The 51,763-nt window shown below is 31.3% G+C and overlaps 3 protein-coding genes and 1 pseudogene across 3 annotated transcripts; all 4 read right to left on the reverse strand.

Moving 5' to 3' along the window:
- Positions 1-3,742: 3,742 nt before the first annotated feature.
- LOC105109123 (peroxisomal acyl-coenzyme A oxidase 1-like) lies at positions 3,743-10,897 on the reverse strand. Its single transcript, XM_011003723.1, has 14 exons — positions 10,632-10,897; positions 10,314-10,422; positions 10,127-10,188; positions 9,725-9,934; positions 9,389-9,476; positions 9,141-9,303; positions 8,680-8,878; positions 7,629-7,826; positions 6,824-6,955; positions 5,899-6,019; positions 5,497-5,607; positions 5,047-5,116; positions 4,270-4,453; positions 3,743-4,196 (listed from the first exon to the last, which is right to left on the reverse strand). Exons 1-14 carry the CDS (start codon positions 10,767-10,769, stop codon positions 3,987-3,989), a joined length of 1,995 nt encoding a protein of 664 aa, XP_011002025.1. The 5' UTR covers positions 10,770-10,897; the 3' UTR covers positions 3,743-3,986.
- A 9,832-nt stretch (positions 10,898-20,729) lies between these two features.
- LOC105109124 (uncharacterized) lies at positions 20,730-22,327 on the reverse strand (annotated as a pseudogene).
- Positions 22,328-23,325: 998 nt separating this feature from the next.
- Positions 23,326-26,206, reverse strand: LOC105109125 (myb-like protein G). The gene is made up of 3 exons (XM_011003724.1): positions 25,748-26,206; positions 24,330-24,538; positions 23,326-24,114 (listed from the first exon to the last, which is right to left on the reverse strand). The coding sequence occupies exons 1-3, from the start codon at positions 26,043-26,045 to the stop codon at positions 23,608-23,610; spliced, it is 1,014 nt and encodes a 337-aa protein (XP_011002026.1). The 5' UTR covers positions 26,046-26,206; the 3' UTR covers positions 23,326-23,607.
- Positions 26,207-33,483: 7,277 nt separating this feature from the next.
- On the reverse strand, positions 33,484-41,354 carry LOC105109126 (E3 ubiquitin-protein ligase HOS1-like). Its single transcript, XM_011003725.1, has 10 exons — positions 41,046-41,354; positions 39,462-39,852; positions 38,991-39,125; positions 38,702-38,877; positions 37,782-38,183; positions 37,518-37,676; positions 36,382-36,876; positions 35,348-35,485; positions 34,069-34,757; positions 33,484-33,902 (listed from the first exon to the last, which is right to left on the reverse strand). Exons 1-10 carry the CDS (start codon positions 41,163-41,165, stop codon positions 33,731-33,733), a joined length of 2,877 nt encoding a protein of 958 aa, XP_011002027.1. The 5' UTR covers positions 41,166-41,354; the 3' UTR covers positions 33,484-33,730.
- Positions 41,355-51,763: the final 10,409 nt, after the last annotated feature.

Raw genomic sequence — 51,763 nt, forward strand, 5'->3', positions numbered from 1 at the left:
AAAAAAAAGATCCAAAACAAAACAAGTAGTAATAAAAAGAAAGATGATAAAATTTGATATAAAAATAAATTAAAATCAAATGTCAAGCGATGAAATTGAAAAAAAAAATCAATATTAAAGGGATAAAAAATAACAATTAAAAAAATAAAGATCAAATTTGATATAAAAACTAATGAAATCAAATGGCGAGGACCAAAATTAAAGGGAAAAAAAATGAAAAGAGACAACATTTGACATAAAAATAAATTAAAATTAAATGTTGAGAAGTGAGATTGAAAATAAAGTTAAATTAAAAAAATAAAGATCAAATTTGAGAAAAAAATAAATGAAATCAAATGATAAAAGGCTAAATTAAAGAGAAAATTAATTTGTAAAAGATAAAAGAAAAATAATAATAACAATAAGTAGCAATTAAAAAATAAAGATTAATAAAATGAAACCGTTGTATTTTACCAATAAGAAAAGAGAGCAAAGAGGGATGAGGAAAAAAAAAGTTCATTAAAGTCACACCACTGATTGGATGCCAACATACACTCCATTACCGGTAAGCACTTGATGTGTTACTCCTAACACTATTATAAAAGGAGATGTTTATATAATGAAATAGCTTGCATGCATCATCTAAAAGATATAGGCTCCTCTAACACAACATTACACGTAACACCTATTTGTTTTTTAAATATATTTTATATGTATGTTAAAAGATTGAATTGCCCCAACTCTATTTGATAATTATACAAAATCTATAATAAATTGATAAAAACTCCTCGGAAGAAGGTTGAAAATTAAATAAAATACCAAGGATGGTTAAGTAATTACATGCTGCAAAAGAAGACAAAAGGCAAAAACATTCATTTTACCAAGGCCCGTTAGTTTTTTATTATTATTTTGTTTTTGGTAGTAGTAGTTGTCAATTTGTACATATAATTTAATTTAAGGGGGATAGTGATGAGCTTAGTAAAACACACAGCATGTTAAAGATGATAACAAGACTGTATGGATTCTAGGAAGCAGCTGTGGATGTGTAGTTTGTGAATGTATATATACATGTGCTTAGTAAAACACATAGCATGTTCAATTATAAGTTAGATAGAGATGATAGCCATCTTAGTTAGTACCCTTATAAATTGTTGACTGATGCTACTAATATTCATTCTTTTATATTAAACCCTAACTTCGTAGATAGGAAGATTTAATTCACTTTGTAGATTCACTTTTCATCCATCAATATCTGCAAATTATATACAAATAATGTTAAATCTTTAGTTGACTTATTGGGTTTCGCTCAAAATTACGGAAGCAAGGACCAATAGAACTAATTAAGGGTGAATAATAATTAAAAAAAAATTAAGGGTGAATAATAATGGGACATTTATTAAGGGTTACCCTTTACTATTCCTCCGTAGAAAAGTACCCTTGAGGCTTCAATATCGTGAGCCTCCTCAGATTATTGTCCAATATGACTTGTTTCAAATTAAACACTACCAGCAGTGAAAGATAGAGGTGAGTTAAGACTCGAGGGTGTAATATACTTTTTACACTATATTTTTTTGTCCGCAGTGTTATGCTGCGGTGCAGGTTATTTTTTTAACAAGAAAAAAGAAACTCTAATAATGATAACCTTAATAAATTCAGATTAACTTTATCAATTTACAATTTAAAATAATCCTCAGAAAAAGAAAAAGAAATAAAAGGTTTTAAAGTCAAATAATAAAATTAAAAAATTAAAAAAAAACTAAAGTTAAATAGAATTAATTTTTAAAGTCAAATAATAAAATTAAAAAATTAAATAAAAAACTAAAATTAAATAAAATTAATTTTCAAAATCAGCAACTTTGATCATGAAACGAGATAATTATAAAGAAAATTAAAAAAATTATTAACAATTAAAAAGTTAAAAAAAAAATAAATAGCAATCAAAATAATAAAAATCAAATTTGATGTAAAAAATAATAAGAAAAATAATGAGAGATTTAATCAAAAAATTAAATGAAAAGGATAAAAAAATAAGAGTAATTAAAAGAATAATAACTAAAATTGGATTAAAAAAAATGAAATAAAATGTCAAGAAATAAAATTAAAAGAAAAAATTAAAAAATGAGAAATAAATCTAAAATAAAATGTCAAGAAATAAAATTAAAATAAAAAATTAAAAAAAATGAGTAATTAAAAAATAAGAAATAAATCTAGAAAAAAAAAAGAAATGAAATAAAACAAAATTTAAGAGAATGAGTATCATATTTAATATAAAAATAAAACTAAATTAAATGAAAAGGAATGAAATTGAAAAAAAAATCAAAAAAATCAAAACAAAAGAAGATCAATTAAAAAAAAAGAATCATAATTGAATTTTTTTTCTTCATTATTGTTTTTTATAAAAATAATATTATTATTTTTTTAACTAAATAAAAAAAAAAGATTCGCTATTAATAGATACACATCTAGAGGAAGAAATATGAAATCAAGTTTATTAATACTCTTTAATTATAAAATTTGTGAATAGATGCACAAGCATCATAATTCCCAACTCTTCAATTATGAATTTTTAGGAACGCCGTTTACACTGCATTCTTAAATGGTGTCTAATCTCTTGATTTTGAAGTTGGTGCTCACGTGGTTGACGTCTCCTTAGATTTTCAAGTTTAACATTTTTCAAATAAACAGGAGTACTGTAGGAAATAGCTAAATTATCAAATATAGAAAATCATAAATATATGATTCTCTAAATATATCCTGAATTAATAACAAGTGCTAGTTTTATCTAATATGAACAATATTTATAATTAAATTTTCAACTCACGTAAACCAAGCTACCACATAGTATATACACATATGTTGCCACACAATCTACAGTAGCTAATCAACATGCACCCCACGCAGGGTAATATTTGACAGGGAAAGCAAAATTAATATAACAATATAATTAAAAAATTTATTTATTTAAAATAAAAAATATTAAATACTAAATAGAAAAAATTTAAATGTTTTGCAGGTATCAAGCTCCTGGTTGTCTCCTCTAGTTTCACCCCCGCACCCACGGTTCATATTTTGGTTGTAACCCAGCCCAGCCCACACACTAACACAATATTTATTTGAAACCACACATGACACTTGTATTTAAGAAAGAAAAAAAACTAAATACATCTAAAACAAGACCAAGCTAGGAATAAACTTACTTGTAACCCACACCAAGCCTCCAGTCCAATAGATTTTCCGAGGTATTCCTTTGTTCGAATTTGCACTAACAGTTACAAAACAAAAAAAACGAAACAGCAGCAGCAGTAAGAATGAAAGAACGTACAGTAAAATGTTCTCAATAAAATAATGAGGCAGTTTTCGATAAAATGTTCAGCGATTTCTCTCATGGACTCCTCCTCAATTTGGTAATCCAAACCTAAGAAGGCAAAAGGCCGCTAATTCTTTCTTTTTTATGCGAGGAACTTGCATCCTCTCTAGATCTGGGACGAGCTGCGGTTGTGATATCATACTCCGACGAAAACGCAAAATTTTCGTAAGTTAAATTTTCTTTCATTAAGCCCATTCATCCAGCGGTTCGAATTCCGTTCTACAACACACGATTGAGAGAAACACGTGTAAATCAAGTCGTCCACACACCATTCTCCCTCCAACCACTACAACAATGAGAACAGCAAATACAAAGGAAAGAGGAAATTAACTTTACTTTCTGATGGGGGAGTGATGAATCGTAATTTTAAAATTTCAAAGGGGGGAGAAAAGGCCGGGAAACAATGGCGGGATGATAAAAGATGACAAGATCAACAAATCTTGCTAATATCCACGGCTCATTTGTCACAACTAGGAGCCGAGAAGAATAAATATACCAACCATATTTTCCGTTCGATGATACAAATACAATAGCTTCTAACCACGAAAATAAAGCCCAACCTCGACCTCCCTGGTGGTTACGGTCTTAAGTAACCTTATTAGCTTTATTATTCATAACTTCAAAGCACAGCACTCACTTTTCAGAGTCTTGAATTACGGAGCTGTTGCTTCAGCATAGGGTGAACATATTCATGGTAGCCATCAGGCACAACCGAGTCATTCAGAGGATCCTTCCACGCTTCTTCATAAAGTTTGGGATACACATTTCCATCATAGCGGCCGAGAACCGAACCAAGGTAGTGATCAGTGTAATTAAACGCGTCAACAAGTGCAATTGCATTGGGACGGATCTAAACCATGACATCACTAATCAGAAATGGAGCTTAGAAAAAGGATAAATTGAATAAATCACTGGAAAATAACCTGGGAATACAAAGATCTCAGCTGATCATTTGCGAGTGAAGCCTGCTTCGCGGTAATGCAGCCAGTGGAGAGGAAATCACCCAGATATTTGTGAAGAAGGTTTAAAGCATAGATGTAGCATAGATTCTGCAACTGTTGATTCACCCCCTTTCCTGGTATATCTTGCTGTAATTTGTCAATGAACCTGGAAGAGAAGGAAAACGGAGAAAATGTAAAGAATCAGGAAAAACCAAATCACCAAAAATTGCAGAAAGTAAAGTATCATGGATTATATCAAGATTGGACATCTCAGATCACGCTTCGCAGACAATATGATACAGAGAGCTCGCTGATAAAAAATCAGAGCCATAATTGCATCACTTTCTCAAGCACCAGATATTGATGCAGCACAAATGGTTAACAATATATAGGCCTTTGGCTCCACGGTAGTGGCCTCTTGATATGTACCAAGAGGTCATGGGTTCAATTCCTAGTAGGAAATGAACTTGCTACACCCCATGCAAGAGGTGGTGTCTACGTTACCCCTCATTCTTTGTTGTGGTGGTCAGATTCATCCCTTGCCGTGGCAGGCGTTAAGTCAGGTTCCTCCTTCCTCCTACCACTAACAACTAGCCACTGATGCATATTGGCTTGTAAAAAAAAATGGTTAGCAATGTAATTTCAGAAAAAAGCTTCAGTTCTATTCATGTGTACCAGAGAGCCAAATGCCTATCATCCATGGTTTGTTAAATCTTACATGCCAAGTTTTAAGTGGCACATGAAGATGAATGAACTTACTTGGAAACCACAATTAATTGGCAATGAGCAACAGCAGCCTCAACTAGATCAGCGGAGAGTTCAGCAAAACCTGAAGCAAAAGGATGAATAAGGTTTAAAGGTATATAATCCATCAAAATACATGTGACCTTGAAAGAACCAAAAAATTACTCTTTTGGTGCATGAGGGGAACATATAACCAGTAGAATGCAGCAATTTCAATTTCATAATCAAATTCCAGTATTTCTATCAGCTCAATCGAACAACAAAAATTGCAAGCCAGAAAATCTGACAAATTCACCGCCAGTAGGGGTTGATAAAATGTTGTCATGGACTTGAAAACACAAATTCCCTTTGTTCCAAACATCTTCAAGTGCTCACCTCACATATTTGGTAGAAACAAAGTATAAATGAAGAGAAGAGAGTTGACAGGAAAATACTTCTATCTAAATCAAGGAATAGAAAACATACCATCTTCAGGATTTTCAAATTTGCTAAGATTTTGAGCACGGGCAACACACATCCTGGCAGACCTGGCTTCAAATGCCTCCAGCACTACACTAGGCTTTAACCAATCCTCAGCTGCATTTATGGAATAAATAACACGGACTTCAGCACATGCATATAAGATTCCAAGAGATCTGCTCACTGGCCGTCCAGTGGGTTGATATGTTGGAGAAAAATAGGTTGGATAAAATTGTGATAAAAAAGCTAGTGTATTTGGAAACCAATGAGCACCATCTAATCAAATATGTCCAAGAATTTAGATTCATTAAGCCTAAACTCCTATTGATTTAATATAATTAACTTATCATTCAAAATAAAGAAAGCACAAGGAAATACATAATAGAAAAGAAACTAATAAGACATTACCCGTTTGAACATCACAACAACACTGTAAAAGATCCTGGACTCGTCCCAAATAAGCTGTTGTTCCAACAGGCTTTTTTCCAGAACCAAGCTGAGAAACAGTCTTCATCAGAAACCTTGCAACCTACAGAAAATGTTTTTTTAAGTGGAATGTCAAAAACAGATCAAATTATTTTAGATGAATTACATATTTGAATATGTGAAGGCATGGCAGCAAAACTAAATTAGCCTATAATATCATCTTTCAGAAAAGATGAATGACAAAGTCCAGCCACCAGTTCTCCATGTATCATGTTACAGCCCATCCTCTACTATCTCAGTTATGGATGTGCATCATAAACCTCCTAAACCAAATACGTGTTAGATTCCCTGCATTTTATGTGTGGTAAGGGCCAGGCAATTTGGTCAGCAGTTTTGAAGGGTTTCAATTTGGCTGCCTATAACTCAGAGAGTCTGGTGCTTAGTATCCAATTCAAGTTTCCTAGGCAAGCTTTTTATTCGAGAGTCCAGACCTCTAATTTCTTCTCTTCTTTTTTTTTCCTGGATCCTATACAAGGATCTTTTCCTGTCTGCTATGTGCTAGGACACACAAGGATTCAGAGACAGTTTCCTGCATGTACGGAGATTTTTAAGTGCAGCCATTGTTAATTCCCATCCTGGCTGTGAAATCTTCCCTTTCTGTGCCCATGAACATGTAGAGGTCAAATCATGTACATTATTACACGTGCGATTGATCTGTAATTTTTATTCTCCCATGTTTGTATATCAAGCTCAATCCAGGGTTTTATCATGAGAAAATAAATGAAATAAAGCATAATCTGTCTTCTTCTATCAAAGAAATACTTTAACCATTACCTGTTGCCATATCTAAAATGAAAACACAGATATTATTAAATATAAGAATGATGATACCCCAGTTTCCATATACCTGTAGAAGAAGCACAACATTGTCTCCTTCATATGTACAGGCAGGGACATATACTGCAAACAATTCAGGAAGCCCACTGGCACAAAGATAACCATGGCCACCACACAGTTTCCTACATTCTTCAATAGCATCCTGCACCCAAAGAGAACTTTAGTATTAAAAAATTGGTGTGTAAGAGCAATCATAACAAATAAGAAACAGATAAAAAAGTGCCATGCTTGAAGCTAATACCAGAGAACTTTACCATCTGGACCTAGTTCAAGCACACGAGTTTTGTGTGTACGAGGATAAAATAATTACGCCCAAGAGCATAATTGAATGCGGAAGATAGAATAGCTAAATTACCATCATAAGAAAATCTTTGCTCCAACTATCATGACATTTGAAAAATACTTACATTTTAGAAATGGATTTATTAATAGTATGCCACAATTTTGCATTCTTCAAATGGATGAATTGGTAAACAGTGCTTGTCTAGAATAATCACATTTTAGACAGTACATTGAACAATGCAGGCCATCCTTCCAGAATAGTGTTATGCTGGGGAAACAATTCAAAGAAGTATGCGGAAGCAGCTAAAAATTGGGAGTCAAGTATGCTCAGAAGAGCATTGGGCCATGAGTTTAGTTTTAAATTAAGATTGCCAAGTTTAAACTCAATGAAAGCTCAAAAGCACTTTAACTACTTGGCTTGTGAAACCTCAGTATGCTGCCAATCCTTCAAAGAGCAACAACCAACCAAGTTTGAAGAAAAGGGAAACCAACTGATAAATTTTAGTAGAAAAATGCCAGTGGTAGTTACATACAGCAGTGGTCGTGGTAGTCAAAGATTTCAAACCCGCAGTACATGCATGAGCCTCAGGTAATGTAGAAAAATCATTAGCTTGCAACCTCTGGGTCACATCCGTATAAAGCCACTTCAACCATTCACCAACAAATCTGAATGCATAGGCAGAAGCCAGCAAAGGAAAGAGTCTGCTTTGCTGAGTTTTGTAATCAATCACCTAAAACAAAGTAGATAGCAAGACCATTAGAAACATTCTCTAGGGACAACTAAATACCAATGTCCAATCAATAGTGGCGACACGGGTGCACAAACACTTTCTAACACAGTTTTCAAGATTATACTTTTTAGTTTGGAAGTTTGGATCATAGAAACAAAAGATACAGACACATTACCAAAATAGTCATTTCAACATAAGTTGTAACAGGGTATATACAGCCATTTCAACCCGTAAAAATAGAGAAACATGGACACCTTTGTATGGTTACATGCATATGTCATGAAATCTATATCTATGGCAGTCTTCACAATTTGGTATATCATCTAACAAAATTTCTATTCTAACTGGGATACCAAAAGATCTGGGCGGGGGGATTTTGCCTTCGCTGCTTCACCCTCAAATCTCAATAGTGGCAGGTTCTATACCCTGAAATTGCATTTGTTTTCCTTTTTTGACATTTATTAATATATCAGTGCACAAATTTTGTGAGTAATGAAACATTGTAAATTAATAACATACAGGGACATGATTAAAAAAAAAAAGTTATGATAAATAGTTGTCAAGGGATTTGAGAGCTCGGCAGATTGTGAGAAGACCTTCGCGTCCCCCATCCCATGTCAGGTTGGGTTGGATTAAATAGCCAACCCCACTGCCAACTGGGCAGAGGTACTAAGATCTTCTCAGTAGCAATCTTCCAGCAATTACCAGCTTACCCTAAATTAAGCAAACAATAAATTAAATGGTACTCACCAACTACCAGTAAATTTATTGGAACGAAGTTGCCTCTAAGATATTTAACAAAAGCATCCCAAGATTATGATAACAACTAATAAAGAAAGGTTTTTAAGTATACCTGAGTCTCCATACCACCATCCTGTGAACCAAATTGTCTGCGAACAGCGCTATACCTTGTAGCAATACAAACTGCCCTAGATAACGCAGTAGAAGCATCAGCTACAATTGTTTGCCGCACGAACACCATGGTGCCATAAATCAACTGCCGTGGAACATTGGATTGCACACATTTCCCTTCCCTTGTGACCTGCAGCACCCTGCATTGTTCAAAACAAAATCACATGTAAAATTCTGGTGTTATGAAAGATCATGATCTGAAACTCTCTTACACCTTTTAGAAGAGTGTCAAAATTCCACTATTAATTACTGCAGAACAAAAGGAAGGCACTGATCATTTAGATGCAAATTCTAGAAGAGGGGTCGGTTCAAGATGGCCAATTATGATCCTACAAGAAACTTATGACATCTCAAAGCTCCATGAGGAAACAGAAAAGGGGGAGAGGCATGTGAAGTACCAACCTCATTAGCATCTGGTTCCTTGGGATGCGTATGTGATCAAATGTCAAAACACCGTTATCCATGGTGTTATATGCCCCATTTCCAAATTTCATTCCAATATCACCAATGGTTATGCCAGGAAGAGGCATGTGATCATCCAGGCTCCTAAGCTGGACAATAAAACCTGAAATTCACATTTTAATACAACTAATTAATACTTGGTGGACCCTTTTCATAAAGGGATTCAGAAAAAATGGTTTGGTGCTTACCATGCACTCCATGTTCTTGACCATTGGTTATAAGGCGTGCATAAACAACAGCATGTGTGGAAACTTTACCTAATCCTCCAGGCCACCACTGCAAAACAGGGTGAAGTAAGGATAGAATCCTTCTCAAATAAGAAGAACGAAAATCCTGTTTCAATTCAATATTTCACACTTGCAGCAAATTCATCTCCATGCATCCCATGGATGTTCAACCACATTAGCATGAAAATATGAACACTTCTCTCCAGTCTCCATACATGATATTAGATCAGTCTCGTACATCATCGATTAATCTATCTCAAAGAAATTAAGAAGGCTCTTAATGACCAATTTACTTACTTTGGATGAAGTTAATGTAGGACTGTGAATGACAAACTCATCTGTCTCGGGATCGAAGGTTGCAGTTGTTTCAAGCCCTTGAACATTGGATCCATGACCAAGTTCAGTTTGTGCATAGCAGCCAATTATCTGCATCTTATATGCCAATGGCAACCACTTCTGTTGCTGCTCATCAGTGCCTTGTCCTTTAATAGCAGGTATAAACATTCCCTGCCCACAACACACACACACACACACACACAAGGGGAAATAGAAAAGAAAAGAACTCAGAGACCTTGTTTATAATCATCAAGAAATGAGCATGGAAAAGAGCATCTTCAATTTAAATTATCAAATTAGCAAACATATTGAGAAAGCAACAATTGATGCAAAACAAGGAGTAGACTAGACTGTAGAGCTTACCCAATGAAGATCCGTAAAAGAAGGTTCATCCACAAATCTCCTTAGCCACCAAGCCTCTTCTTCTGTAATAACACAGCTTCCAAAGTTGGACCATAAGCCAAAAGGTGAAAATTTAACAAAGAATTTAAGGGAGGGGAGGAGCAGCATTGCAAAACAATGTCAGCTCCGCAGTAAAAGATGGACGGACCAGTAAGGCGAAGCTCAAGGATGCGTTTCCATGCATGAGCTGTTTTTCTCAAAGTGTTTTTGAACAATTCCTTCCTCCCTAGCCGAGTTCTGCCATCCTTTTGAAACGCCTACAAACCCTCAACATAGTATACTAATTAAATCATATCAGAGGAAAAAATTATTATCAATATTAAATGAGCCTGAACAATATAATAATAATAATAATTGATCACTTGCTGCTGAAATAATTAATGCTAAAAATTAGCGTGAAGAAGCTTCAGTGAAACTCCAATTAGTCCAGAAGAGATCAACTCAAAAAGAGGGAGAAGAAGAATACCGGATCGGAGGCGACCAGACGAGCCATGCGGTCTGAGAGGTCAAAGGCGTGGCGAGAACCAGCCCACACGATCTTCATCGCATCCACATCGAACTCAGTCTTGTTCCTCTCGTGAGCCAAGCAATCCTCTCCTTTCATTTTCTTTTGTTAAAACTACCAGACTCTGCAAAATAGCAAGGACAAAGGGAGAGGGTTGGACTTGGATGTTCTTCTGGTAAATAGATCGATAGGGATAGAGTTTGTCGAAGCTAGTAAATAGATCGATAGGGATAGAGTTTGTTGAAGCTATAAAAGGGAGGGGAAGGAAATTAACTTTGGTTTGGTTTGATGGGGGTAGCAGCTTGCATACAATGATAACAGGTAGGTGAGGAAGCGACATGGACATTTATAACTTCAATGGTGTTGTGCTTTTCAAGACGTTTTTCTCACGATTTTTTTTTTTTTTTTTTTTTGGATTTTGAAAAGTTGTATGCTGCGTTCACATTGATTAAAGTGTTTTTTTATTCATAAATTTATTAAAATAACATTTTAATATAAAAACATTTAAAATAAAATAAATAAATTATTACAGAAGTGTTTTTTAACTGGAAAAATAAATCAGTCTAAAATTATTTGTATGTATATATTCGGAATTATGGTGGTGTTTTTTTAAAATATTTTTCAATTAAAAATAAAATAAAAAATATTTTTTTATTTTTTAAATTTATTTTTATATTATCACATCAAAATAATCTAAACCTAAATACATATTGGAAGTCGCAGGTAGTGGGCCCGATAAAATGTACATGCTCTTCAAACATCAAGCGAATCTATTGCCTCGAACATCCAATATGTAGAATCAGAAACAATAATAAGATAAGATAGAGAATATCCTTTTTCTTGTTGCATTTGACCCTGTTTGCGAGGAGGGTAACTTTTATCTATACGCTTTTTTAAAATGTATTTATTTTGAAAAAATATAGATTTATTTTTTTAATTAATTTGATGCCCAAGACTAAGAATAAAAAAATATTTTAATATATTTTTAAATAAAAAATATCATACATCTCAATACTAAATAAACATTTAATATTAATGAATATTATATTTATATAATGAATTTCTTGTTTGTTCAAGAAACGAATGAAGTATGAGTTAGTGAAGATTAAAGAGGTTTGTTATAGGTGAGTTTTTTAGAATAAATAAATATATATATATAAAGAAGATATTTAAGATTTAAGATTTGTATTTATTAAAATATACTTGTTAGAAAACTATTACAATAGATTAATTAAAAATATATTTAAGATATTTTATTAAATGCTATTTAGTTTTTACTTTTTTTCAATAAGATTACAGCATCTTTTATATATATATTAGCAACCTCTTTTTTGCAAGGCCTTTCGTAATTGTTTTTTTTATATATATATAAAAGGCTTATCCAGTCCCTGTTGTTTTTATTTTCATAGTCGCCGTTTTATGATTACTTCTGCCATTGATGATTAAGTTTCATGGATTTCCTTTTCGTTTTAATTTTTAATATTAGATATATTAAAGTGTGATTTTATAAAAAGATTTTATTTTTTTATTAATTTATTTGTATTATATATTGAATTTAATATGTTAATCAAGATTTTTAGATTGCTTTTTCAAATTTATTTTTTATAATTTTACCATTCAATATTAGATTATTTAAAAATTGAGTTTCATAATTTTTTTATTTATTTTTTATAAAATTATTCCAATTTCAAGATCTAAATCATGATTTTAGTAGATTAACTCTAGTACCATATTAAAATAATAAGGACCCACTACATTGACCCTTTCCAAGTGGGATATTTTCCAAACATGCGAATTGGATTCTAAAATCAGAATTACACTATAAAAGATAAATAAAAAATTAGATGTTTATATGAAAAAAAAAATATTGAATTTGGTGTTGTATTATGGCAGATATGGAAGGACAAAAACCAACAATTTTTTGGTCCTATTGATAATTTTTCCCTCGGCATTGTTGAGGTAATCAGGAGGCTAGTTGATGACATTAAACAATTTATATTTTATGTATCTAAAAATAGAAATAATATCAAGCATATGGAGTTTATAGGATGGAGATACCCTTCAACAAGTTAGGTGAAGATTGATGTTGATGGTTATAGCAAAGAAAACACAGGGATTGCAGATGTAGGTTAAGTCCTAAGGGATGATATGAGAATATGAATTGTTGGCTTTGCTTTTAATATTGGGATATGCACATCATCATGTGCAGAACTGTGGGCAATTACTAATGGTTTGAATTTAGCTTGGTCTAGAGTGAAAACCCCGGAAAATAAATGTTTGTGAAAATTACAAACTAAAAATAAAAAAATACATATACTTATTTAAATAAAAATAGGAACTCAAGAATTTTCGGCCATAAATTTCTGAATGAAATATTTTGAGACATTATAAATTAACCTGAAAATATTAAGGGTTAGATTAAATTAAAGAAAATAAATTAAACTAAAAAGTCAGGGGATAGAATTATAAGAAATGAAAAAAGATGTAGCTTAATTATAAAAAGAAAAAGATGTGGATGCAAAAGTAGTACACTTAAAGAAAATGGAGCCTAAGTGATATAAGAGAAATTATAGGGTATAAATATCCATATGCTTTGCTCATCAAAAATTTACAGCAATATTAAGAGAAAATCAGGAAGTTTTTGAATTTACTCCTGTCAAATCAAGAGAAAAACACCAAAATTTCAAGAACTCATCCAAGATTAAGGATTTATAGATAGAATAAATACTTGTGTACAAGAGATTAACAAGAAAATTTGAACAACGAAAAAGGAAGAAGGGCTGGCTACCATTGAAAAAAAAGGGAGTTAAAAAAATTTGATTGGTTAAAGATTGAGACCTTGATTCTTACTAAGTAAAGAGTTTTAGACATGGTTCTATAAGTCGTTTCAAATTCGATTATAAATTGATGGCTTAATGTTGAATTTTAGATTAGGGTTCTTAGACTTGAATTAGGGGAAATATATTAATTATTAAAATCAAGTTAATTCATGTGTTGTACGTGATTAGGGGCATGAAATCATGATGATTTATCAAAGAAATATATAGGTAATTAAGTAAAGAGTGGTCGGCCATATGAAGAGAAAATAGAGGAATTGTGGTTTTTTTCTTATTGAATATATTATAATATATTGTTTATGAAGTAAATGCATGTGGAATCAAATGAAATTAGCATGAAAGAAATAAGAAAGCTCTTGGTTTTGTAGGGTCATTTTTTGGCTAATTATGCAACAAAGAGTGAGGATATTTAATTTGATATATTTAGCTTGATGACGTGTTTAATTATGCTAAAATAAGGAAAGATACTTGTTAAAATAACAGGGATTGTGTTTAGAAGAACATTATTTAAAAAGTTAGTAAATCGATGAAAATATTATATTTTAACTTAAAAGAAAAGATTGTAATAAATAAAGTAAATTGGCTCCTAAAAGATACTTCTATCACTCCTATATGATATGTGATATGATTAGAGGTCGAGATAAAAGAGAGGAAGTTGAATTATGGATGTTGTGTGTAAATGAAAAGATTAACGAATCTAGACAAAATCATCTTTAAACTTTCATTGAGAATTTAAGTAGAAGGATGAGGAAATTAAAATCAAGTTCTTTTATAGTAATTGTAGTTTTGGATGTTGAATAAGTAAAAAAATTGGTCTTGCTCAATTTAAAGATAAAGAACTCCAGTTATGGGTCACCAATTAAAACTGGGTCATGATAGACCCTATAGAGCAGTATGTATGATTTAGTGATAGGTAATTTTAAGTGTTTTGGAGGCATAACTGGGTTCTTCTCCTTTTATAGGTGGTGTATCACCATGTTTTTTTTTTTCAAAGAGACCAGCCTCGCTTGAAACAAAGTCCTGAGCTCCGAATATATTTAAAAATCTGAGGAGAGGTCAGAATGTGACCTCTACTGGCAAATTTAAAAAGTCACTAAAGCGACTATCTAAACGCGTTAAGGGTGAAAATTGAGTCCTTCCACCTAGGGGAACATGTGATATTACATTTTAATTTTCAAAAGAAATTAGCAATATTCAAAATGGAAATTTGTAATAATAATTATGGTTGGAAAAAATGATGATATTGATGGATAAAATGAGAAAACATAAAATATAAAGAAAGGAATAATTGAAAGAAAGACTTGTATTGGCACTTAATATGGTTATTATGAAATGTATCCTTGAATGAGGATAATTTATAAAATATACCTATAATTACATGAGGGACCTCAGGCGTGGTGTAGCAGCGGTAAGGGAGCACAAGTAAAGCTTTTATTACATGCAGATGATCCGCACCTATGCTTCTTAGATAAATTTCATGATTTAATATGTTATCGAGGTGAAATGTAAATTAGAAAATGTTAGATATTATACGAAATAATAAAAGTTTGCGTAAAGATATTATTATTTCGAATAGTATTCGAATGTATATGTCCAAGGTGAATTTTTTTTTTTGTGAATTGTCAAGTAATGGAAGTATCATTGACATAGAAAATATGAGAAGTGTAATATGAGGCATGGACTAATATACATTTAATGCATGTTAGGATCTCAAATAAGAGGATCATCATGCATCAATACCTATAGGACATGAACTAGAATACATTTAGTATATGTTAGGATTTCAGGTAAGGGGATCACTATGCATTGATGCTTATGAGACATAGACCACCATACATTTAGTGTATATTAGGATCCTAAGTAAAGGGATCACCATGTATCAACCAACATATATTTAATGTATGTTAGGGTCTCAAGTAATGAGATAACTATGCATCTATGCCTATGGGGTGATGATGATACTGATGAAATTGGTATCGATAATGTGTTAAGTGAAAATAGATATGGTTGATTTTATGAAATCTTAAATGGAAATTGAAAATAAAAGATGAAATAATTTAGTAGTTGAATAGAAAAAAATTTCAATAGAAACAAAAAGGAAAAAGTAAATAGAATAAGAATATATGCCCATCTTTTTAAATTATTAAATATTTATGCTGCTATGTTTATTGCAATATTCATGTTTCAATAATATGCATTTTATTTCAAGACTGTCGAATGCATAATAGGAATAGATTCCTGTTTTTGTTACTTTGTATTATATAGTAAAGGGAGTATAACTTTGTATTTTATAAATATTAAAATATTTGTATAACGTATTTTGTATAATTAATGTTTAAACTTGAATAAATAAACTTAACTATGTAATTATTATAATCATGTTTCCTGTATGAGTGTTTATGTCATCCACCCCTTTAGATATTTATTGTTCAATATATGTTATAAATATTGTTATTGAAATAATGATGATGTTTGTAGTATTAAGACTCAGAATGATTGGGTCATGATTGAGTTATGAGATACAAGATATCAGAAGTATAAACAAGTTATATGTTAGTAATTTGAGACCTTTTGATATATGAAAGACTTTACTGAAATTTTGATAGATTATTATATAAAAACTATATGAAAAAAAATTGTCCAATTTAGTTATGTATTTGGAGGTGATTTGTTCTCGACGAATTGGAATTATTATACAAAGGATTCCATAAAAATGTTTTGAATTTTATCACTAAAGATAATTTTTATATTAATAAAAATTCTAGTTTAATCATGCAAATTAAAAATAGATTGTTAAGAGACAGGGAGTTACAGGTGCATCATGTCTATAAAAAACCTAATTTAGTAATAAATTAGCTAGCTAATCATGATTTAACTTGATAGATTATCAACTATCTTTTATGATTTTCATCTGAATCTTGCAAAACAAAAGTTTCCATGTAAATGTTGTCCAATAAAATATATAAAAAAGATTAGCATGTTTAACACATGGCAAAAGTCCATTTGTGACATGTTTAACTTGTATAGCCATTCCATGAGATAATGTTTAACAAAAAAAAAACAGCTTTTTCCCCCTCTTATCAGCTTTAAATCTTGAGTTTTTTAACCATTAAAAGATTATTTTAATTTGAAATTATTTTTATTCATGTAGATTTGACTTATAAATAAAAAGCCTAAAATTTGATGTTAGTTGATAAAAATCAACTACCGCATCATTAAAAAACATAAAGATGGACGAAACTCAGAAGAAAGCGGTGGTTGACAGTCTTGAAAAAGTTTTGCGCAAAAAGTCAAATGAAAAGAATTAAAATTAGATTCAAGGACACAAAAAGTTGAAAAGCTGGTGTTCAACAGTGTAATTATCCAGTTCGGTCACTGCTAAGCTGAAAATTTCATGGCAGGAAGTATTCAGTAATATTTTAATAGTTATTTTTTAGATTTATTTTAAAGAAAAAAACAAAAACAAAAACTTATGTTCCATTAAAAATAATAATAATAATAATAATAATTTTATTAAAAATTTTTATTTTTAGTTATATTTATTTTTTAAAATAAATATTAACAATTATTTCCTGATATAATTTTTCTTTTAATTTACCTCTAAACAAAATTGTCATGTATTCCCATTTTTTAAGCAGTGAATCCATTATAAAAGACCTTTTTCGTGCCTGTTGAGTGACTTGCCATTTCTCTTTTCTAATTTACTCAAATGCTTCCTAATCATTAAAGCAGAGACTTCAGGGAAACATAAATCATATGGATCGCTTTTTAAAATATTTTTGGTTTAAAAATATATAAAAATAATATTTTTTTATTTGTAAAAGAATTATTTTTAACATTAATATATCATAATAATTTAAAAAAATAAAATAAATTTTTTTTTTAAGAACACATAAAGCTAGAAAAAAAAAATCCACGGATTACATAACGCCACTAAAAAAATAAAATAAAAATTATTTTTTAAAAACACATAAAGCTAGAAAAAAAAATCCACGGATTACATAACGCCATGAATGGGATGTGGAATGTGGGACCTAGTTAGCACAACGAAAAAGAGTGTAAGAGCACTTTGTCTGACAGGATTTTAACGCACGCTTTGTATTGCTGAGCTGCTTTTTGGTTGTGGTTAGAAACAAAAGAAGATCCATCCCGCTGTGTCATTTCCCCCATTCTTTCCACCTTTTATTGATGGCTTTCCTGATCTTCCTTTTTAATAGTGCTATTTCACCAGGAAAAAAAAAAAAAACATGCACGATATATTGTGAGCTATCCAATCACGTGAACAACATGGAAGCTAGGTTATTTTTCTTATTAGTACGATTTTTAAAAAAAAAATTGTACATGTGATTAAAAATATGAAATCCCAGCTTGGTACTATTTAGAAATGCCACATTTCAAATGATGAATCACAAATTACATTACAGTGAAAAAAAAATATTTACAAGATATCAAAGTTATAATTATAATAGCAACAGCATAATAAAAAAAAAATAAGATAAATTTGATAATACTAAAAAAATATCGTTAAATTTGATGGTTCATTTGCTTTTTATATATAGTTAAATTTATTTTATCAATTTTTTTTTGATAATATTGATAATATCATAATTAAAGCTATAATGTATATTCAATATCTTTTTTATTTTATGTTTTCTCTTCTCATTGTAATTTGTGAAGAGAGGGGTGAGAAAAAAACATTAAAAAACACATCGAAGTTTTAGTTACAACCGTACCAATATTATCAAAAAAATATTGACAACACATATCTAAAGACACTAAAAAAAATCATCAACAATAAACAAAATATTTTACACTTGTTATCTAAAGTGAACGAGTCATCTATGCATGATAAAAGTGACACACTCAAGTTCTCGCCAGTAATTTTTCTTTGAATAAATTCGTCCCATCAAGATCTTTTTAATGGTACTAATAATATTATAATCGAAATTTCAATATGCTTTTAGAAGGCATTTGTTTGATGGGAAATGGTTTTCTAAAAATCATTTTTCAATCTTTTTTGTGTTTGTTTGTAATTAAAAAAGCTAATAAATGAAAAATATTTTTCAATAAAAAAAATATGGTTTGGTCTTTAAGAAAATATTTTCCTTTTATTTTAGGGGGGTGAGAAAAAAACATTAAAAAACACATCGAAGTTTTAGTTACAACCGTACCAATATTATCAAAAAAATATTGACAACACATATCTAAAGACACTAAAAAAAATCATCAACAATAAACAAAATATTTTACACTTGTTATCTAAAGTGAACGAGTCATCTATGCATGATAAAAGTGACACACTCAAGTTCTCGCCAGTAATTTTTCTTTGAATAAATTCGTCCCATCAAGATCTTTTTAATGGTACTAATAATATTATAATCGAAATTTCAATATGCTTTTAGAAGGCATTTGTTTGATGGGAAATGGTTTTCTAAAAATCATTTTTCAATCTTTTTTGTGTTTGTTTGTAATTAAAAAAGCTAATAAATGAAAAATATTTTTCAATAAAAAAAATATGGTTTGGTCTTTAAGAAAATATTTTCCTTTTATTTTAGGTCAAAAACACATTCTGAAAATTATGAAAATTTTAGAAATATCATATCATTTGCTGACTATATCAAATCTGGTTATCAAACTTTTAATTGTTATATATATATATATTGTTTTGAATATTTTTTTTTAATTTCTTCCTTTAAAATTTAATTTTTATATTAACTTTGGTTTTTATTTTTATAATGATTATTTTCTTTTTCTTTATTATATTTTAATTAAAAAATTTTATCTAATAAATCTAGTCCTCTTTGTTTTGATTGTTACTTATTTTATTTGAAATATAAAATAGTTATTATTATTATTTTAATTTCTTCATCTTTCAATTTTTTTATTTGTTAGATTTGATTTCTATTATTTTTTTTATTATTTATTTTATTTGAGATAATTTATAAAATTATATTTTTTTAATTTCATTCTCATTCAACTTTTTAATTTGTAGGATTTGTTTATCATTATTTTAATAAATTTAAAAAAATTAAAACATTAATAAATAATTTTTTAACTTATTTTTTATGACATAATCAAATACTGAAAAATATTTTGTAATTTATTTTTAATTACATTATAAAATATCAAAAAATAATTTATTTTTCTAAAATTTACTTTTAAAAAATTAATTTTTAGCAAATAAACGGGCATGTTTTTTTTTTCTCTCCACCCTCTTCATTCAAATTTATACCAACTCATTGTAACTTATTTTGCATTACATTATCAAATATCAAAAAATAATTCACTTTTCTAAAACTTACTTTAAAAAAATTAATTTTTAGCAAATAAACGAACATGCTTTTTTTTTTCTCTCCATCCTCTTCATTCAAATTTATACCAACTCATTTAATTTTTATTTTTTTAATAACAACAAGCTTGAATTTTACAATTCCCAATAATAAATACAAGCTATGTTATTTCACCTTTTTTTTTAAAACTATTATTTTGCCATTTTTTAATACAATTACCTCGGGTAAACATATGAATTTAATGACGAAGAACACATTTTCGCTATGCTACTAATACTTATACTTGCTCTGCTATTCTGCCCAAGCCTCGCTAAGAAAGAGTTACAGAGCATAAAAAAATATGTTGATTCAAGCTCCCTTCTACCTTTATACTCGAGGGCCCATTTTCGTCCGACTCGAGGAAACCTTTGCACGCTTCTGTTATCTTTTGAGAGGCCGACACCCCATAGAAACTGTTTATTTGAGACTGTCCCTTGACTTATAAATCTTGACACAAAGTTTGAATTCTAGCTTTTTCAGAGTAGACTCGAGGAAACCTTTGCACGTCTCCGTTATCTTTTGGGAGGCCTACACCCCATAGAAAATGTCTATTTGAGATTGTCCCTTCACTTATAAATCTTGACAGAAGGTTTGAATTCTAACTTTTTCAGAGTAGTATTTCACTGACAGCTCGGACGGAGCCTTCTTCACCTTTCACCTAAGCTACGCAGGTGTATTCTTTTATTGGGATCCAATTCAAATCACGATAATATTCTTTTGTTCCTGGATGGACTTCTTTAATTCTTTTAGTTTTGTGCCCTACTCCGAGTAAAGATCTACCTGATTTGGATTTGCACATATAGAGCAAATGCCCCAAATACTGTCTCTTTGCTATAACTTGCTATTTTCTTTTTTATATATATAAACAAATCTGTTTGTTATCAGTTCAAAATACGAGGGATCTTCTTCATCTAAACTGGTCAGGACTGTTTTCTCGACCATTTTCAACCATCTTAGAGAACAGCGTACTGTGCTGGGTAACATTGAAATTGTACACCCAACCAATCCAACTTGCTCTCTTAAGTTACAACGACAAAGGATGACTTCATAGTCCAAAACGTTACCAAAAGAAGCATGTCAGCTCTCGACGCAGTAAAACTACCTGTCAAAATTTTCAAGCACTCCCTTTCCTTTTTGAATGACTCTCCTTTCTGAAAGCAATCAAACCAGCATAATTGAAACGGGATGCAGAAAACCCCTTCCCAAATAGGATGTTGAATCTCCATAGAAAAAGGTTTCTATTCCTGCATGCACTCTGGATCGTTGAGAATCACAGGATAGAAGAAGGCTGCACAAGATTGGCACCAACACTTGTTTTGCTAGGAGTATACGAAGTGGAATCTCAGACTCATCAAGCTTGCGACGCCGGGATCAAACAAACTCGTCCTAGGCTTACATCAATGTAACGACCAGGACCAACTTTCATGTTGCAGTCAGACTATGACTTGAAACATGCAGCAGATTTCCTCATCAGCTCTATACTCTCGGCAATAGTTGACCCAGCAGTACCAACAAAACCAAAGGAAGCACAACTGCGAACACTTTCCTCTATGTACAGAAGTGTGTCAGGTAATCTCTGATGTGGACAATCCATCTTCATCTTGCTCTCCCCATTAAGACTCCTCTGAACAGATCCAAACCGCAGGCCATGCCCAGCAACTGCAAGATTCATGGCTGTTTTCTTGACCAATCCATCTTCTTCTCTCAGAAAGTCAGCTTAAGATGGTCCGAGTCACTAGCCAGGTCCCCCAAGAAACTTCCAGTTCAATTACCTCGAGGAAGATCAGTCATTTCAAAAATATGTACAAGTTAAGATCCACTCTGCTTTAAAACTTGTAACTTTTTCTTTAAGCTTAGAAATGTGGCCTTCCAGTGGTTCTTCAACTGTCCGTCCAACAATCTGAGCTGGCACAAAGAAATGGAGCCTTTATGGTCTCTAAAGTAAAGTTCTTTCCTGCACTTAGGATTTCAGGAACAAAGGGAAGAAATTCACTGTTTCTAATCAAAGATTGTATCCTTTGATCGCTTCGTGCTTTGTGGATATCATTATGTAGCTCTGAACCTTTGTAAGGAGCAGTGAAAAGGCTTCCAAATGTGAAGACAGTGGCTGATTCAGCTTCAGAACCAGGTCCAAGGGCCTTGTATATATCCTGGCGTCTCATAACATATGAAATTTTCTTCTTGTTCTTTAGCTGTTCATCAGGCTGGAATGAATCTAACACTCTGTCCTCATCACCATTCTTGTAAATCCAAACGGTGGTTCTGCAATCTTCATCTTAAGCATATAAACATTTATTAATATTACCATCAATCCCGGACAGTATGGATTCACACAGTTTGAGGCTATCAAACAAAGAAGATTTATCATTCAAATCATTTACACAGGTGAAATCCATATTCACATTGCACCATAGTGATGCAAAACCCCTGAAGTCTATATAGCTCAAATGGAAGAAGGTACCAGCGACGAAATATTTATGACGTCGGCCATAGAGAAGCACATGCTAAATAATGAGCGAGAATTCAATGGAAGAAATATCATACACCTATTCTCCAAAACAACCAAAGGCAAGGCATATTCAAATAAAATTAAGCAATTTGGTATCCTTTATTAATTGATGGTAAAAAGCAGAGAAACATTAAAGCTCGTTAGGCATATTCTCCAATGCCCTGGCACTCGAAAAACAGCATGAAAATGATTTCAAAAATATCATGCAAGTCTTACGTTTCTGAACAATTAAGATGAAAAAACAAGGCTATTATTCAACCATAGTTGGTTTTCCACTGGGAATTATCCTTATAAGATATAATTGCATGTCTCAGAAATCTCAATTTGGGATTCTACTGAAATCTATCATAGTTTTATCAGTATTAGCTGAGCTAGACATTCCAATCCTCACACGTCCAATAAATCCAATGTCCTTTCTTCTACTACAGTTTTCTCACCAACCGAGACAAATCATCAAATACCAGAGGAACTTAGGTTGGAATTTAGTGCATTGTGGGATCTGAGGATTATTTTTTTAAGGGTTTTGGAGAGAAGTGAATTTGGGGTTACCTTAAAGAGGAAGGGAATGAAAAGGAAAATGGAGAGGGGATGAGAGAGAGAGTGAGAATAGAAAAAGATAAAGCAGAGATTTATGAGGGGCTGTGTTTTTTTATTGATCCATGATGATTTTGTTTTGTTTGTTCTTTTTCTTGCCTTTCTTTCTTTTGCTGGAGCACGTTTGTTTCTAGCTTGTTTTTAACGTTGGAAGAGAAACTGTGGAAGGTAGGGGTAGTTGGCCCATCGGGCCGATTAGTTATTTTTTATTTATTGCTTCGTTTTTTTTTTTTTAATGAAAACTACAGTGAGCAACAGAATCTATATATTTATAAAGCATTAAAAATTCAAGAACTGCATTCCGTCATGCATGTAGATGGAGGCGCATTCTGGACTTCTATTTTGACGTTGCATTGATTTTGCTGTCTGTCATCTTCAAGCAGCAGTGAAAAAATTGAGGAAGGTGCAGCGAACATAATAAAAATGGGCAGAGTGTGTTAAAGATTCAAATAACTTTAGACAAGATGCTACAGCCTACAAAAAAAACTAGCTTGAACAAGTTGATCCTAATACTTAAAATAATGCTAATACTTATTACAATACTCCCACGAACGAATTTATACTGGAACCCAAACCAGCCTCCACATTATTAGTCTGGTATAGACAGTAAGCTGTGAAGTTCATCAGCACTTGGATAACCTACATTTTCAATCTCAGCAAAGCTACCTTTAAACTGCGTGGATCGGGCTGCTGCTTCTGTTGATGCCTGAACTGTTAGAGGCTGGATTAGCATGGAAAGCAGATTGTCTGGATGACCCTTCAAGTAATTTTAGGGAAAGAGAAGAGGAGCCCTCATCGCCAATAGATTCTCCTAAACTCAGCTTTGACATGCCAACCATCTCATCAACATTGATTGGACTTTTTGAATGCACTGCTGTTGGCTTCAGAACCTCGTGTGTCTCTGTCTTTGAGGGTTCCGCAATGCATCCCGACCAAAATGGAAAAGAACACGGGAAGAACGGTGAGAAATAAGCTGGGTATACTACTGGATAAGCAGGCTGTGAGCTATCTGGCTTTGGAGGGAGGGGTTCTCCCTCGTTGGAGTTGGTAGAATCCATTGACTCGCATTCTTCATCCAATGGAGGAGGAGCAGGCAGTGGATTATCAATTTGTGTATCAACCTTTGGATGGTTGGTAGACAACAAGTCCTGTGATACCATTGGAGTGTCTAGTTGCTGCAAATACATTATGGAAAAGGAAAAACATACATCAGACAACTTTGAGAGGAAGAATGAATGCATCATAAAAATGATCACATGGAAGTAGGAGACACGTGGAGATTAATTGTGATTAAGTGTAAAGAAATAATTTGAATGTGGCATGGAGTGTGAAACTGCACTAAAATGTGATTCATTACTCAGATATACAATAAAGATAACATGGTGCTCACTTCATCAGCAACTATATCAAACAGGCTGGAGCGTCTCTTCCTCCTTGACATGTTGCTTTGCCTGATGAAATATTTCTGAGCATGGCTAGCCACCTGAGTAGGAGACCTCGATATAACATAATTACGAGCAATTCCTCGCCAGTCACCTTTACCAAGCTTCTGCAGACCAAGTAGAAACATCCTATGTTCCTCTTCAGTCCATGGAACACCTGCGCTGCTTATTATTAGTCATTCTGGATTAAAAAGTGCATAAGCCAATACAAGAAACATATAAATCTGACACCATACTTCCCTCAGAAACCTGCACGAGTATTTGGCACAACAAACATCATTTATAGTTTGAAAAGCACTGTTAATCAAAGCATTTACTGTATGGAAGTATTCATCCGTACTACCAGTGTATGGGGTTATGGGACTCCCATACTACCAGGGGAAGTTGAGGGTTTATTTTTATTTCAGCATTATGAATGGCAGGGCTTTATTTTCTAAAGATTAATGTTTTTTTTTCTTAAAAGAGGCAGACATTCTTACAAGAAACAAAACAATCAGTCAATTATTGCGACTTTAAATAACTAATCACTCCATGCGAGCCTAGCTAAAAACAAAATAGCAAAAACTTTAGAAGTTCTCATACTTCTATGTTCTTTTACAGGAAGGCCTCGAAGGATTATAGTAATCTCAGTGAAATATCCCACTCCAGTAAGGTTTCTTCCACATATATGGGGCATGGGACACAGAGAACAAAAAACACTAAAATGTGCCCAAGAAAAATAGTTGCTTATTTAAGCGAAGCCCATCGCTTTCTGAAAAACATAGTAAAAAAGAAGCATCATATTCCAAGCATTATTTTCTTTCCTTGTCCTCGGCTATCCCAGCAACCAGACAAATGACTACAGACAATAATAACAAGCATAACACTAAACTAAAAAGATTCAACATCTCAACCTCTAATTTGTTTCCAGTAAACAAAACAAAAATCCTAAAATCTCTTAAACAGGATAAGACTTTATTTCTCGGAAACTTCAATGAACTAAATTCTCTTTTTATACATAAATCCCGTGTCTATATAAACTAATTAAAAAAAAAAAACCTTGCTGCACATGTTTATCTCAACAAAATAAATAAAGAAAGGATGGTGTTTTTTTTTTTTTTTTCATCTCATTTTGTACAGATCACTTGCTAGTGCTAGGAGGTCCTCTAATTCTTCACTAAGTAGTAAGTACCAGTTAAAAACCAACAGTAACTATGAAACGAAATTCAAATGTAAGCGTAAAAGAACACAATTTTAAACATTTATAATTAGAAAAACAATCTCATAAATCATAACCAGGTTCTAAACTAATGATCACAAAATCAAATCATGAAAAAAAAGAACAATTAATTAGCCAAACAACTACTTCAATATATTAAAATATAACCTTTCTTTCTCTCACGACTTGAAGAAGACCCAGGAACGAAATCCTCAGAAGCATAACCGTCGGCGGCGGTGGCGGCGCCGTGATCAGGAGTATCAACGGGGGATCCGGGATTGTTGGACCCGGAAGCAAGGGGTCCACCCATATTAGAAGAACCTGTATAAAGACTTAAATTCCCCATACTGGCACTTTTCCTGATCGACCCGTCAGTCAATCGGACCCCAAACAACTTGACCACTCTGTTGGGACAGGTCCGGGAGTTGTGCCCGTTGTGACTGCAATGCGAGCACCGCCTCGTCATCTATGAATCTGGTTCAGGTTATGAGAAATTGGTTTTAGCCGGATCTAATAGTATTCGAATAGCATGACCCGAATAGAAAAGAGCTTCTTTTTTTTTTTTCTAGATTGTAGAGAGAGAGCGGGGGTAAAAGAGAGGGAGAGAAACAATATCCTTAATATCCATAGTTTAGGTCTCACTATTATTAGATAGAGGAGCCCAAAGTTATTCCCTGCTTCGCAGGATGTTTTTGATTTTATGTTATTGGCCGTTGATCTGGTCAATAACTGGGACTCATTAGTTTACTTTGACCATGGTCTTTTCAGTGTAGTAGCTGTTTCTTTCTTTCTTTCTTGTAACTTGCAAGGGAGGATTTGTGAGTGGTGGTCAAAGAAAACTTTGCTAAAGTTGAATAGAGATATTTAGTATAATTATAAATGAGATTTTTTAAAATATGTTTTTATTATTTTTTTGGATTTTTAGCAATTTTTATTTTTCATTTGTGTTTTTATATTAAATGAGGATAATTTTAATTTTATAAAATATAATGAACAAATATATATTACATGTTTTATTAAATGAAGATCTCGAGTCATTGTACAAGTTAACCATATATTCCAGCAGGTTCTCGATCAAAGAAAAGGGATGTAAACTACAAACGGCAAGAAAAAAAAAAAAAAAAAAAGCAAATTCCGAATTTAATTGCGTGTTATTAAGTAGTAATCAATGATAGTGATGGATATGATCACAGTTAATGACACACGTGAATAATTAAAATATATTTTATTTTTGTTCCTCTGGGAGGATTTGTTGGTGAAAACTCTTAAGATTTTTTTTAATTATTAATATAAATATTTAACTAACTTATAAAAACCTGGATGAATCTCATATATTCTAAAATTAATAATTACATAAGTTTATAATAATTTAAAATTTATAAAATTTAAATTAATAATTTTAAAAACATAAACTTATAATCTAACTAATTAAATTACATATCTCGAGATTATATATAAATTAATATCATTTATTTTTTTTACCTTGTACACTGCAGGTGTTAAGAAATTTTGTTTTCAATGGCGTGGGTTAAAATAATGCTTGTTGAATTTATTTTGACGTTATGGTTTTATTTTTTCAAATTTGTTATTTTATTAGAAGAAAAAACAAAAGAAATCAGTTTAAAAGGAAGAAAAATAAGAGCGACGAAAATGACAAGAGGTTCTATTGTGGTGGAATACGTTATATCTATATTATATTTATCAATTTCAAATAATTTTTTATTGATTTGATAATCAACATGTCAGCAAATCAACCAAAAAAAACCATCAGTGAGGGGCACTGACTTGATTGTTAATAGTGTAATTAATGAGCACGTTAATCCATATTTAAGAACTTTAAATATAACTTTTCATTCGATATATCCAATGTAGGCTAGCTAATGTGAACGATGACGATCCTACTCCGTGATTTGTGCTGATCAAAATTACCTTCCATGTATGAATGAAAACTGAAAACTATGTTTAATTTATTTATAAAAAAATATTCATAAAAATAAAAGAGTGCTCCTAGAATGCATGTGGTAGTATTTATTATCGTGGTAATATTATTTTTTAAAAGTATTTTTTATTTAAAAATATATTAAAATAGTATTTATTTTTAAAATTTTATTTTTGATATTAATAAGTTAAAAAATTAAAAAATAATAAATTTTTAAAAAACAGGTGGAACATGTAAGCAATCCACACCCTATATCCAGGAGTAAACCTTGAATCAGAGCTACTGATGTATTAAAATCTACATATTATGTCTTCATAAAATATATTCAAAAAACAAATTCAAAAAGACATCAGCTCTCATTTTTCTTCTCACTAGCTGGCTTTTTCGTAGAGTTCTTTTTAATATTTTTTTATGAATTTCAAAGGAGGAAGACCGTGTTCATCGATTTCCTTTTCCAGTTTTCCCTCTAGTAATTTCGGTCAATATATATATATATATGGGAGCTTCCAAAGAATTATCGGTGCCTAATAAACTACAAACCTGTTTGGCAACTCGGCCGTGTTCGTTGAAAAAATAAATTATTTTTTATTTATTTATTAAAATTATTTTGATGTATTAAAAATAACTATATGCTTCCACTATTATTGTGACATCAAAAAGGCAAAAGGCTAGTCTCAAAATTATGTCAAGGTAGACGTGAAAGAACACGTAATGGACCAGTGTATTTGACATCCGCGCAGTGCCTTTTTGGTATAAAACTTTGAATATTATTCAAAATCCCAGGCGTAAGTGGTTAAATAAAAGTGATTAAGTAAATAAAAAGAAATCTCGAATTATAGTTATACTTTTAAAAGGGATAATTGAGGTTTTGAACACATTATCTTATATGATTTTCATAGTTGAATATCTAATCTTTTTGTTTGTTCAATTTTTAAATTCCGTACAACAAAGTGTGTGAATAAATAAATGTGCTAGTCAAATATTAATAATATGCTTATGCTCATTAAGTAATGATATATATATACACACACCGACATCTAAGATAATATTTAAAATTAATGTCATTAATGAGATGCCATGTTAGTAAATAAATAAAATAAGAAATACAAATTTCATTAAACAAACAAAACCTAGTTATTATTATTATTATTATATCAAATCCATACCAGAAGGGCTAAAAAGTCTCGAGAAATTGTGAGCAAATAAAAATAAAAGGGGCTGGTGTTATTTTAGAAGACAACAAAGTGACACGAATCAAACCCAACCAACCTCCACGCTATGTCTATTTTGTAGAAAGGGAATACCACCTTGCATTTGTCTGTTTACTTTTATTTCACACGGGCTTTGCTCTTCTCTGTCCTTCTTTCTAGTCTGCCTCTCCTTTTCTCTTTGACCCTCCCTCCCTGGACAATGCAAAACCAACTAGAATATACTAGATTTTTATAGCCTAGAATACATGCGGTTGAATATAAAAAATTGTTTTGGATAAAAAAACTAATTAAAATTATTATTAATCTTGATTCAACCTATTAACTTTAAATTTTCTCAACTTAACTTTTTACTGACTTGATTTAAAATTAACTTTATAAGAGTTAGTTAACGTAATAAATTTAAAAATAACTTAAACAATCAATAAAATATATAATTTGATTCAAGAAAAATATAATGTGATATTTTTTTAATATTAAAATAATAATATATTATATTAATATGGACTTCGCGGCTTAACCTATCAAATATATATTCTTATTTACAGACTTCATTAGGTTTAACAATTTTATTGAACACAAACTAAACTATTTTTATTTAAATATTAAGACTTTGTAAATTAATTCACAAAATCCATAATCTAAATTATGGACTAAACTAGATTTAAAAATCTGTTTTTTAAATGAATTTTTATTTAATTATAAAATAATAAAAATAAATTATTATGAAAATTAAATATCAATTAAATATTGGGATTTATTTGAGACCAAGATAGATATTTTTATAGAAAAAATTTAAATAAGTTATGAAGGTCCATTTAAAATTAATAAAATAAAAAAAATGAAATTGAAAGAAAACATCTGAAAGGGATAATTTTTTTAAAGAAAAGGAAAAGAGTTGGATATTTTTTAAAAACAATTGAGAGGAGGAATCACCATAATGTTTTCCATTACACGTGTACGGAGAAGGATCGATCGTAAGATCCTAAAGTGATCTCAAATAAATCCCACGTGGACCTGGTAATTAAAGTGGGTTTGGGTACGGCGTATTCTAGCGTGGAATCGCATATATAATAATATCTAAGATTAGGAAGATCTTAATGTAGAGTATTGTAATGCCTTTCCATCACCTCCCTCCCTTATCCGCGGCCGCCGGCTTCTTTTGACCCGTGGGTCTCCACCCAAATTAAAACCGAAGGATATCCACGGTGTGTTTTTCATGTATTTTTTATTGCAACTACTGAAAAAATCCGGATTAGATTTTCTTTCTTTTTTCGAAATACGGCAGAGCAAGAATGGTGCGACCAGACATAAAACATTTCCTTAATCACAAACCAAGACCAAAACCAAAGACTCTTGCTTCGGTTTTGTGGGATCTAATCTCCACCGTGGACTTGCTGCGCTGCTAGAACATTCCAAATGAATAGAATTCCTACCAGCAAAACAACTGCTGCGTGATGGGAGTTAATCGCAGCACACCCAGATGATAGAATACCTGTCCCTATCGAAAGAAAAGATGCGGTTGTACTTGTCTACAAGCAAGCTTAGGGTTTTGTTGGACTGCATTTAATTCCCTGGAACTAACTATTCTGGTATTGTTTAGCTCTGACGCTGTTGTTGTAATTTCCTGCCAGACGCGAACACATGCAAAATATCCTTTTCTGGTACAGAAGCCCCACTTGGAACAGAACAGCCCCCCAGGTGTATTTGATTCTTCAAGTTTCACTGAGCATAGACGCTTAACATTGTTTCACTTAAATCCCAAAACAAATTCGGAAGATTCTTCTAATATAATATTGTTAAGCTAATTTATGAACTCAAAAATTAAAAATTAAAAACATTTTAAAACTTGAAATTAAACCAGAATAAAAAAATCTTTTTAAAAATTCAAATATATTTTTACACACCTACCTCAAACTCTTCCAATTATATAAAATTACTTGATGTAAAAATCAATTGTTTTAGGAGTTAAAATTAATATTAACTATAAATTTATAAATTTCTCTCTTTATGTTGAAATTCAATAGGTTCTTTTCTTTTTTCTCACTAAAAACATAAAGTTTAATATCAAATTTAAATTTTTAAAAATTAAAGTGATGATTAATATAAGAGCCAAAAAATCGAGGGATAAAAAAAAAACATTTAAGATAAATTTTAAAATCACCATCTATTTTATCTAGTTTTTTCATTCTAGCCCTCTATCTTTTAATTCAACTACCTCTCCAAAAGATATATGCATTTGAGTGCTAATTTGAATTTAAAAAAGTTAAATCATGTAAAATAAAAATTAAAGGATAAAATTTAAAAAATTATGGTTCTAATATGTGATATGATAAACAATAATTACACTATAGTAAAAGAAAAGACTCTTGTAGTATATGTTAAAAAGGATTATTTTACAAATAAGAATAAACTTAATATACATATTGATACAAACTCTCTTGTTCATATCCATCCATATCAAAATGAATATATGGGGTGTTTCACATTATTTTTGCTTGTTTAGGTATTTTTTTAAAGTGTTTTTAACTTTAAAAATTATTAAATTTGATTTTTTTTTGGGTGTTTTTCAAACTAATATACAAAATGAATTATTTTAAAAAACATACAGCACCACAATCTTAAACACTTTATTAAAAGAGTTGAGGGAACTTAATTTATTAGCTTATCCTCTTGTCAATAGTGGTTTTTAAAACATGTTTATTTTTGTATTTTAAAAAAACTGATAAAATTTGAATTTTTTTACTTATTTTAAATTTTTTTATTTTTTGTACGTCGGACCTGAACCTCTATATTTAACCGTAGAGTTCCATCAGAAATCAACCGTATATGAAAAGTTATTTCAAATTTTCATTAGACATTAAAAAAAAAAAAAAACCGATTCTTGGAGGTTTAGCCCAAAGGTGCTTTTCTGTTTCATGAGATATAAATCAAATAAGAGACCATTTTGAAGAAGTTATTTACAAATATTTCTTTTTCAATAATAAAGATATTCTTGGGTCACTTTTTTTTTAAATTAAGATTAGCTTTTTCTCAAATAGTTTTAAGATTAATTATCACATTGGTTTAATATATTAAATCTTTTAATAAATTATCATGAATGTTGATCTCGAAATTTAAACCCACCCATAAAATTTAATAGAGTATGTTGCATTGATATAAAAAAAAAATGACAAGAATAATTTTGAAAGTATTAATTCTTTTGCAGAATTAAATTTTGAAAGTATTAATTCTTTTGCGGAATTCAAAAAAAAAAAAAAAAAAACGAGTTATGCAAAATGGCAACGACAAGCCTCGTTGTATACTGGACGTTTTTCGTGAATTTTTCATTTGCCGGTGGCTCTGGTAATGTGGCATTTTTTGTAATCTTGTAATTTACTATTTCTTTATAAATCCGAGCATAGTCATGATTTATGAGTCTCAAGAATACCTAACACTCTTAGACTACAGGGGCACAAATATTGCATATCTCAAAAAAAGGGGGAGAGGGGAGAGGGAGAGAGTATATCACTTTTTAGAATGCACTTTTTCCCGGGTACAAAAGGCTTTATGAAATATTGATAGTTTTCAAGGAAGGAATGGAAGAGTTGCAGTTGTTTTTTTTTAATATTTTTAGTTTGAAAAGGTATAAAAATAGTATTTTTTAATATTATAAAATTTATTTTTGATATCAATATATCCAAACAATTTAAAAATATAAAAAAATTAATTTAAAAAAAAATATTTTTTTAAACCAACATAATTTCAAAATAGTTCAGAGAAAATAACATATTTTTGAAAAGTTTTAAAGAAATTATATAGTTTTTATAAGATTGTTATTCTAAATCATGATTGTTAAAAAAATTATTATTTAAAAAAATAATTTTAATAAAATATTAATATTTTGAATCGTGATTTTATAAAAAAAAATTATGGTTCTAAATTGTGGTTATGGTTATAATGTGTTTATAAGCACAATTTTTTTTCTCCATGACCACCGCTTCTAGGAGGAAAACCCTAGTACCTGAAAAAACTCAGGAGAAAACAACCTTTAGATCACCCAAAACATTGTCTAATTCTTCATTGAAACACCAAAATCAACCCCCCCTTGTCTCCTAAAATGGTGAATGAATTCATGAAAGCGTTGGGAGGATGGTAAAATGGAAGTCAGTGATGATTGAGGGATGACCTGTGGTATTGGGTTCTGTAAGGTCGAAGTAAAAGTCCAAGACCTTTCAGGGCCTTTACTCTTGAGAAGTTTAGCTAATGCCTGAAGCCTAAACTGTACAATCTCGTTGTTGTGAAACTGCTTTTCATCAACCATTGTGTAAGAAATGCATGCTTTTAGCAGAATCCATTATAGCGCAAGAGTCAGAGAGCCCTTGCCGCATCAAATAAATATAACTAAACAACTTTTGAATTTTAACCATCTAATGTAACAGTTTTGCAAAGACCACACAGAATTCAATCATGGTATGAGAGCGATAGCTAAGAGAAAGGTTATATTGCTTATTTTATTTTTGGCAGAATTCAGTGAAATCTTTGCAAAAATCACACTGCATTCTACAAAAGGTGAAGAGAAAAAGAAGCAAATCTTCCCTCCTTGAAAGACTCTAGTTTGTAAAAGCCATCTGTAAAGTGTTTTTCAAAATCTAAGAGTAACTGTCAGAGATATCTCCCTTGACATTTTGAATACATGAAGCAGAAACTGAATTACTTCTCAAGATACAAAAATGTGGCCAACAACCAAAAATCATATTTGATCAACACAACCGATAGAAGCAAAGAAGATGGCATGAATCTCATACTCCATGTCCAAAAACTATGAATCAGTATACTGTAGGCTTATATACCTCATCAAAACCAGGAAATCTTAGCAGTGCAGCCCCTCTAAAAAAAAAAAAAAAAAATTCGTGGCTTCATTTCACTGCTACTTCTTGCACTTCCTGCTTATCCCATATCCTGAGATGCCACCATATAAGGTTGGGGGCACCTGTACGTTACAAAAAGAAAGAACAACAATGTTCATCTTCTGGAAAATCTACTTTTTCTAACTCTCCTTGCAGTTGCTGTATAAGAACCAACTCCAACAACTCTCTCTGGAACATGCTCTTCTTCCTCGTCACTGGTTTCATCAGTTCTCCATCTCAGCCCATCATTCACCTCCCTTTTATCAACAATGAACTCCTCTCTACCACTGAAATATAAGGGAAACATAAATACAACAGAATGAGAACAGAGCACTGCACTGCAATTAAATAAAGCTTTTTAAGGATGAGAATGGCTATTTTTGAACTAGAATAATTTCACAAGGAAGCATTAGAAGAGGGTAAGAAGAGGCAAAGGGAAAAAATATTGTTTACCTCCAAGCTATGTCCATCGGATCATCTTTAGAGCTCTTAGTTCTAGGTCCACCGTTTCTATCATTAGGTAAACCATTATTGCTGCCAAACAACGCCACTGGATTAGCTGTAATCCTATGGGAATATGGAGGACTGGTATTTCTTAATTGCTTAACGAACCCATTTTGTTCCCGCTCTGGTGACATTTTGTCGAACAAATTGTGAAGCAGGTTACTGTTTGGAAGCACTTCTAATGAAGTTCTGCTGGTCTCTTTTAATGGTGTGGTATTCATGTGACTACCATGATGCATCCTAGGAGTTGAGATGCCGTCAACTTTGAAATTTTTGTTGACACTAACTCGACGCTTCTGAGTTCTTTCTGGACTGCTAGATAACCTTTGATGGAGAACTGATGAGGAGCCATAGTTACCCAGTTCCATGTGAGGATTCTTGATAGAAGCACCAAATCTTGGTGGAGTTTCAAGAGCTGATGGTTTGAGCATAATGTTACGATTTGTCAGCGAAACAAAAGAAGAATTCGCAGGCAACGAAACCAATAAACTGCTTGACTTTGGCTCTTGTACCATGGGAAGATCAGCCCTTTCTTGAATTTCAACTTCTTCACTAGACATCCTATGGACCTCAGGAGGCAATTTTCCAGTCTTAACCTGTTCCTGTTGAACTTTTGGCAGCAAATGAATGGATTGGACCTGTTTAATGAATGTATCGTTTGGTCAGTAACTTCAAAGGGTGTTTGAGATTGTAGTAGCGGTTACTTTTTAAATAACTTTTTTATTTTATTTTTTTAAATTCATTTTTGATATCGGTACATCAAAATAATCCAAAAACACTAAAAAAATTATTTTGAAGCAAAAAAAAAAAACAAATTCAAATTTTGACGAAACTCCCTCCCAAACACCACCTTAATGTGATTTCTTCCCAAACAATAAAGTTATATTACAATTTGCATTAAGAGACAATGATTTCACTCTAAGAAACCTAGTATCAGTTAGGCACTCCTAGCTGGTCCTACACTGCAGCACCTAAAACTTAGCCCTTAAGAGTTCCCATAGAGTTGCTTTAATTTTGTGCTTCTGAGGAGTGAGTGCTTTTGGAAAAATTAATTGACCGCTATTCTGGTTTCGAAGATTAGATTAAAAAAATAAGACTTGAAATCAATAACAACCTCATATTTAACACTCCTTCCAACAGAATAAACTTGAACCAGTCAAAAAGCATACTTCTTTTTGGCAAAAATGCAGGATGCACACATAATTTCTACATGATTTTAACCACTTACAACAAGTTCTTCTCTGCGATGACTAGCTGATCTTATTCTGGATAAAGCTTCTCCACTGATAGAATTTTGTAAAATGAACTCCTGCTCCATGCTCTCAAGTTTAGAGTGAACATGGTATGCCTCCGCATATCTGTATCGCTGGAACAGAGAAATATATATGTAATAGCAGGTTGTCAAGTAGTCTAGACGTATAAGAAATTGGATAAATAGAAGTGGAACTTTATAGCAAAATCATTCACAAAATTACAAGTTACAGCATCAATTTATTTGACATAGCATTCCCTATGGAGGATTGCTCTAGCAGCACTAACCACTAGCATTCCAGGTTTTAAAATCTAGATCTTAAAACAAACATTAGATGAGATATAATTGTCTTCCATCAGTATTCATTTAATTTTCTACCATACTCCTGCTTTCATTTCAGTACCGAGGTCAAGAAATGCTAACAGTTGGTGATAGATAGTAGGGGCATTTTGCAAATAATTTTATTCATGTAAAGCCATCATTTTCAAAAATAAAAGGATATTGAGATGAATTTGTCAAATCATTTGCAGTGAGTGACTTTGCTTGGTTGATGAGCTGTAGGAGGAACTTTGCTTTCAATTTATAACCAAAATCTCACCGTGAGAACATTTTTATTAAACATGAACACATGAAAAGGAAAATGATAACTTTTGAATTGTACCTGATATGGAATTTGGTTAGCCAGTGCCAATACTAGGACTATATAGCACAGATGATTGCAATATAACAACTCAGTAACATACAGTTAAATGTCTCATCAACAGTTGGACCAAACAAAAATATCATTGATCCTAGAACAGTCTCCGACCTAAAAATCCATTATTGTTAAGCAGAAGTAAAAGCAAAGCTAAGGGAATATTGAAAATTAACCAAGTTGGTCACAAAACTAAACATATCAAACATTCAGCTCATCAATTTCTTTTCTTTTCCCTTTTTAAGTGACAAATTCATCAACAAAAGAGCCAATCTTGTTTCAAACCAAAGTTGATTAAGATCAGTGAAGAAGTTACCTGAAGATAAAATACAACAAGAAGGCTTCCAATAGTAGTTGAAGGGTCATGGAAAGCATAATCCAAGAGACACTTATGAAGATATTTCTCTTCATCCAAATTCCATGGCAACCCTATCATTCGATCTACCAGATTATTCTTGATACAGAGACAACAAATTTCTGTCACCAATATCTCCACCCAGTTTTCCCACGTCCTGCATTCACCTTTAAGATCATCAGAAGCATCTCGAGGTGGTCCAGCCTTGAACTTATTTTCCCTGACTTTGGTGCAGAGCATTCTCTGATGCATAAACGCTTCAGTCAGCAGTCCACACTCCACCCTAACCTGAATTGCAGTAACAGCATCACTAAGTGAAACCATATGAGATCCATCATGCCCAGACCATCGTAAGACCATTAATGCTGTTTCAGGATTCTCCCTTTCCAATAGCACTTGAGCAATCTTAGGATGAGTTGATGGGCCTGAAATCTCAGGAAGAAGGTTGCAAGCTTCCTGAAGAAAATAAATCAATGAATAGCTGTCAGCATCTAAAAAGGAACTTGGAAAGCACACATTTCATTTCATGAGAGGATTAGAAAAGGTGCTGCAGTCATTCCCAAAATGTAGCTACAATACACAAGTACAACAGTACAGAATATCCGCCACCACAAGTTATTGAATATGAAGAGTTTTATGCATTTTAAGCAATAGCATAAAGACTGCACTGATGGATCTCAGTAGGATACTTTCAAACACAGTATAATTTTCTTGTAACAGAGTTTTACCCGTTACCAATGAAATCTCCGAATCTTTTACTTTAGAAGAATACAAAATAAAAACTTTGAATAATGTAGGAATTAAATAGAGCCTCATTCAGATACATGTAGCTTCAACAAGCTGTATTATTAACAACACATTAAATGAAAAATATATATACTTGAGAACTTAAATTAAAAGATTTCACTTGTATGTTGTGTTTCTGCATCCTTAAACTGCCAGACTCTATAATTCATATTCAAATAACAAGAACTCCTAACCAGAATTGTAGCCTGATGCAGTTTTTTAATGCTATATCCAATGTCTTGATCAGAAATAAAACAGATGATTAGATTAATTCAATAATTCAGTATCAGAATAAGTAGACATTCAATTACTTGCAGAGCTTCTTCGTTGTTATCGTCCAGAAGATAGAAGGTAAGTGATTCCAATAATGAATGCCTGGTTATACCAAATGTAGCTGAAAAGTCATCTACAATGTGTCGCCAACTTTCATCTGGCATCGTCCAATGTCGATCAAAAAGATAATAAAGAAACTGTTTTGTATGTTAAGAAAACAAAGGATGACATTACATTCCACAAGATGAGAATATATAATTATCAGAAACATTTTTAAGAAGGATCAAAGAGATAAAGGATACAATCGCTTGCTTTGCAAGCACCAAATCTGAACTTCCATGTAAAAAGAGTACATCAACAGCAGCTCGCAGATTTTCAAATGGATAGCACACTTCCAAACCCTCTAGCTTAGACTTGCAAAACAACCCTCCATCCTTCCGCAATGGTGCAAGTTCTGACTTTTCTCCCATCTCCTGCATATGATTCTGCTCTATCTTGAGATTGGCCAGAGCATCTTCAATGAACAGAGAACCAGCTAGCATGCTGGACTCGGCAGATTGATTTGCCACATCAGGCCATGAACGCTTAATTGCTGCTGATTTCCTTTGATGGACAACAGAACGCCATGATGATAAATTGGCATAACGAGACCTCACATTCTCCAGAAAGTGATGTCTTGCACACCATGCTATAATCTCCATATGCTGAAAATCAAGAATCAACAGATAAAATGGGTTATGAATCATATGCGGTAATAGAAGACATTAAATGGCATGTTATGGTTTCTATAACACTTGTGGAAGAAGAAAAAAGCTGTTCTCAGTTCAATAGAAATCATCAAGTCAGTATTATTATTACAACAATGATGATTATGATAAAAATACAGGCAATAAGAATTCTAAATGTACAGGACATTTCTGAACTCCAAGCTCCAGTTTCAATACAGGCAATAAGAATTCTAAACGTGCAGGACATTTCTGAACTCCAAGCTCCAGTTTCTTGCATGGTGGGCTTTTTGAAAAAATCAACTAATAGATCATGGGATTCTAAAAATACTGGAAGAGAATATCACAAAATATTCACAAGAGGAAATGAAAGGAAGGAACTAGGTGACACCATGTACAATGGAACAACAACATATAGGAAAGCAAGAACTACAGAAAAAGTTCTAAGTTTGGAACCCATAAACACTTGAAGGTAGCATTCTGTTAGGCAACCAAACCTGTTTCGCCTTTGAAATGTTCTCTTGAAGGAGCTGTAAGTCATGAAGTCGTGCTGAAAGACTATCCTTAAATGATGATTCCAAAACTTCAAGGACATTGGATATTCCAGCCAAATGCACAGAAAGTTTAAGAAGTAAACTCAACCTAGTTTTCATTTCTTCTGCTTCAAGATTATCTAACAAAATGTTAAGACTATTACACTTTGGTGATCACCCAAACAATATAAATGCAATTACACAAAGTAATAACAACCCTTAGAATATCAAATTTGAAAAGTTTCAAGGATACATATTACTTGAAGTTCCGCTGTGATTCTTTTAAATGTCCGCTTGCACCAATCCTTTACAACCACTTCATCCAACAAGAAAGCAATGACAGGATCGCTAGACACAGCACTTTCATCCATGCAAATATCTGTGACATCTGTTAAATTTATGTTAAGGATATTCATAAGTTCAAGCATGGAGCCTTCTATCTTTTTTCCAAATTTTATTTCAGAAATGAAAATAGATCTTCTATAAAGCATGAATGCCTAGACAGTCACACAGTAATAAAAGTATTAGGCTGTTCACATTTCAAATATCATTTTTCCAGTTCAAATGCTTCCATTTAGAAACAAAGGAGAAAAAGTGAAGAAATAATATTTTAGGGAATTGCCTTTGCAAGAATTTTAAAAATACTAGAAATGAATCAAATGCACCGATTTTTTAAAAGTGAATAAACATAGATACGGCTAAGGTAGATGCAGCAAAGGGATACAGTGACAAATCAAAGAAACCAAGTTATTTTCCAAGGCAACATCAAATAAAGAATAAAGCCGTTGGACGTCAGCAGTTAATTCATTGTCCACATCTTCTTTCTCCTGAAATCTTTCATCACATCTTTTGGAAATAAGGCCAGCCTCTATGCACTCATAGTAAAGGCGAGGATGGAGCCTAATTCCAGTCTTTGGAATAGGTATTCTACAAATTGGGCAAAGATCACACCGTTGACTACACTCAGAGCATAAGGAAGCATGGCCACATGAGTTCAACACATGCTGAACATAGCGCCCACAACTTCTCAAATCTCTAGTTGCCCGGCAACGCTCGACTTTCGCTTCGCTGCACAACTCAATTAAATCAATACATGCCAAGTGTTCCAATGCTTCCTGTGATAAGAATCAGCACAGAAATAAAATTTCTCATTGACCAAGCAGCTGATGAATATACAGCAGAGGTGTGTCATATCCCTCTTCTGGAGTGCAAAAAACCAAACCATAAATGCTTAAATCCCCAAGCATGGACTGGTGACAATTGGACAAGAAGAGAACTTTAACGCCAAACATTATATACACCATGATTTAGACCAAACCATAAATGCTTAAATCCCCAAGCATGGACTGGTGACAATTGGACAAGAAGAGAACTTTAACGCCAAACATTATATACACCATGATTTAGACCAAACCATAAATGCTTAAATCCCCAAGCATGGACTGGTGACAATGGACAAGAAGAGAACTTTAACGCCAAACATTATATACACCATGATTTAGACCAAACCATAAATGCTTAAATCCCCAAGCATGGACTGGTGACAATGGACAAGAAGAGAACTTTAACGCCAAACATTCTATACACCATGATTTAGATCTAAATCCAATCAGGTCAATTCATAGCATTACTTGTGTAAGCAAAATTGGTCCCCGCAAAACATCCTTTTGAAATAATAACGGGTCTTAACCTTACTAGCTTAGTCAAAACAAACAGCCAGCAGCTCATACAATTGCTATCAAATCCAGTTTCAAGGAGCATGCCCGTTAAGCAAAAAAACAACTAGAGACACAATGTATAAAGTAGCGAACCACTAACAATCCTCGTTGTACTACAAATTTCACTTCTTCCTCATAGTATTATGGGTACATCTAAAATACATAAATTGATTAGCAAACGATAACATTTTATTGTTCTCTAATCCTACCAAGGAAAGTTCAGTAGTCAATGATGGTTCAAAACCTAAATTTCCGTTCACTAGTTTCTCGACCCCACACTCTACAACAAAAATGAAAATACCCTAATCCGCTGTATAATTGAAAATTAACGTGGAATGAGGTCCATTGGACTAACTATAAGCAGATAAATACATAATCACAAGCAGCTACTACTTGAATAAAAAGGCTTACTTGAATTCAATGACGCTTCAACCAACAATACCATAAAAAAAAAAGAGCTTAGGTTAACTCTATGTTACAGTGAGCTTGTGAAGCAATAATGATCCTAAAACCCTAAAAAATAGTAGCAGGACAATAGCTAGGAAGGGCTTCAGGGTTTTATAAAGTAATTGAGAAAGAGTTTCACGCACTTGAACAGCTCCGCTGCTGTAGTTAGGTTGACGAGGCAAAGCAGTGGATCTTCCAGTGCCTCCACCGCAGTCAGCGGAGCTGGAAGGTGAAACCCGACCGTTCATTTGGTTTCGCTCCATCTTCTCTCGGAGAAGAATTCGTGATTCAAGAGACACAAATTAGAAGGACGGAAATGTCTCGAAAAAAAAAGGGGAGATGGGGGAGGCGCGCTTCAAGAGAACGGTGCCATTGGTAGCTAGTTAAGCCTCTGAGAAAATAATTCAAATTTTTCGCAAATAATTTTTGGTGTTGGAAGGGAAGGAAGATGCGTTCGTTTTTCCACAAAAGAAAGGTCCGGGTCGAGTCCAGTGGGAAACCTGGGCCTGGTAACCACAGTAATGTTGCCTTACACCAGCCATGATACTGGGCCAATAGTCCAAAGCCTGATAGGCAAGCTTGCATGTTATTCGCCCCTTGAATACGACGCCGCTCAAGTTGTTTGGACCTATCCTCCTTCCAAGATAAAACATTCTCTGGGCTCTTTGTTTCACATAGCGTTTTGTTTTGCTGTGGTTGAAACTGGCTATGAAACGCCGGGTTTTTTTTTTTTCCCTAGGAATTTGGTCTACGAGGAAGTTACATTGATCCAAAGGTTACGTGGAGGACAAATTAATGAAAAGAAAGGCCTAGATACATATCTGGGCTTGCAAAGCTAACCCTGCATGTCTAACCTGTTTATTTTTTCAAGTTGGCTGACACGGCAAATAAAATGTTACCTTTTAAAAAAAAAAATTAGTTAAATTACTCATTATCTTGAATCCAGAATTCAACAATAAGAAGGATGGCTGAGAAATCGAGGTTGGTAAATTTTTGACTAGAAAGGGATTTTCAACATATTTTCACTCATTAACATCTTTACTAACTCAAAATATACTTTAATTGATACAAAAACAAAATCAACTTGTGAAAAAAAAAAGACTTTTTTGTCGAGATAAAAGAGAAAATATATAAATAAAACTCCTCTCGTTAATTGAAACTCATTAACACTAAAAACAACTAATTGTTTCATTAAATATTGGACATTTGTGAACTTTCTCTCTTTTTTAATGTTTTTCAGCGACTTCTCTCTCTCTCATCTCTCAAACCTAGAGATTGAAAAATAAAAATAAAAAATTTGGATCAAAATATTCAATTGAAAAAATAAATAGGCCAAAATTTGTTTTGGCAAAACTAGATATAATCTCGCAAAACAAATCAAATTTGAACCTGACTTAGTTTATATTTCATTTTATCTAAGATAAAGACATTGTTAGTTTAATATGCCCCGTATTCAATCAGTTGATTACAAGTAACATTATTACACTTGTGTAAATACATATTTATTATTAATAAAAACTTAAATTATCTTTAAAATTCATATAATATTATATTAATAAATCTAATATTTGATTTACAAATCAAGAGTTAAGATAAAGTTCATGGGATAAAAATATTTTACAAAGAAATATATTTTTATCCCATGAACTTTATCCCATAAAAATATTGCTAGTTCAAGAGTTGTTATAATTACGGGATTCATATTGCATCAAATCATTGTTACTAAAATGTTTATGGTAAATGCTTTCTTAAATACTGGATAATTATTAAAACCATCGAGATTGATACATGATATATTCTTTTCTTTATGAAAAAAGTAGTTGTTCTTATAATTTGAGGTACAATGAATACTTAAAATTAATATATGTGTACTTGTCATAAGACATATACACTAACCTAGCTCACATAAGAATTTTATATGAAAATTATTTATGTCTATAGAAAAGTTTATGTAACGATTGAGTAAGTGATATGTAAACTTGAGATCACTAAGTTATCTTATATAGATAATAGTATTTTTAATGATTTAACATGTTGCCTTAATCGAGGTAACGAAGGGGTACACATTGGACATAACATAAACTATATAAAGGTATTTGAGTAATCAATAGAAGATTCATTACCTTAGGTGCATTAAAAAAATTGTTTCATTTATTCTCAAATAGTATTGTCTAAGAAATCCTTAACCAAGGTGGATTGAATTTTGAAAAAAGTTTTAAATTTTATTCAAGTGATCAATTACTATTATGTAGAGAAAAAAACGATTTAACATGACAGGCATACTTCATGTTTTAATATTAAATCAAAACATTATTAATGACACGATATTAATTACAATAAAAAACCATTCACTTAAAGGTTAAGTCAAATCACTAGTGATTTTTATAATATTTAGTGGATCATAACACATTGCTGGATAATGTATCTGATCTTTAAATATAGGTTAACCAATTATTGAGTTGATAATAAATTAAATTATTTAATTTATTTAATTGGAATTAGAATTTATATTCGAGTCAACATATTAAAAATCTAATGGGTTACACACATTAAGAATCATTGGTCACAAATCAAACTAAGATGATTTAATTAAGTATGACTTGATCAAAATATATTTTATAAATTATACACCAAAATATAAATAATATAAAGATTATATTTCTAGACCTAGAAAAATCAAGTAGGGACTTGACTAGGTTAATTTCTATATTTTCCTAAATTAATATATGGATATTATTCAAGGGGTGAATTGATATTTTACAAATTTATAAGATTTTTCATATTTTCTTATAAATATTAAGTTATGCCTTTTTTATTTTAAGTGCTTATTTATTAAACAAAAAAACTATGTAAGTCATAAAATAAAAATCTAACATTATAGGCATAACAATCTCTATCTCTTAAATTAGGATTTAAGAAATTTTTTACTGGTGGTTTGTGTAGATTATTATTGAAAGCTAGACAATTAAATAACTTGTGGTTTGCGATGACTAAACTTTTAAAGAATTATTCAGAGCTGAAGAATATCAGATCTTCAGGTAATAAATATCTAAACAACTCTAGATCTATTTAATAGGATTCTATTAACTCCAAAATAATTTTGTTTTATTATTTCCATGTATAATATTTAGAAATCCAACAAACATGTCAATGAATGAAGGCTATTAGCCCCATTAGAAACCGTGGTCTACTTGCTTATCAGTGTGACCAGGGATAATATGTTTGAGTACTCACTATTAGCACGTGAATGTGATGCTTGTTATGCCAAGCTATTGTGTCCTCCATTTGAGCAATGTGTTGGTGCATCAATGTAAAGTTAAGAGTTACAATGGGAGAATGTGTGTAAGGAGGTACGTGAGGAGGAACTATACAAGGTATTAGGTTTTGCATAGAGGACTATCTTTTTTATTGGGCCATGTAACCTAGCACTTCAGGATTGCGATGTTTATACTAGAGAATTTTATTTATTGATAGTGATTTAGTTAAATTGGAGCTAAATAATGATTCTTGTTGGGAAATCCTTGTTCTTAGTTAGAGTTAATTCCTTGCACAATGTGACAAGCCAGCATCCTTCATGATCATACTTAAAAATTCTACGCAACATTTTGCATATTCTTATTTCACTTCCAATCTTAGGTGAATCACAAACTTTTTTTTCTATCAATTATGAATGGTTTAAGATCGCCTTATCTAGTAATAAAATTACAATGTGAAACTCATCGTCCTCAACACATTCATCACCTTACTTTCTCATCCATATAAAGACATTTGCCCCAACACTTTATTAGAATATGTCGTGGCTAAAATTAAAAAAAAAAATCATGTATTTTGAATGGATTGCAAGGCTAGAATTCCTCTTACTGGTTTTTTTAAAATATATTCCTTAATTATAAAATACACGTGAGTAAGCCTCACCTTAACGATTAGGTAATATTTGTATCATTTGATTGATTTATACAATATTTGTGAAGATGGTGATGAGATGTGATACATTATGGCCAACATTGCACTTAATTTATATTGTGGTGGACTTTAATAGGTTGGGGAGGTTGAGTATCTTAAAGCAGCATTGCCAAAAGATGAGATTGTTTATCGGTTGTATTTTAGGGATACTGGTTCTTCAATGAGCAAGGGTAATGTTAGTCCTCCTCGCGCTTATATGGATATTATAGATTCGCCCTCAAGTTAGATGAGCTGGGATGATGCGCTAGACTCGTCCACGAGTGCTCTAGGTTTTCCACGAGATGAGGTGATTATAAAATATAGTTACATGTTATTATATGTTTTGATGATTGTGAGTAGATATATAATTAGTTTGATTTCAATGAAATGTTATATTAATCATTGGTCTAACTTTATTGCTTATAATTCAAGATATTATGTTATGTTTATTTGAATTATGTCTTGATTTTGTAAAACTAATTATTTAAATTATGTGAATTGTGTTTTTTTTTTTAACAGGGAGTTAATGATAGAAGAAATTGTTCCAGGATGAATCTCTTAATTAAGTCCAGATAATATTTGTGACTCTCAAGTCATAGATAAAAAAATATAATTAAGAAATTGTAAATATTATTTTTGTCTCTTATATATGTTTTTTCTGCAACTTTATAAAAAATGTTAAGTCCCTCATATTTTATTGCTTATACTATTTATTTATTGAAAAAAAAAGAACAATTTACTATGCTAGCCTAAAAAAACTCAAAAGTATTATTCAACAAAAAGGATTCAAAAGAGAGATAAGGAGTGTCTGCTCCTCACTAATATAATAATATAAAAGTAGATCATGTTAATGCTAAAAAGAAGTTATTGATTATTTCGAGGCCATAAAAAACATATTAGGTAGAAAACCGGCAAAGTAAGGTATTTTTTTAATCATTTATAGTGACCCTATATACATCAATAGGCGAAGGGGTGTGTAAAGCTAAGGTGGGTTATAGCCCAGGTAGAAAAATAAATCATAAACTCTAATTTACATAAAAATATAGTAATTAAATGGAGCAATTAATAACTTTTAAGAAAAGTTTTTTTTAGTGCTGTAATGGATCTAAATTAAATTTTTCTAAATGTATTCTCATTAAAAAAAAACCCTAATTTGGCATTAGCATTCCCATATGATATTATTTAGGATTGCAAAATGATTATTAGCAAACAACCAAAACGCATAACTTAGTAAAAACCTAGTTAAAATATTAAATTTTTTTATTAAGTTTTTATATAAATAATCTATCTTTTATCCAACAAATTGATAAGAATATCTTCGTGAAAAAATAATTAAATTTTATTCTTTCATTTATCTTTAATATTTTTTTTAAATATAAATTTATTTTGGATTTTAAATACACTGACTAAAAGATTTTAGCCGATATATATTAATCATGGTTCAGTTAAAATTTTAAAAAATAATCAGTTTTCTCTAACATCCATTAACTAAATCTTATGAATACATTTATTAAAATTTAATTATTTTATATGATAATTCATGAGCTTTTACAATAAATTCTCTTACAAAATAGGAAAGATAAATATTTCTCAGAAAGATAAAATTATTATTAGCAAATAACCTAAATAAGATACTAGTGAAATCCTATTTAAGAAAAATAAATATTTTTCATTGAGTTTAGATATGAATAGTTTATCTTTAATTAGATAAAAAAAAATATTGTTTTCTTGAAAAAGACGGAGAACTCCTACAACTTGAAAATTGATTTAGTCATATCTTATTTTTTATCAACTAATAAAGCATTATTTTGAATTTAAGAGATGTTGGATTTGATTTTCTCCTTGCATATGTGTAACATGTTTACATATAATATGAGATATAACACATATAAATGCTTCGTATAAAAAGACTACAGGTCATTTATGTTAATAACAAAAACTAGTGACAATTTACCAACATTATCATTATAATACATGTAACTCAATAATAGATTTTTAGTTGAAATAATTAAATTCTAGATTTAGTAATAGGACAATAAAATTCTTTGTACTTAACTCTACTTTGAAACCTAAGGACAACTGTAAATAATTTAAAGTTAATGATATTTACAAACTTGTTAAAAAAGTTTATCATAAAGATTTCATTGAACAGAAGATGTATTATTTGAGATCTCGGATATAGCATTATTAGATTGATGTAATTCATCATAAGAATTTTTAAAATATATCTACCATTTCTAAATTATATCGATGATTAGTTAAAATAATTAAATCACAGCGTTATCATTTAATTAACAAGTTGATTCATCTTATTTTAACTTTGTTTATTTTCATTATCTCCATAAAGCAAGTATTTTTAGTAATAAAATATGTTAAAAATATGTTTCATAATAAAATAAAAAATAAATTTTTAGTATATTTTATGATAATTTATATTGAAAGAAAGTTTGTTGAAGATATTGATTTGGATTCAATTATAAAAGAATTTTATTTATACTATAGAAGGTGCAATTTTAATAGTATAATTTATTTTTTAATTTTATATATTTTAAATTTAAATTAAAACTTTATTATTAACTTAAAAAGAATTATATATATATATATAGACACACTTAATAACCCTAGAATAGAAAAAATTTCTTACTCCGCCCTTTTATGTAACCACGCAAGTACATCTTCATATGCCCCGAGTCATCATTAATTTCAAGTCTTGAATAATAATGATATAACGATAAGATATTAAGATGGGAGTCTTTCTACAGATTCATTTGCAATCAAGAAGAATCTTCACGTGGGCTCCCAATCTCCTGCCTGCGAGAGACAGATCGTATCATGAGCATGGAGACTAATAATGATGATGACCTGTCATCATTCCGACGGTAGGCTAATAATTAACTCATAAATTGATCACTTATTTATCATCTTAAATGATTGTGCTATTATATCATCTCCACAATTCCCTATTGCAGTAAACAACTTCACCAACCAAACATGCTTCCTTAATTATCCTTAAGACTTGAATGTCTCGATAATGCCCTTGCAACCCCCACGTGCAATCACAACTTCCATTTAATCAACCATGGGCATGAATGTCCCTAACTTACGATCCGAGAATCAACCTGGACCGTGCGTCAGAAGCACGTGCAGCCCATCTAGTTGTTGCCTACCTAAAACATTGATTAACTGAAAACACCGATCTAAGCAAATGATGACTAACCGTTCATCACATGGTGACCAGCTCAGCCGGTCACATAGGGATGGTTACGCTGGGCGTGCCAGATACTTTCATGCACGAAACAAGAAAAGCTGGCTTTTTAACCCTTTCCTGGTTCATGGCTGCGCGTGCATGTGTGGGGAATCCCGTGACGAGCGGCTTGCATTTTTTTGCGTCTAATCTAACAGCTGGGAGAAGTCCGTACTTGTGGTCACCGATTGTGCCGGTGAAGAAGGGAAATGATTTGTTGGGGGTTTGAGCGTTGAATAGATCTAGCAAAGACAAGGTAACTTTGACCTAAAGTGCACGTGCGGATTTTTAGGACTCACATGTGCTTTGCTGTCTTTGGGCTGTACATGGAATGGTGCGCCACATAGGATCCACATGAGTGGTAATGATGGAATCACAAGGCGTTTGTGAGAGCCCGAGAATGGCTAATTGTTGTCTAATTTATGTCAATAAACTTTAAATTGCCTGTTGCTGCTTATCATCCTCCATGGATTTTTTTTTTTTTTAAGAATTAGCAGCTTCCATGAATTCATTCTCACGCACCATTTATTGTTAATAGATTCCGTTTCACTTTTAGATTTTATACACTTTATATCTCCGGAACTTGGAGACTAAATGAATCGTGTAATTTGCAAGAAAACTAACGAGGATGATTTTCAAAGAATGCTAATGTTGATACTTAGAAACTATTTATTTTTACATTTTAAAATTATTTTTGCATATAATTTTCTTGAATTATTTACTATCTAAACAAATCATGTTTATCTTAAATTCTTTATGCAAATAATTTTCAAATTCCTTGCACAAAGATTTACTAATAGCACCAACTAAAATATCATTAATATTAATTTGCACAATGATTAAATCATATTTTTTGTATTTCATTAATAACATTGAAATTTTTTTTTCATATTAAAGCCTTTTAAAATAAATAAATAAAACTGCTTGGTCTCTCTCGTACCAAACTCTAGTAACTTACTTAAGATCATGCAAAGGCTTGTCAAGATCACAAGGCTTGGACTCACCAAATATAATACGCAATGATTCTTCATCTACTAAATTCCTATGATTATATACTCCATATGCTTTCCCAGTAGAAGGATAACTAAGAAAAATATCTTCATCAAATTTAGAATTAAATTATTTTAAATTATTTTTTGTAGTAAAAATAAAATATTTTAATCCAAATATATTTAAATATAAAATATTAGGATTATGCTTAAACCAAAGCCCATATCGAGTTTTATATAAAATTAATCCAAAGAAAGCTCGGCTTAAAACATAACAAGAAGTGTTTAAGGCTTTCGCCAAAAAATATTAAAGCAAATCAAGGTTGTTAAAATTGCGAGTTTACTCATAAAATCATATGATTTTACAGGTCAATACATGTTTAAAGTGTAAAATCACTTTAAAAACTCGAAAATAAATAAAACTGGGTTAAATTAGGTAAAATCAGTAAAAACAGATGAAATCACAAGTTTACAACCGTTTTTACAATTTTAACTGAAAAAAACATCATATATTATAATATTCCTGAAATTTCTTGTTTATATATCATTTTACCATTTATTTGATACTAACCGCCCAATTTATCCTTCCAAATGATAGTTTAGGCAAAACATTGATGGCCACGCAAAGCAACTCCAAGCACAGACTGCTGGATGTATGTTAGTGGTTAGTTCTGTTAAAGGAAAAATAAGAATCCTATAGAGTACTTATTTTCTGCTATTAGAAAGTCACATGCAAGATTGGTTGTTGACATAAAAATGAATATTTTGATTCACAAAACAATAACCCATGATAAAAAATTAAAAGGATGACATGGTAAAATAACAAAAACAAAGTAAAAAAAAAAAAGTTAGAAAAACCTTTATCAATTTAGGTTAACTTTACGGACTCGCTCTAAAAATCACCAAACAATAACAAAAGTGAAAAAATAGCAAATTTCAAGAACAAATAATTTAATGTAAAATAATAAAATTAATAAAAAATCAAGAAAAAAATTCGAGTCAAACCGGGTTAACTCGACTAATCAATTACACGTGATATGAAGTTGAGATGAAAAAATAGACCTCCAAAACAAGGACCTAACAAAAATGCACAATTAGATAAAAAAAAATATTGTGAATAAAAAATGCAAGTTGTTCTAGGGTAGCTTGACCAACATGCTTTTAAAACAACAAAACAGAAAGAAAAACAAAAAATAACAAAACTCGAAGGTAAATAATTTAATGCAAATTGAAGAAATTATAAAAAAGAAGTCATAAAAATTGAGGAAAACAATAAGTCAATTAATTAATTTGACTGATCCACCGCTCACAACATGTGATTGAAATAAAAAGAAATTAGACTTCCAGGAGGACCTAAAAAAAAGGCTAAAGTCAAATAAAAAAACATTGAATAAGAAAATACAAGGTAACTTGACTAATTCACATTCTAGATAATCCAACAAAAAAAAATCATGTAACTCAATAGTCAATAATTTAACATCAAAGTATAAAATTGTTAAAAAAATCAATCTCATAAAAATAACCAAGAGAAACAAATTTGAGGTAACCACGACTAACTTGATTAATCTATTACCCTAAGATATGAGATTGTTATAAATCACAACAAAAAAAATATATAAAGAAAATGAAGTCAGGTCTAACAACCAAATGTTAAATGGTAATCTAAAAAGGAAAATCAATTTTTAGTAAAGAACTACTTTGTTGGAAGGCAACTGTAAAAAATAACAAAGTAAAATATTTAATAATAAAACAATTTAAAATGCAAATAATGCAGACCAAACATGATATAAAAAAATGACAGAAAATAATTAGGGGCTAAATTGAAAAATAAAAAACTAGAAAAATTATTTTTTATAAAAACATTTATTGAAGAAATGAGGATCAAAACTGGATAAAAAAACCAAATAAAATTAAATGTTGAGGGAGAAAATAAAAAAAATCAATCAAGAAGAGGATAAGAATATAGAAATAAAAAGAACGAGGATAAAAAATAAATTAAAAAACAAATGCAAGAATTGCAAAAAAAAAAATCAAGAAAAGTGTAAAACATAGAGATAGAGCAATTAAAAATACAGGGACCAAATTGAAGAAGAGATCAAGTTGAATAACATGCCCAAAAACAAAATTAAAAAAAAATCCAAACTTCAGAAGGTATTGAAAGCCAAATAAACAATAATTAAAAAATAATTAAAATTAAAAAGATTGCAAAGTGGATGACACAATTGTTTTTTTGGAATTTCATGCGTATTTTTTTTATGAAATGAGAGGGAGAAAAAAAAAACCTTTATTACAGCCCAACACGACCTTCTCTGTGACCAAAAGCCACACCATTGAAAAAAAAATGACACACCACTCCTAACACCATGGTAAAAGTAGGACTTTAGCCACCGCGAGGTCTCTAATGCCCTACTTGAATGTCGCGGAGGCCTTGATGCACTAACCATCGATGACTCTTTTTGTTTGATAATATTTAAAAACTTAAAATTATCATGCCGCTACTGATATAACCTAAACATAACAATAAATCCAATAAAAAACACCCTCTTAAATAGCCTTTTTTTTTTAATTTCAAGGTTAATTTTGTTATTTTATTGTCTTTTTTTTTTTAAGATGGAGAAGCCTCTCTATGCATGTATTTTTTTTCTCTTCAAAGCACATGACCTTAACTTTATTGTTCAATTGTTTT

The sequence above is a fragment of the Populus euphratica genome, unplaced genomic scaffold (genome assembly GCF_000495115.2).
Source record: "Populus euphratica unplaced genomic scaffold, PopEup_1.0 scaffold205.1, whole genome shotgun sequence".
NCBI lineage: Eukaryota > Viridiplantae > Streptophyta > Magnoliopsida > Malpighiales > Salicaceae > Populus > Populus euphratica.

Bases quoted from the DNA above. Each gene is read 5' to 3' on its own strand.
- LOC105109123 (XM_011003723.1), bottom strand. From the start codon at position 10,769: ATGAAAGGAGAGGATTGCTTGGCTCACGAGAGGAACAAGACTGAGTTC. The intron at 10,423-10,631 runs GTATTCTTCTTC...GAGGGTTTGTAG, and splicing joins GTCTGGTCGCCTCCGATCCG to GCGTTTCAAAAGGATGGCAG. The intron at 9,477-9,724 runs GTAAGTAAATTG...CCTGTTTTGCAG, and splicing joins CTACATTAACTTCATCCAAA to TGGTGGCCTGGAGGATTAGG.
- LOC105109125 (XM_011003724.1), bottom strand. From the start codon at position 26,045: ATGACGAGGCGGTGCTCGCATTGCAGTCACAACGGGCACAACTCCCGG. The intron at 24,539-25,747 runs GTTATATTTTAA...TAAGCAGCGCAG, and splicing joins AAGTCGTGAGAGAAAGAAAG to GTGTTCCATGGACTGAAGAG. The intron at 24,115-24,329 runs GTGAGCACCATG...ATGTATTTGCAG, and splicing joins TTGATATAGTTGCTGATGAA to CAACTAGACACTCCAATGGT.
- LOC105109126 (XM_011003725.1), bottom strand. From the start codon at position 41,165: ATGGAGCGAAACCAAATGAACGGTCGGGTTTCACCTTCCAGCTCCGCT. The intron at 35,486-36,381 runs GTAACTTCTTCA...TCTCTGTTCCAG, and splicing joins TTGTTGTATTTTATCTTCAG to CGATACAGATATGCGGAGGC. The intron at 33,903-34,068 runs GTAAACAATATT...CTTATATTTCAG, and splicing joins CCGATGGACATAGCTTGGAG to TGGTAGAGAGGAGTTCATTG.